Source organism: Salminus brasiliensis, chromosome 3, assembly GCF_030463535.1.
Source record: "Salminus brasiliensis chromosome 3, fSalBra1.hap2, whole genome shotgun sequence".
Lineage (NCBI taxonomy): Eukaryota > Metazoa > Chordata > Actinopteri > Characiformes > Bryconidae > Salminus > Salminus brasiliensis.
In genome coordinates, this window is record NC_132880.1 from 27259836 (window position 1) to 27330712 (window position 70877).

The 70877-nt window shown below is 39.6% G+C and overlaps 5 protein-coding genes across 12 annotated transcripts; 2 read left to right on the top strand and 3 right to left on the bottom strand.

Moving 5' to 3' along the window:
- Positions 1-5595: 5595 nt before the first annotated feature.
- usf2 (upstream transcription factor 2, c-fos interacting) lies at positions 5596-16021 on the bottom strand. The gene is made up of 11 exons (XM_072675779.1): positions 15568-16021; positions 14056-14099; positions 13488-13609; positions 11401-11520; positions 10931-11093; positions 10176-10263; positions 9826-9870; positions 9361-9419; positions 8663-8757; positions 8348-8476; positions 5596-7256 (listed from the first exon to the last, which is right to left on the bottom strand). Exons 1-11 carry the CDS (start codon positions 15603-15605, stop codon positions 7167-7169), a joined length of 993 nt encoding a protein of 330 aa, XP_072531880.1. The 5' UTR covers positions 15606-16021; the 3' UTR covers positions 5596-7166.
- Positions 16022-22763: 6742 nt separating this feature from the next.
- lim2.4 (lens intrinsic membrane protein 2.4) lies at positions 22764-26799 on the top strand. The gene is made up of 5 exons (XM_072674742.1): positions 22764-22854; positions 23406-23685; positions 23944-24143; positions 25209-25343; positions 26270-26799. The coding sequence occupies exons 2-5, from the start codon at positions 23417-23419 to the stop codon at positions 26329-26331; spliced, it is 666 nt and encodes a 221-aa protein (XP_072530843.1). The 5' UTR covers positions 22764-22854; positions 23406-23416; the 3' UTR covers positions 26332-26799.
- A 4804-nt stretch (positions 26800-31603) lies between these two features.
- On the bottom strand, positions 31604-39555 carry LOC140551338 (fMet-Leu-Phe receptor-like). 3 transcript variants are annotated; one of them, XM_072674745.1, is made up of 3 exons: positions 39330-39555; positions 32795-33347; positions 31604-32620 (listed from the first exon to the last, which is right to left on the bottom strand). In XM_072674745.1, the coding sequence occupies exons 2-3, from the start codon at positions 33344-33346 to the stop codon at positions 32102-32104; spliced, it is 1071 nt and encodes a 356-aa protein (XP_072530846.1). In that variant the 5' UTR covers position 33347; positions 39330-39555; the 3' UTR covers positions 31604-32101. The 3 variants fall into 3 exon arrangements, with proteins under 3 accessions (XP_072530846.1, XP_072530845.1, XP_072530844.1); XM_072674744.1 differs by having other exon boundaries at positions 32795-33350; XM_072674743.1 differs by lacking the exon at positions 39330-39555 and adding an exon at positions 38259-38318 and having other exon boundaries at positions 32795-33350.
- Positions 39556-49433: 9878 nt separating this feature from the next.
- Positions 49434-62829, bottom strand: epn1b (epsin 1b). 5 transcript variants are annotated; one of them, XM_072675783.1, is made up of 10 exons: positions 62650-62829; positions 60292-60394; positions 59596-59691; positions 57018-57173; positions 56067-56195; positions 55319-55430; positions 54961-55124; positions 53069-53651; positions 52398-52508; positions 49434-52050 (listed from the first exon to the last, which is right to left on the bottom strand). In XM_072675783.1, exons 3-10 carry the CDS (start codon positions 59662-59664, stop codon positions 51890-51892), a joined length of 1485 nt encoding a protein of 494 aa, XP_072531884.1. In that variant the 5' UTR covers positions 59665-59691; positions 60292-60394; positions 62650-62829; the 3' UTR covers positions 49434-51889. The 5 variants fall into 5 exon arrangements, with proteins under 5 accessions (XP_072531884.1, XP_072531883.1, XP_072531881.1 ...); XM_072675782.1 differs by having other exon boundaries at positions 60292-60412; XM_072675780.1 differs by lacking the exon at positions 62650-62829 and adding an exon at positions 61834-62321.
- Positions 62239-68703, top strand: necap1 (NECAP endocytosis associated 1). 2 transcript variants are annotated; one of them, XM_072675786.1, is made up of 8 exons: positions 62239-62447; positions 65193-65293; positions 65711-65815; positions 65955-66036; positions 66151-66259; positions 66464-66608; positions 67874-67967; positions 68067-68703. In XM_072675786.1, exons 1-8 carry the CDS (start codon positions 62353-62355, stop codon positions 68125-68127), a joined length of 792 nt encoding a protein of 263 aa, XP_072531887.1. In that variant the 5' UTR covers positions 62239-62352; the 3' UTR covers positions 68128-68703. The 2 variants fall into 2 exon arrangements, with proteins under 2 accessions (XP_072531887.1, XP_072531888.1); XM_072675787.1 differs by lacking the exon at positions 62239-62447 and adding an exon at positions 62476-65050.
- The last annotated feature ends 2174 nt before the right edge of the window (positions 68704-70877 follow it).

A 70877-nucleotide genomic window follows, 5' to 3' on the forward strand; every position in this document is an offset into this window, starting at 1 on the left:
AACTTGAAAATGGTGATTGAGCAGGACTTACAGTGTACAGTGAGTATAACAAGGGTGCAGGACACAACCTGGGGGTACCAGTGTTGATGGTAAGGATGGGATGGGTGAGACCTGCGCAGCTTGTGATCCGGTGACACAGGGATGGTAGAATTCCCAGCTGAGCTTTAGTTAACAAACAGCATTTTAACATAAAAACCCCTCCAAGTGTCCAGGTGAGAGAGTGTTGTATGGAGCAGATGTTTGATGCAATCATCAGTTGGGTTTGGGGTAGTATGCAAACTGTAGTGGGTCCACCCAGCAATTAACAGCAGGTTAAAGATATCTGCAAATACTGGAGAAAGTTCAGCAGAATGCTAAGCTCTCCAGAGATGTGTCCACACTTGTCGGTCCAGAGTGTGGGCTTTTGTAGTCCATTATGATCCACAGCCTCTGCCACAGGGTTCTAGAGCCACTCTGCTGGAACTGTGACTCTAGGTTCTAACAGTAGAGCTCTGTACTCTGTAGCACACAGCCTTGTACTTGTTCATGTTCTTGCTGATGAGCCCTGCATTGTAAGCAGTGATGTGTCATTTTTTTTCCAGCTTCTTGTGGTTTCTGGCTGAAAAATGTCCTGATGGTGGTTTTTGGGACGGCAGGATCCACCACACATCATGCTGAGTGTTCTGCAGGGCAGCCTCTGAACTGGGACTAGCCGTTTCAGCCTCTGTTTGTATTTTGTCATGAGAAAGATGGCAGCATGCTCCGACTTTCCAAATGTGGATGAGGCCGTGCCTAATAACTGTCCTTGAACAGAGTGTAGCAGTGGTCCAGTATCCGGTCAGCAGGGGAGATGATGTGCTGATTAAGGTTTTGGGACTGTGTGCTTGAGGATGGTGCTGTTAAAGTGCCAGACCACAATGAACGCAGTGTCCTGTAGGTGCATCTGAAACTAAGAGTGTGATGTCCATGTTCGCTTGGGGTGGAATATAGACAAGTGCAGAAAATGGTCTAAACAAGCTCCCAAGGAAGTTAGAAAGGATGAAACTTGAGCAGGGCTGGCACTGTTACACCAGTTGTTGTTCACCATCATCTACACTCTGCCTTCCACTCTTGACTTCCCTGACTCCACTGCCCTGTCTATGCTGTAAACTGAGAAGAACGTGCTAGGCAAGGCTGCTCAAGTCCTCAGCTTGTTCCTGGGACCGGCTTGTTTTCCTCTGGGTCGTCGCTTTGAGTTGCGTTTTTTTTTCTGCATCAGGATCTCAGCCAATGATGAAGTGGGAGCGGATTGCAGATTAATAGAAACAAGAGTGTTTCTATCACAGCTAATTAGTTTCTAGCACAAGGCACCAAACCTAGCAACTGCTTTTTGGGCACTGTCAATTTCTTAATTATGCTGTTGGTGTTTAAGCTGCATTCAAATAGATCTCATAACTTTAAACCCAAGCACTAGCTGGGATGTAACTGTGCTATAAAGCTAATGGCAAGGGTTTGAAGCAAGTTGCCTCCGCTAACAAAAAGGAAAGTATGGGTATTGTGTAAGTTTTCCAAAAAAAACTTAAAAGTTAAAATTGATCTGCATTTAAACACACTTAAGTATACAAGAAATAAAGAAGTGCATCTTATTTGTTATTATTATTATTATTACATTTCTATTTTTGGTGGTCTATGATGTGTGCGGTGTGCTACACTGGTAATAATAATAATAATGAGTTACGGGTAGTTTCATTTTACAGTGCAATTACTTTTTTACAGTGCAATGACTTTTGCATTTTACAGCGCAATGACTAGTTTAATGTGTTAAATAAATAAAGAGAGAAAGAAAATTCTCCTTGGGTCTCCTTAATTGAAGTGTGTGTAGAACATTCTGTGCATTCTGTGCATAAGCACCGTGAGTACATACCCGGAAGTTGGAATGCACAGCTGTATGCAATGAATGAAGATACATCCTACCCTGCTCTGCTCCTGCATGGCCACTCTATACTCTGCATCTAGCAGGATTCTGGTTTCCTGGCACAGATCCAACTTCCACATATTTTCACTATGTGGAGTTAAGGTCAGGACTTTGGGAAGGCCATTCCAAGAGCTTAATGTTAGCCCGCTTATCCATTCCACAACTACCTCTGATGTGTGTTTGGGGTCATTGTTCTATTTGATCACCCAGCTGTGTCCAAATTTCAACCGCCCGACTGATAGTATGAAGTTACTTTAGAATTCGGAGGTAGTCCTAATAACATCAGCTAGTGTTTGTGGTGTTGAAGGCATCCCATTGACTCCTCCAAACATATCTCTAATCACTGTGGAAAAACAACTTAATTTTTGTCTTATCTTATCATAGAGTGTTTGTCCTGAAGGTTTTTACTTTGTCCATGTGGTCAGCTACTAACTTTGAGCTTGAAGGTATTGATTAAGGAGCAGGGACTTCTTTCTTGGATGGTAGCTTCTCAGTCCATGGTGATGTAAAAAAAAATAATTTGATTGTAGACAATGACGCTGGGTTCTGGCTTTCAGTCTGGGTTTGGATATCCTACACCTCCCGATAAGTTGTACTTAAATACAGAAATTTGAACTGATGATCTTGAAATCTGCAGTTGTTTTAGAAATGGCTTCAGAAGACATAGTCAACATAAGTCAACATAGTCAATATAAATCTACGCTCATCTTTTTGGACTTTCACAGTGTAGGGTGTGTTGGTGCTTTTAAACAGACCCTTTTTAGCACTGGCTACTAGTAGTCAGTGCATTTCTAAAGATACCTAAATGAAATAGCAGGAACCATCATGTTTCACTGTGTGTATTATTTGTATCCATTATTAAACTACCCACAACCATTTACATTTAAGCCATTTGGCAGACGCTCTTATCTTGAGCGACTTGCAAAAGTGCTTTGACTTTACCCTTAGCTACCCTTAACGACCACTAACGACCAGTACAATAATGCAGTCTGTGTACAATATTAATACAGTAGTTTTATTGGTAGAAACCATGCCACTGCAGATTGCAATGCTGATGTTGGAAGTCTTTCTAGGGGCAGCGGTTAGAGCTCCGGGCTATTGATGACAGAGTTGTGAGCTTGATATCCGGGCTCAGCAAGCTGCCACTGTAAGGCCACTGTCAGGCCCCTGAGCAAGGCCCTTCACCCTCTCCCCTCTCTGCTCCCCAGGCACTGGAGTTGGCTAACCATTGCTCTGGGTGTGTGGGTGTGTTCACTACCACCGATGGGTCAAATGCAGAGGACACATTTCGCTGTACATTGTGCAGTGACAAACACATCCACCTTAAAGAACTGAACTCCATCCACCAGAAAGACCAAAGTCAGATCTGTTTATACAACTAGAATGATGATGAAGCGTTTTAGGAGTCTAATGTACTTTTTCGATGTATTTCTTGGACCTTAGACCTGCTATGCACCAAATATGTGGCTTTTAGAAACACTGATCAAATTTCAAGGTCCTTTTAAAACTATTTAAAACAGTGCAGTGCATTCTGTTTCTAAAACCTTCTCCATATACTGTTGTAGGTCTGCCAAGTCCAACCCAGTCATCTTCTATCTTCTTCAAAATTCTGATACTGGCTTATAAATGCTTAGAAAAGACTGAGAATAAGCATTATCTAACACTATCTGTTAGATAACAGGATTTCTCAACAAAAAAAAACTCCACTTGACAATTCCATAGATCACAGAATACATGATCACTAAGAGATGTTAAATTGCAGTTTAACACATCTGACCCTGGTAATGAAGCCCTTCAGGAATACCTGTGTTTTAGTATTTTAGAGCAAGGTGTGTTGGAACTCCCCTGGGAGACAGATCTTCAAGGACTGAAAACCCCTAGTCTTAAAGGCATACTTCAGCCATACTTCGCAAACCCTGATCTGATTACGTCTCAAAGGTGGGAGTAACATCTGCAAAACTGCAAGTGCTTTGGAATGCATTTTTTGCGGTCTGTACAGAAATGCTGCCAGACTTATGCACATGCACATACTTGCAGAAGTAAGCCAGGTAGTGAACATGGTGAGAAATTAGAAAGCACATTTCTTAAGCTGGTGTGTTCCTTTAATTGCTTTTAAAGAAAGTCCTATTCTAGTCATCAGCTATGAACAGTGTTTTGTGCCCAGCATGTTCTTAATAGGACTGTATGTTTTAGTGCATCTCATAAAAAGTGTAAACAGTATAAATACTGTGTATCTCTCTGTCTAGGTCTGCACAAGCAACCACAATCATGGGGAAGACTGCTGACTTGTCAAGAACACGATCATCAACTTCATCCACAAGGAGGTCTGAAAGAAGAAAAGGTGGTAGGAAAGAGTGCACAAGTAATACAGAAGATCTCAGCAAAAAAGAATCATCAAGAAAAAGTCGACTCGGGAACTTGGACGCAACACACATAGACGTTTCCAGGAAAGGGGCTACAACTGCTGCATTTCTAATGTCAAGCCACTTCTAACCCAAAGATGGCACCAGAAGTGTCTAACCTGGGCTAAGGAGAAAAAGAACTGGACTGTTGCTCAGTGCTCCACAGGTGCATTCAAGGAAATTTTACATTTGGAAATCAAGGTCCTAGAGTCTGCAGGAAGAGCAGATCCATAATCCAAGGTATCTGAAGTCCAGTGTGAAGATGGTTCGGGGTGCCACATCATCTGCTGGTGTTTTATCAAGTCCAAAATCAACACTGCCGTCTACCAGGAGATTTCAGAGCACCATATGCTTCCATCTGCTATCCAGCTGTAAGGAAATGCAGATTTCCTTTTCCAGCACCTGCACACAGTGCCAAAACTAACTACCAAATGGTTTGCTGACCATGATATTACTGTGCTTGGTTGGTCAGCTAAATCTTCGGCCATGAACCCTATAGAAAATCTATGGGGTACTGTCAAGAGGAAGATGAGAAACATCTGACCCAGCAAAACAGATGACCTGAAGCAACTATCAAAGCAACCTGGGCTTCGATAACAATCTCAGCAGTGCCACAAGCTAATAGGCTCCACACAGATGCAGTATAGATCCAAATATTGAATATATAAATGAACATACTAGTCAGAGGTACATTTCTGTATTGTGCATCCTTTTCTGTTTTATGAAATGTTCTAATAATTTAAATACTGAATTTCTAACTTCCAAAGATGTGAAATGCCACTTAACGTGCAATAAATATATAACAAAAATAATAAGGGTTTACCCTTTTGACTGAATGTCTTTACGACATTCTAACATTTGCATTAGAACAGAAATATGGCTTTTTTTTTTTTTACAAATATTTAAAATCATAAAGGCTTGTGATTTTGTTTAGCAAGTGGTTAATGATTAATAATGAAACTTAATAAGCAGGCTTGCTTTGAGTTGCCATCCATTTGAGAGGGCCTTAAGGGAGCCTTCCACAAAAACATACAATCTGATTCCTTATGTTAGGACTTTTGATGGAATCTAGACATTCCACCCCCAAAAAGAGGAAAGATACAGCTACTGGCAGTGAATGAGAGGTCATGTCACTTAGCAGGACTAAACAATTCATCATACACAGACAGAAGAGAACTATATAATCTGGGCGCTGAGCACAAAAAGAAGCATCAATAGGGCCTGACAATGGAAGCTTGTTCAGTTACATTTCCAAGTAACTCAAGGTTTCTGCTAAATTTATTAACTTCTATGATGTTACCATGCCAAAGTAATCTTGCAGTCATTTGTAAGGCAGGTACAGGCAGGAGAGGAGATTATGAGGAATCATGTCTATGCAGTCTGTAGAGTAGCCAACAATTCATGGCCACTGTTTATGTTCTTTAAGTTCGTAAGTAACATAAAAGCCTTCACAGGCCCGCTCAAGACATCTCAAGTCTTTTCACACTATTCCTCCTTTCACTCAAAGAGCTGCACTCCAGGTGATGTTTCAGCGACTTGGTGTATAAACACTCGAAGGAAGACATATTTGGAATAGTGGCAGTAAACAACAGAGAACAATCAAACTAAAAATACAAAAAAAAAAAAAAAAACCTTCTACACTTGGTGAGATTTCACAAGCTCACAAAAACGGTTAAAAACAGACGTTAGTGATGGGAGTTGACAGAGCAGGCACACGTCAACTTCACCACCCCATACAATGTGGCTTCACTCAAGAAAGAGTGTCAAGTGGTGATTTAATGAAAACATACATTATTCCGATCTGTATTTTTGTTTTTTAAATACGGCAGGACTATGAGCTGTATGTGTTAAAATGTGGGGCAACACATGTCTTACTTCCCTGCCTCTCCCAACCCTGAGCTATTTATATATATTTATATCTTTCCTTCATTACACACTGAGCCTATATTAAGCAGGCCTCAACTATCGTTACATCTGCAGCTTTTAAAGGTACTGTTTTTGCCTCCTATATCCTACCCCCACAGAGTACTTAACAGGTATCTGGTTACATCATAACCACGGTCATAAGTCATACTGCAAGCGCATTTGCCCTGATGTAAAACTACCCCTACACCACGACCCTGATCTACTTCATTTTACAATCTCACACATCTCTAAAAACATCTGTCAAACGGACTCGGCCACAGATTTTGTTAAAAAAAAAAAAATGCTCTAATTATTTTTAAAGCATTTTGAAATTGAAAAAGAAAAAAAAAAACTGAGCTTCACAACTAAGGTTTTATATCCTCTGTTGTGTACTTTCATTTTTCTGTATGCTAATAAATAATGCAGACAAAAAGAAATCTCTCCATGCTGAAAACAGCAGTAACATTTACAAGGAAATTACTTAAAGAAAAATAAAGAAAAAAAACCAGAAGGAAAAATAAATCAAACAAGCTTTGAACAAAAATGATCATGAGGCATAGATGAACATTTCAGGTTCATAATTTGAAAACTCAAATTACAACAAAGTCTTATGCAAGCGTGTTTACTTCAGGTAAAGGGGAGCGACTCTGAGACGGATGTTGCGGAGTCCAGAAAAGCTCTTGAAGATGGAAGAGATGATGAGATGAAGAATACGGTGGGTTTTTTTTTTCCTTTTTCGTTTTTAAACAGTGATTATTTTTAAACTATTGTCCAACAGTCTTTTTCAGCAATGTGTGTTAATATCAAACAAGCAATCTCATTCTACCAGGTTACTGAACATCTCAAGTCTGTGATGGAGCGTGAGCATGTGTTTCACTGAGGGATTCTTTCATCACACAGTTCAGAGGGGTGTGTGTGTCCATCAGTCACTGCGAAGGGGTTTCTCCACTGATTTCAAGGCCATGCTGTTGAAGTTGCGCTCTGAGCAGTGCATTGTCATTCTTCAGGTCTTCAATCTGTAGCACAATGACATGCAGGAACATCATACTTCATGACCATATTCATACGTTTTTCATTACAGCAGTCACAGTAACTCGATTAAAATATTTCTACAGACTAGACATGGTTACATATTGTTCAGTTCAACCTTTACTTTAGTCTCAATTACTATTATATTATACTGTAATGTATTCATTATTTTCTTCATGCTCATATCTGACTCTCCTCATATTATGAATCTTTTTGTGATTTTTACTAGTGCTGGGAGATATGACCTCAGTCTTACAATGAATTGAACATTTTACCTCAAATACGATTAAAGGTTGATTACATAAACAGCTCAAGTTTCTCAGTTGGCTCAGCCTTGTTGCTTCTGGGGCAGAGTCATGTGCCTACATTAACATTTTTTAAATGCATATAAAATCTAAATAATCAACAAACCAATTTGTACTACAGTTTTCTCCCTGTTTCTCAGTAGGGTCTGTGCTGGGTGGCTGAAGTCTGCAGATTCTGGGGCAACCTGAGGCAATGGTTAAAAGAGCAAATATAGTTGCTTGGGAGACTCATTTTTGTTGCACCATTTTGAAACCACTAGGAGCAGATGAAATGATCAAAGAGTTATCATTCTTTCTATTTGATTCCATACATAATCTAAGAGGACAAGAATTTTAAATACAGCAAATGAATAAAGACAAACGCTAAACTCTTACATATGGAATTAGGAATCTAAGTATAGAGTTTAAGGCAAGAGCACAATAAAGTGCTTGCACAATGTAAAAATATAAAACTGCTGTCCTTCTCTTCCTCTCCTGCAAATCTGTGTTACCAGCAGAAACAGTGGCAAAAGCACAGTTTGCAGTTTGCTCACTGCATCTTCTAGGAGCAGGTATGTGATCCCCCATATTTCAATCATCAAAAATTCTGCAGTCAAAAGTGCAGTAAGACAACCTTACTTATTAAAATCTGTTGGGACTTGTCATGTAGTGCATACTAGTTTTAAGGCATATATTGCCTTACTATACTTGCACCCCCATGCTATAACTCAGCCATGGGTTTCTCAGTGATGTTTGCATTTAAAGAAGGAAAAAAAAAAAAAAAAAAAGAGTACCTGTTGTCTTAGAAGTTCGTTGTCCACCTGTATTCTCTCCACTTCTTTGAAACTCTCCTGCAGCCTCTGGTTATTCTGCCTGAGTTCTCGAATGTAGTCACATGCTTTAGACAGGATACCTCCTTTACTCTGTGAAAGACAAATTTTGCCTTTTTTTAGACCAAGTGGAAAGAAGAGAAAGTGCAACAAGAAGAATTGCACAACTGCAATTCTGTTCAGCCATGAGGCTAGGAAGATACTTTATCTAAACCTGACTATAGTACAGAGTGTTTCGTGGCAAGGCAAACTCCAGAGCTGGCATTTGTGTGTACATACCGCTCCAGTTTTGGTGTTGTCCATGTTGCAGTCTGGGATGATCTTGGATAGTGTGACTATCCAGTTGTTTATCTTGTCTCTTCTTCGTCTTTCCACTAGATACCAAAAAAACAAAAACAAAAACAAAAAAACAAAAACACAGTTGTTAATATTAAATTCATGAATCAAATCTATGCCATGCGTTGGAATAAGTGTATTGCAGACCAAGCCATGTTAGGAGGTATGCTGTTTTCTAATCTAATCATTTCTGCTATAGTGATCAAGCAAACATTATGGGAATAGTTTTTGTGTTTATTACCAAGCAGCCTGGTGAAGTAGTATTAACCAGGTGCAAAAAGTTTTTAAAAATCTTCACCGCTGAGAACACCTTCCAAAACATGAAGCTAAAGATCTGTTTATGAAAGAATGGAAAACCATAATGAGAGAGGGGCAGTGCAAGCCAGTCAGTATGCTTCAGCAACAACCAACTTGATAATGGATAGCTGGATAGATGTGGGGTTTAGCCCTTCAGCCAAATCGGCTTATACTGTTTAGTAAACTACAGAGTTAGCTAAAAGTGGACAAGGACATTATTGTATTAATGTTATCAAAATGTCTATAACTTGTTGTTACCATTTTATTGCATACTATGCACTTGAAAATGGTTTAAAAAAAGAAGCTGTATCTATTAATAATAAATGTTTACAGAAATAGTTCACCTTCATTATGTTGCGCTCTCCTCCTCTCATCACGTGGCGCTCTCGGGCCATCCACCTTCCTGTTTTAGCAGAGAGAGACAGGAAAATGAAAAGCAGGTGATGTTTAGACATAATACAAAATACCTACCACACAGACACAGAGACACACACAAACTTGTCAGATAAAATTTTCAAACATAAAAGACTAGGCCCAATATGCAGGTCTCACTTCATCAGGGCTTATGTCAAATTCAGAATTACACTCGCTTTTTGAATTGTGATATTTTTATATTCTTAAATATATATTTGTTTTCTATACAAAAAAAATCAACACCAACATCAACCACAGACTACAGCTGAAGGGCTGCTAGCAGCTAGCTTCTGACAAGAGGCTAGCAGGCTAGCACAGTGGCTACAGGAAGAAGGGGTGGCAGCTGTTTTTTGAGGGGGGAAGTAAGGGTGGGGGGTGCAGAAGGTGTTCCTCACCAGTTTGAACTGCCATGCTGAAGCATCTCGTTTTCGCCAAAGTCTCTGGGGACGGTAGGTAAGTGGGACACATTTTGTCTTTCCTGTTTCCTAGTACTCAATTCAACTAGGCAAAATGTCAATCAATAATGCTACATATTTTAATGAATATAATTTTGTAGATGTTAACCATGACCCATCTTAACACACATACACACACTTTAGGCAGTTCTACAAAAAAAAAAAAAAAAAAAAAAACACACTGGTGGATCAAACTATTTATGTGTTTGAGCAGGGAGATGCAAAGGGTTGGTCTGAGACATCCAACCTGCAGGCATAAGAGTGTATTTTAACATATGGCCCATACTCACGTGGAATAAGTGTGAGTGCGGGGGGCAATAGTCCGTGGTGTGCCAGTTTGCAACACGTCTGGAGGACTCATCATCACGTAAAACTGACCTAGGTGCCGATAAAGACAGATATAAACAGTTCTGTTAAACAGTAAATAAACGTTTCAATTTAGGTTGAAATTCTGATTTGATCAGTAAAGTCTGCACCATTTTCACAAGAAAATCTATTCACGAAAATGCTGAAAAATACATGCAAGACAAAAACAGTATTTTAAAAAACTTGTTCACAAAATCTCTTTAGAAATCGTTAGTGGCTTATAGAAAACAAAAAATAAAAATGGGATGTTGATCATCCTTTCGGAAGGGCTGAACAGTGTACTGTGCAGCAAGTAACTTATAAAAGTACATATAAAATGAGGGGTATTATGTACATAAATCTGAATAAAAGAAACATTACACATTTATATAAACAGACTGGTTCTAGAGTAAAGAGCAAAAAAAAAAAAAAGAGCATCTTTGCTCGCTCGCTCGCTTCAAGATTGCACCAATCCTCATGAAAACAAAGTAGTGATTAGAGAACACGATGAGGGGGAGAGGAAATTTCTCCAGTAATACACCCACATAAGGAGACACACATATATATATATATATATATATATATACACACACACACACACACACACACACACACACACACACACACACACACACACACACACACACACACTTAAACTTAAATCCTCTCAATCTCAATTAGTTGGTGTGCGTGAACTGACCTCCAGCTGGCGTAAGGGTGGTATCTGTGGCTGCCTGAACTGAAACAGCGGTAGCTGTACCATCGCTGACAGTAGCTGCTGGGAAATAAGCGAAACGCGTCTCTCCACCCACTGTCTCTCCTGCAGGACTGCCTCCATTACTGAAAGGGTTCTGAATAACAGCCTATAAAGAAGGAAAGAAGGAGCCTATTTACATATTCTTAATTTGCCCCACTGCAAAAGTCCATGTTGCCTAGATAAGGCTTATAAAGAGCATTTTAAAACTGCCTATGAGATGCAAGTTTATCCACATCTCATTTTATAGACTAACTGTTCTGCTCAATAAAGGCAGACCTCACCAGGAGCTTTTACAATGCTTAATTGTAAATGTTGCCTAAAGTCCTAAACTGATTAAGAAATGCTAAAAATAATGAATACATCTGTTTTACTTCATGTTTTACACCAGAACACTAACAGGAATACACTCTTACCTGTGCGACTGCTTGTTGGGCCCCAGCAAAGGCTGCTGTGGACACCACACTGACTGCAGCACCTCCATCTCCAGCTGCCTCCAACTGGTCTTCTGTCACCTGGACGACACGATATGTCACCTGTAATAAAAAAAAATTAGGGGAAAAAAACAACCCAAAAGTTGATTTTCATGAATTCAAGAAAAACATGTATGCATGTACAACAAATTGTAAATGCATATTGAGGTTTGGGACCAATCTTGTTAAATAGGCCTGCTATGCTATGTTCTATTTAGTAAGTACAATAATCTAGATTAAAGGACAGTCATGGTTGGAAGTTTACACTAATTCAATGTCATAGCAATATTGGCTTCCAATTATTTTTTTTTTTTTAACTGTTCATTGTCTAGGCAAGAATAAATGTATAATGTTGAATAAAACATACATACATACATAAAATATACATACAGGTCCACCTACATACAGCACATCAACTATTTGGTTAAAATGTCTTGCACTTCGACCAGGTGCTTTAAGTAGCCCATGCCAAGCTTCTGGCAGAATTTTAATTGAATATTTGACTATTCAAACAATACTGTTTGTTTCCTGGCATGGACCCAAACCACATATTTGAGGTCAGGACTTTGAAAAGGCCACTCTAAAAGCATGTGGTTTAACCTGCTTTGTCCATTTCACAACCAACTTTGATTTGTTTGGGGTTCTTGTTGTGTTGGAACATCAACATGACTGTCAAAGTTTCAGCGATGGGTTTAAGATTATTCTGAGAATTCTGAGTTAGTCAATTTTCATTATTCCATCCATTTTGTGCAATGTACCAGTTCCAAAACAGCTGAAGAGCATGTTGCTACCACCACCATGCTTAAAAGCTGGTTCAGAGTTCTTGGGGTTGAATGCCTCACCTTCAAACATCATTTTCTCATCTCACCATAACATTTCCCTAGAAAGCTTTTTCTTCCTCCATTTGGTCAGCGGCAGTGGCTTCTTTCTGTGGTAGCAGCCTCTCACTCAATGGTAATAGTAAACTTGCTGGACTGTGCACTGTTAAAAGCATATGACCCTTGAGGTCAATTTGAAACTGTGGGGAAACCTCTTAAAGTGCTTTGAGGAACCTACAGGATTTTAAGACTTCCTTAAAGGTTCTTTAAAGCACCTTAAGAGGTTCCTACACAAATCAAAGAACCTCCAAATGTTCCTCAAGGATCTTATACGCTTAACAGTGTAGACAGTGGCACTGGTGCTCCAGCAACTTCCAGGTCAATGCCTGTGCCTTAACGGTTCTTGGGTTGTTCCTGACCATTCAAACAGTTCAAACAGTTTGGGTCATCTTCCGGACAAACATATACCATTGTAATTACATAAAATATTAACTGATTCTTTGTGTAATTAGCAGTTTAGAAATGGCTCCAAGAGATAAGCAAAAAACATTTAGTAACTTTCAGCATCAATGAATTAATCATTCAATGGACGTGTATTTTTGACCCTATGATAACCCCTCCCCACCCTCAATTAAAGCTCGTCTTTTACTAGATGTATGTAGTACACTCATTTAAAGGATATCACTCAAAGCCAATATTGCCATCACATTAATGTCTACGATAAGTGTATGTATACCTCAGATCATCATGCAGATAGCTTCTGAGCCAGTCATCTAACCAGAAGTACAAAGGTGTGGTTCCAGATTTCTCCTCGATAAACAGCCACTGCATTCATTTGTTCAACTACAGCAGCAGCCTACCTCATTTAACTCAGTTGAATGAAGCACTGATGAGCCAAACTATGTATTGTACAAGAACTACAAATTTTGCTTTACTTCCTCGAGAAGAGGTTCAGAAATTATTAAACAAACACATCACTCTTTAGTACATACTGTACCGTGTGTACAGATAGATGCTGCAGAAAGCAGTTTTAAGGCAGAAACAACCAAGCAAATTCATAAAAAGGGAGAATTTTCTAAAAGGGATTTAAGCAGCCAAGAAGATGTCCCCAGAGAGACTTCAAAGGTTTCTAAAAGGCAATGGTTTCGGATGACCCCTTCCTGACCCCGTGAACCCTGCTCCATCCCCCCCAACATTAAAAGCCGTGCTGACCTGGCCTCCACTGTTTTCTGTGCGGAACTGGTACTGGACATTGTGGTCAGTAGCAAACACTGCAGCTTGCTGGGCATTCGCTATGGTAACTGCCGTCTGCTCCTCCGTCCCCACTCCCTCTCCTAAAGAGCGCGCACACGCACGCACGCACACACACACACACACACACACACACACACACACCATTTTAAAAAGAACATATCTTAACATCTTAAGATATGTTAAGATAACATCTTAACAATTCTCCAAAACGATGCATTAAAAACATGTGTGATACAGAAAGGTGGACTGCAGCATTATCACACACACAACCTCCATTCTTCTTGGGACGCTACCTCATCTCACATTTTTCCGAATCATATTTTTTCAATGTTTGCATGTGTAAATATGTGCAGTGTGTGAAATTAGGTGTGTGTGTGTATGGGGGGGGGTAAATAATTGCTTCCACCCAACTTGCTGTCTTCCTAAATCATGTGTGTATATCTGCGTATCCATATATTTACAGCATTTACAGTTCCCGCCAAATAAATGTTGGTGAGGCATCGGGACTCAGCAAATTTAAATTTACCTTCCTGCAGCTGAACAACCTCCTCAGTTTCCTGTTTCTCGTGACTGAAACAGAAGAAGAAAGAGAAATATTACACCAACATTAGCAAAGAAAGACCACCATTAGAGCTGGGAAATGTGACAGCATGCCTAGATTTCAGGACTATGGTATTGCATTCCGTGATCAGGTAATTCAGCACTTCTACATCTGCTTCCTTATTGTTAAACCGGCTTCATCACAAAAAAAGCATGTCAAAGGTTAATGCACTAATAGTAGGTATTTGGATTAGACAACACGATATTAAAAACACTGTAGACTGGCATTTGTTATTGTTTACCCCTTTGTAAGAGACGTAGCTCCACGTGAGCACCACAGCTGACAACTTTAGCTAGCTAGCCCAGTTCTGGTATCTGGAAACACTGCAATTTTCTTATTATTAATTATTTATATAGCAAAAATACCTTAAATATAATCTGAATATATTTCTGGATAATAATTTTACCCCTCCACGACTGGCTCTGAGAGGTCTGTCACGAACAGTGTACTATAGCTAACTCACTGGCACGGTGTCTGCATGTGTGGATGTTGCTAGCAGCGCTACTCCTACTCCTGAAAGTCCAGCACTTCGATCAGCAGAGAAAAGGGGAATATCCGCCGATCTTTACTGCTCTGTGGGATGTTTTACATTCAGCTTAATAACCTGCTGGCAGATTTTTACGCAAAATAGTCGTTGTGTTTTCTCTCCCTCTCCGTATCGATAAACAGTCAACGCCCCCCCACCGTACACAAACGGTCGACCCGAGCCGAACTGACGTTAAGGGAGTTAGTAGCTAGCTAGCGCTACTTATTTAGATAGCTAGCTAACGACACACGAGAAATAAATGATCATTTACTGAAGAGGTTTTAATTCGCTTCCTAAACACGGAAAGATAAGTTAATAAAACTAGTGCTATAACTTTACCGCGCGTTACAGAGCCCTATCAAGTGATATACACGGACTTAGCTAGATAAAGGTTAGCTAGCCAGTTAGCTAGCTTCAGGATTCGCACAGGGGATTCATCCCGCTCCCGTTAAACGCCTCACTTTGCTGGTTTAAAAGTGCACATCTGACCACAGCAACCACAAAACACTACAACCTGGACTCCCACCGTGCACCAGAAGCATCCCACATGTACCCAGCAGTAAGACCCGCTGAGAGGAGTCCGTTTGCGGGGTATAAAACACGAACAATGCCGACCGGAAAATGCAGCTAGCAGTAAAGAGTGTCCTGCCCGAGCAGGGAGAGCTAAAATCAACACGGACGCGGGGAGCTGAGCGGAGAGCCGCCGCGCTGAAAACAGGGCCCTGCTCAGAACGGCCAGTCCGTTTAACCGAGGCGCCAAACAAAGTTGCCAAGAGTTGGAAAGAATGAACTTGTAAAGTGTGTGTGTGTGTATGTGTGAGAATCCCGGCCAAGTGCCCCTGCTAAAGAAGATGGTGTCCCAGGCCCGGGAGCCATTAACGAGAGAGGAGCCGAGCAAAACGAGCTCTCACCTCGTCGGCGCGTCCAGGCTCTGTTCGAGCATATCCATGAAGGTAAGCGATTTAAAACGTGATATTCAGCGACACTGAAATACGGAGATGGAAGTGCTGATCACGGGGACAAACACGCGGGTCATGTGAGAAAGACAGTCCAGGACACGTGAGGCGCAGGCTGGGCGAGGAGTTAAAATGGAGACCGCTGTAGAGACGGAGGTCGCTCGCTCCTCTCCTCCGCGCTCTGCTTTGTCGCTGTGCGAGCGGCGCTGCTGCCGAATTACTCCCTTCGCCGAGGACTGCGAGTCAAGCCCGGCAGCCCTTTTCTCCTTTCTTGCGCTTAAAATGTCGAGCTGGTGCCGTGTAGGTGCCGATTGCTACGTTGTTCATAAGCTACAGGAGCGTCCGTGATTTTCTAGCTCTGGATTCTTTGTTTATTTCGACGTCGCCTTTTTCGAAACACTTTCGTTGGACGTATCCATCCGCAAGCCTGAGCCGAGCAGCCTGTTCTCGGTCGATGCCGTTGATAAGATCTGGAGTGGAGTGTGATTGAGCTCTCCGTGTGTTTGTGGCGTGTGTAGGTTTTTGACATTACAATTTCATTAAACTGTGCTGGAACTCATATGACTGGCATTTTCTTCCTTCCCCCTCGTGTTTGTTTTGCTGATCATTTGTATCGGATCGGAAGACTGGAGAAAGGTAGTGCTAGCTAGCGCCAGTCTATATAGCTAGCGCTAGCTACTACTTCTGTAGGGTCTTACTGTAGGGCAACGGGGGGCTGATCTGTGTCAAATAATCTTGCAATCACAAATAAAAATGGGGATTGTTTTTTTTTATGGAGCACACCTCCACAAGGCTTCGGGATTACAAAAAATAATGATGAGGTAGTTGTTTCCTCAGGTGACCGCAGAGATCCAATCCGGGTTTTCAGTCAGACCACATGACACGGACATGACTGCCAGCCTGTATGGCTTCTGCACTGCAGTCAGGAACCCAATGTAGGATCTATGACTTGGCATTGGACGAAGAGTTACTAAGTAGTTGGGTAACGACGATCGCGGTAAAATATTTAAACATTAAATGTTAGAAGAATAAACTCTATAAATATATAGACAAGAAGTTCCCAAGGTGGGAATCTGGCGTCAGTACCCTGGAGCTCATACGGTTAAGAAGGGGGTCGATGTACGGAGAGCCGGCTGTGGTGGTAATGGAGACGAGATGACTTCAACTCGAAATCAGTAATAACGTGGGGTTTGAAGTTCACCTAAAGCGAGGGGCTATGAATGTAGCCGACGTCGTTCATAAGTTTTGGGCTTAGCTACTGCGGGCAGCACCACCGCACCCTACCACACCACACAGTGTGTAAGTTAGTGCCGTTAGCAGTGCTGTGGTTTCGGACGCGGCCACGGCAGATACGGCCGTAGTTTTCAGCAGAGCTGTGGGCAGCATATTAAATATAACACCCTCCAGAACTGCAGACACTTTTGGTCAAAATGATCGAAAATTATTTTTACCTTTTTAAGCTTGACTTTTAAAATTGACATTAAAATGATTATTATTAAAGAAAAAGTTGTTTGTGTGTCTGATGTTTGCATTAATATAATTAATGTATAATCTAACCTGAGGCTATAAGGTGATGTCACACCTTTGTTTTTATTATCCATAAGCAAAGTGTGCAAACTAAATAATATAGTTCAGATATGTGCTTTCATGGATTTCAGTGTTCTTGTGCACATTAAACATGCATCAATGATTCTTGAGCTAAGGGACAAAATATATTTTAAATACTATAATAAATTAATGAATTGAATAATTAACTGCATTTATTTAAAATGGGTACACTTGTATACAAATGTCTTGTTTTTCTGTAGACAATATATTTATTATTATTATTATTTTACTTTTTTATATAAAAAAAAGACATTTATTCACTTTATAAACCGCTGTGTCTTCTTGGTCAGACACACCAAAAAGCTGGCTATTTTAACTTGACCATGTCAACAAGAATATAAAGTCCTCAAGTTCCTTATAATGGTGTTCTGTAACACCATTAAGCAATATAGCATTTTTATTCTCATTTCAGACTATTTAGAAAAATCTGTTTTTAAATTCCTTTATTTTGTATATTTCATTTTTATTAATGTAAATATATATAATCATCATTCTTAGGCAAAGCTGGTGTTGAAACAACACTAAGTTAAACTTAAGATAACAGATTTAATTGAAAAAGGACAAAAACCTTCATCTGACTGTGTTGGTAAACAATTGGCTTCAGTGCATTACCATAGGACACAGTGTAAGTCTCCATCTTTCTAATACAAGAGATCTGTAGCATGATCTAAAACAGGATCAGTTGCTTAAGAATCCTTGCTTTGTTTCCATGTTGTCTGACCTGCTAATGCAGACATGCTTGCTGTCTGTGAAGTCAATAAATCTTTATTGGCTTTATTGGAGAGGACATGACTGCCTAATTAGTTTCAGAGGATTGTTTTTGACTGGTCAGAAACCGACATCTCTCCTCCCATTCCATAAACTTTGGCTGTTGAACCATGAGGGTGCATGAACTCCACTTTCACTTCTTGTTGCTCATTGTCTGTCTGCATCAATGACCTTTGCTCTCCCCTATCAACTTGGCCGAAGATCCTTTATTCCTGTCCCGTGCATCAGTCTGCAGAGTACCTTGCTCTGGGGCCAGACCCATGTGTTTGTTTATGCACTGTAAAGAGGGGCTGAAGAAGGCTGGCCTCACTGGAGAGCAGCAACCTAACTGAAAGCCATTTTCTAGATTTGTTCGACTTTACAACTTCCAATGTCCTTAAGAAGCGTAAATTGTGTCATAAATGCTTTAAAGAGCGTTGGGAGAGCTGATCAACCCTGTTAGTTTAAATGTCAGATATAAATATCAAATGAAATGAATGGTTTAATAAGATATCACATAATATATAACACACAAAGTGAACTTTAAATGATATTTTTCATAAAAAAATAAATGTTAAGCATTTGTAGCATTATTAAACACTTTTTAAACACAAGGCAGTTTGACATTATGATCTCTTGACGAGGACAGGTTAAGTCACATGTATTTTCCAAGTACAGAGCCTGCTTTTTAAGAAATTCTAATGAAGTTATTTTACAATATAAATGTCAGGAGCATGCATGCAGGTCCTCCATGTTTAACCTATGAAGTATTTTTAATATTATTCATTTAGTGAGTTTTAACAGCGTAGGACATGTTTTGCCCCTTATCTCAGGAATCAGTGGCATAGATCAAACTCAGATAATCAGGTAAGAGATACTCCAGGTAAGATGTGTCATCACACCTAAATAAAAGTGTGTACATTAGTTCTACACACATGATTTGACATGAACACAAATTAAGTAAATTCAGAATTTTTACACAGTAATTGAGTTGCTGTAACATTTAATTCATGTGAAACCAAGTAAATTAAGATTTTTGTTTAGTGCACTGTTTTTAGCAGTTTTTAGCTGACTAATCTGAAAAATTGTTTAACATTCAGTCTGAAAATAGCTGAAATGGACTTGGCATTAGCCCATGCTAGAAAAGTCAACAGAGCTATGTTTCACAAACAATTGCTCATTTTGCAAAGATTTTCTTAAGGCAACACAATTTGTGAGTGAATATTAATAACATTTCTGGGCAAAACCAAGAGTTGCTGGTAGGAATTGGCTAGTGGGGTGAAGCCCCCTTCCCTGATCAGCAACAATATTAAAACCACCTGCTTAATATTGTGTGGTTCCCCCCTCGTGCCACCAAAATAGCTTAGACCTGTCGAGGCATGAATTCTTCCAGACCTCTGAAGGGGTCCTGTAGGACCTAGCACCAAGTATCTGTTACCAACAAGGTGGGGCCGAAGTGAGGCCTCCATGGGTCGAACTTGTTTGTCCAGCACGTCCCACAGAAACCCACATTGAGATCTGGCAAATTTGAAAGAGCTCTCTGTCATGTTCTCAGACGTTCATAGGGAATAGCATTTCCATATAAGGGTGTAGGTGGTCTGCATCAGTGTTTAGGTAGGTGCCACATGAACGCCAGGACCCAAGGGTTTCCAGCAGAACATTGCCCAGAGCATCCCACTGCCTCCACCAGCTTGCCTTCTTCCCATCTGGAGCATCCTGGTGCCATCTCCTCCCCAGGTACATAACGGGCAAACACCCTGCCGGCCATGTGATGGAAAAGAAAATGTGATTCATCAGATGAGGCCACCTCTTTTTTAATTTTACATTGCTATTGTCCAGTTCTGATGCTCACATGCTCATTGTAGTCTCTTTCAGCAGTGGATAGGGGTCAGCAAGGGCGCTCTAGCCAGCCTGCAACCGATTAGAAACCTTTAGGAGGCAGGTGTAGATATGTCAATGACTGCTATCTGCAAAGGACTTCATAAACAGATGTGTAGAGACTACACTGCAAGATGCAAACCACAAGTTAGCCACAAAATCAGGATGGGCAAGTTAAAATCTGCTAGAAAGTACTAGAAAGCGCTCTTGCTATCGCTCTGATACAAGTACATCTTGCTCTCATATGTCCACTAGAAGCATGTTGGGTATTCCAACTGTCTCTTCCTTCTTACCAATGTTGTAAACACTTGGTTTTGGTAAGAAAGGGTTTGCTAATGCATCTAAACTAAGCTGTTTCCAGAAACTAGTGGCAGATTATCCTTTGGGCCTACTGTACTCAAGCTTAAGGGCCCCAGCCACTATGGGGCTTTCAAGCAGCATAAACTTTGACACTTTACATTGCAACACAACCAGTAAAACTTTAAAAGACAAGACATGGGTGAGGTAACATAGTGTACAGCAATGCAAATACAGTTACTGAAGTAAATGTGGAATGTGGTGCAATGAGAATTTTTACACTCAAAAAATAAAGGTGCTAGAAAGGGGTCTTTGAGCGATGCAATAGAAGAACCACTTTTGGTTCCATCTCTATGACAAGCATTGTTCTTTATGGAACCAAACATATTTCTTCTATGGCATCACCTAAAGAATCATTTGCAGCACCTTTCTTTTTAAGAGTGTACAGTATAGATAATCTCATTAAGGAAGAGGTATTTTCATTGCTTTGCTTTCATGTAGTAAGAAAGTATATATAAGAAAGTTTTTTTGAAATGTTCTTCCACTTCATATCATATGAAAATCTATTTTGTTGCTTGTAGCTAAGCTATATGCTAATTTATACGCCATACTACTTTATGGGGAAGGCTGTATCCATCTACCCTTGTCCTTGTCATACACTACATCCCACCATTTTTGAAATTTGTCGAGAGAGCTGTGGACCAGTAGTGTGACCCTCCTGGAAGACATTTAGGTGCATGTTACTTATCTTGCTTGTTTATATATATATTAGATTTTTTTAAATATCATTTAGCTTACTCACCTTACTTACTTACTCAGCTTTCCTAGAAAGAACACAATTTTATTTCTTAATTTTAGTTTGATCTTCCTTGAAAGGTATTCTATTAAAAAGTCACTTTTGTGTTTTGGATAACATCATTAGTAGTAGCATATGGATTACGGATTGAGCCATCAGTATATAAAATGCTTACACCAACAATTACGACTGTACACTGTTAGGAAACAAGCCAGAGGCCCAAAGAAAGTGATTAATATATAATCAACATATGCAAACCTTTCTATTTGGCAAATTCTGTTTACAATGTCCAACCATTGGGCTGTTGGGGAGAATCTGGCTGTAATAACTTCCAAATGAGAGGTTCCCTCCTTGCTGCCAGTAGAATACATATAAAATAAAGAACAAGTCAGGAGCCACCAGTGTTTGACTGTAAGATCATTGATTGTACTTCCCTCCGAAATGGTTAAATAACTGGCCCTAAAGTCTGTAAAAGCAATGTGTACAGTAAAACAGATGTATGCCTGGGAGTAAAACTTTTTTTTAATGAGTAAAATATTGCAAAATATTGTCTTTTTGACTCTCACCCTAGCAGCTCCTTTTTACCACTGTTTTAGCAAATACTTTTCTATCTGGCATCACAGTTGTGCAGCATAGGAGAATGACTTCATCTAGAAGTGAAATAGCATGCTTTCACCACCAGATCACGCCAAATACTCCACCATACTCCACCAGAGCTTTCAGGCAAAACAGTGTCATAAAGGATAACATTAAAAGGTAATAAAATAACAGTAATAAAAGACATTTGTGTAAAGCTGCTTTGTGACAACAACAGTTGTAAAAAGCACCATACAAATAAAGTTGACTTGACTTGACATTTACATTTACATTTACACTACACCCAAATCCACACCCATCCAGTGTTTTTTGTAAATAATAATAAACATTTCAGAATCAGAATCTCTTTATTTCTTTCTGTTACACATACAAGGAATTTGAATTAAACACATGGTAGTGGTGTCAGACACATACGCAATACTGTAACTTTACACTATAAAAACACACCTTAACGTAACAAGCAGTTTAGCTAGGGTTAGTGAGGTCAGATAAGTACGTAAAGCCAGCTGTTTCTTTTTAAAAGATTTAAAGTATTAACCGTTTACATGTACGTTTTTTTTTTGGTTTGTTTGTTTGTTTGTTTGTTTGTTTTTACCCATGTATACATAGTAACGTTGTATTTAAAGCTGAACATTACAAAAATAAAAGTTGTCACTCATCCATTATGGAAATGTTTACTTCGGTCTATAACGGAATGCCATGCTGAAACATTCCGCTGTGGTTATTTTTATTTCTTCTGATGACTTTTAGCCATGTAAAACAGAGCCAAAGTCAACTCTATTAAGGGAATACAGCATGTGATTGAGTTTCAGACTTTGAAGATCACATTTAGTCATCAGTTATAACTGAGAGAGAGAGAGAGAAAGAGATAGAAAGGGCATTTTAAAGTATGTGGATGTGAGGGTGGCCTCATTCAAAGAAAGCATACGCTTCAGCATTTTGCTTTGACCGCTCCATCACTGCAATCCTTTGAATAAGCACAGCTATGGAACACGACACACTCCAAACAAACAAAAGAAGAACCTGCAGTGCCGTATGCACCCACAGCCACACGCTGAAATGTCAGAGACACCAGGGCCCCTAACCTAGTCCACTAAGTGCATTTGTTTAGAGGGCAGGGATAGCCTTTAAAGGATTTTGCCTCCATCGACAGAAACGGGAAACAGGGGTAACTTTTTTTTGGAATTGTGCCGAGGGAGTCCCTCTGATCATTTCTCCTCTGCTTCTGAACGCCTCTGTCTTTCTCTCTCGCTCAGTCTCTCACTCCCTCTTTCCTCCAAAAGCATAAATATAGAAGAATTTGCTTCAGAGAAAACACGGTAAGAAATTAAATATTACAACGGAACATAGAGGTTTCTGATTTTGGGAGTGTGATGGCTTTTAAGTCTGCTCTCATTGTCCAGGGATTTGACTCTGTAGGAGCCATAGTTGAAAAAAAACATAGTGTAAATTGATAATATTGTTTTTTTCACTCATAGTTCAGTAAAACAAGCCACAAATTTCTGTTATGAATTATATGCTAAATCAAAATCTTTAATCTTTAATCATCACATTTGTCATTGTAGGCTTGGTCTATGGAAATGGAAATGAAAAGATTGAATTTTCTTTGACTTTTTTGCCAAACGTTACCATTGGAAAATTGTAAATGGAAGGGCAGACTCAAACCTGTTGATACCAAAAGTTCCCTTTGATATTATGTACCTGTTGGATGGTTTAAACTTGACATAACATTCGAATGATATAGCAAACAGACATTAGTAGATAGCTCTGCACTTGTTAAGACCTTTCTAAGGATGATTCTTCTGCACATTCAGAACAAGCTTTTTTTTGTTGTGTGTGTGTATTCAGTGTGTATCACTGCTTGCTGCAGGTTCTGTCAGGATGTACAGCTTTATGGGTGGCGGTCTGTTCTGTGCCTTTGTGGCCAACATCCTGTTGGTGGTGTCCACGGCGACTGACTACTGGATGCAGTACCGCCTGTCGGGCAGTTACGCACATCAGGGCCTCTGGAGATACTGCATGGCCAACAAATGCTACATGCAGACTGCAAGCATTGGTGAGAAGCATGAACATCAGTGGGTAGCAAAAAAATATGGCTATCCCCTGCTCAATTTTGTCACACCAGTGACTCCTTTTGCCTCCAGATGGAGGTTCTGATGAAACAAGATTATATTTCAAGTAATGTAATAATATTTTTGTTTGTTCCATTCATCATTAAATGCACACACACTTTCACACATAGTGTTGGTGGCATTTTAAAAAGGTAGCATTAGAACCGCAGCAGTATGGTGTGGACCTGCTGGTGGGGATCCTTACGATTTGAAGGGATTAAGGGATTTCATGAAAATGTGCTGAGAATTTCATGAACAACTCAAAACAAAAACAAACTGTAAAGTATAAAAAGTTGAAACTATGTTACTGGATCATTCTAAAGACTGCTTTGTCCGTGTGTGCCCAGCATACTGGAATGCCACACGGGCATTCATGATCCTGTCAGCCATGTCATGCTTTGGGGGCATCATGGCAGGCATCTTGTCCTTTGCACAGTTCTCTGTGTTTGAGAGATTCAACCGCTCCTTTGCTGCAGGCATCATGTTCTTCATCTCCAGTGAGTGGCCATGCACATACACTTTAGTTTTACTCACTATATGATATGACTCACTCATGATATATGTAAACAGGCTTGGTGATATGGTAAAAATACTTTTTCCAAGACATTTTTCACGATACACAATTTAATTACAGACATACATTACATACACCAGTAGCAGCAGATTCTTAAAAACCACTATTCAGATACTCTCCTGTTCTGAGTACAGACATTTGTATTCAACATCTGCTGCTCTTCATCTAATTAAACCAGTCTAATCACACTGTTAGTAATGAAACATACACTTTATCAGTGTTTATTAAGCACTAACAATGTCCTTGACAATAAAATTGATCACAATACGATAAAATATTGGCATATTGCCCAGCTCTAGTAAATACCTATACCAATAATACGTAATACGTAATAATATGTAATAATGTAATTACTAGTGGAGTAACAATTTAGAGTTTAAATTGATATGATGCAACAAATTGATACATACATCCATACTGAAAAAAAGAAAATAGTGGCTGAAAATGTACCTTATGTTAATATGTTACAGTTTCCATTTTCAGTTTATTAAAATGTTGAACATTATACAAGCACAATATTTTAAATAAATCTCAGATGTGGGCCCAAACATAATATGTCATTAGCCAAAGCTAAGATGCTAGTCACAATACAATATCATATGATACAATACAATGTTGGTATACAAAATGTGAGTATACTGTAAATTGCTTCATCCTTATTATTTTTAAAAATGAAACATAGCTTTTGTAAATAAAATATTATAAAGCCAGGGGCATTTTGATAAATAAATAAATAAATTAATAAATAAAGACAATAACTGGGATAAAGCAATGACCTAGAGCATAAGCACACAGACATCTGCTTTATGCTGAATTCCTATTCAAAAATAGAAACAGATCATTGACCTCTTTGACACAGTTGTAAAAACAAATAGACTTCCTGCTAGAAATATGAAATTTAACCATTTCAGCTGTTTCTCCATTTTATCCTCTTGTATCCCCCTCTTGTACTTTTTCATTTGTTTTGCTTTTTTTGCACAAACACTAGCTTTCTTTGTGATGGTGGCCATGGCCATCTACACTGGAGTAACCCTGAGCTTCTTGGGCAAGCGGTTTGGTGACTGGCGCTTCTCCTGGTCCTACATACTGGGCTGGGTGGCCATGCTAATGACCTTCTTTGCAGGTAAGTTAAAATATACCAGTCTGTTAAAACAGTCAGACTGGTTACGGTTGCTGATAATAAAACATCATATATATCATGCATCAGCAAATAGCATTATGCTGGTGGCCTTGGTGGCTACTAGCTTTTTTTAAGAGAGTATCTGACTGGATGTTGTTGCAACAGAGTGACTTTTTTTTATTGTTTGTTTGTTGTGGTTCACTGGGAAGATGCACCAAAAATAGCCCTAAAATAAAATGTACATAGTAGAATAAGATTTCAACTAAAAACTGAGGCTCTATGTATAATTAAAATAATAATGTACTGGACTGAATCAATTGCACATGTATACATATACATGATACACACTGACTATATTACATAAACACAATCTGTCTTTCATTTTACTTTACATCATTTTAGCCATGTTCGAACTAAAGCTTGCTTGACCATTTAATAATCATCTTTGTACCAATATGCTTTTGGGAAACCCAGTGAATTCTGATAAAAGATGAGAATGCTGTTTCCCCACATAATGATAAGAAAGTAAAATATTTAATCTGATGTCATAGAAATGCATTAGAAATGCATGACATTCATGCACATGGAAAGATACTTCAGCATTGGTGAAAAAAAAGAAAAGAAACATGAATGAATTCTAACAACTGAGAACTGTATAACATTTCTCCAATTGTTTCGTATTTCTGCATAATAACCCAAAAAAATGGATTTCCTTACATGGGTGGTGATAGGAACCAAAAAAAAGTAAAATATGAAAATACACATGTTGTTTATAATAATATTATTGTTTGATATTTATTGTTTGTTAATAATATATTTGAATAGCAGTGTACCTTTTACATGTTTGCAATCTATGTGTTCTTACATTGCAATGAATCAAGTCAAATTATTATCAAATTATAGTAATTAAAGTATTGTGTGTTTTCCAGGGATATTCTATATGTGCGCCCACAGAATGTATGAATCAAGAAGAGTGGTTGGACCTCGCTGAACAGAAGCAAATCTTTTTGTTGCAAAACAGAACAGAACAGATTTCCATCACAAGACTTAATGATTTGATACACTGGTGTTCAGAAACTGCTTATACATAGATTTTCACAATGTAAATAATAAATAATAAATCCTCTACAGAAACAAGCGTATACACATTTATTTAATTAATTTAACATATTGGATAAAAGTAAAACATAATATATTTAATGTGTTGTGACTTTTGCACATGCCACAGTTCAGAGTGTTTTTTTGTAACATGTTAAATTAACCAAATAAACACTTCTAATTCTATAAAATGTGTAGAAGTGTGTTCTCTGTAGAGGATGCGCCTTATTTACATTTAGAAAATGAACGACACATGTCATTTGACCAGGGGTTCACAAACTTTTGTATAGGACTGTATGCAGACATTAGATATTGTAAGCTTTTGCAGGGATTCATGCTGTTTCCATCTGGTTCTTTAGGTTAACGCTTTTTTCATTAAATCATTTTTCCTCTGATTCTACGCACTTGGGTGAACTTAGCTGATTATAATTTATTTTTGGTTTTCACAGTCTGTCAGAGCCATTCATCTGTAAAACAAGTCATCTATATTTACGTCAGTTCGCGAAAGCAAGATGGGCTAGTTTTTAGCATGTGGTTAATGGTCAGTTTCTCTTTTATTCCCATGTGGTGTTGGACAAGGTCAAGTTCTCCATTCTATTTCTGCAAGACTTATTTTCTGCGTTGTATCTTCTGTAGAAATTCTCACTACTCCTTTAACCCCTTAAACAGGATATGGCCTGGTGGTGGGCCAAAAGTGTTATTGCAAACTATACACCTTAGTGTGTAATAAGCATTTCTGCATTTCTTGTGGAGTTTGTCTGGTATGCAGTGATCGGTACCTACCAAAACTGCTTCAAGAAAGTACAACCAGTGAACCGTCAACTCAAGCCTCACTGATGCTCATAGAGGTTCCAACTCACAACATACATGATTTATTTATTATAAACCCACACGCAAACCCATTAAATGCACATTTAATGCATTTCGTTGGAAACATCTGGATAGCTGTTTCAGAGAATGCTGTAGAAAGCCTTGTGTACCTCAGTCTGAGGTCTGAGATGGACTTAAGCTGAAAGGACTAGAAATATCAGTGGACTTTAACATAATGAGAGACATTTTAATTTGTCCAAGGTGCAGCACTTGGTACACAGCTTGATGATTGTAAGGCAACTGGAAACTGTGGGTCAAAATAAATGAGAGGGTTTAATAAATTGCTTTAGTTACAACAAATGCCGTCACTAAAGTCTTATGGCACAGTGACTGATTACTCTACTGATTACAAAGGGTATGTGACTTGACGTAAGGTCACCATCAGCTGAACTCCCAGGAAGTACTGGTCGTAAGTGTTAGTCCCAAAAAATAGTCCCAAAAATACAAAAAACCTGGAGACTGCATTCACTGGACGTAGACCAGAGCAACAGCCAACCTGTTTGGGAATGTGCTCCACAGGCCACAACACTATGGCACTGGAACTCATTTGTTTGAGGTCCTACCAGACTGATTAACAGTCTGGAAATGTAATGTAATCATCTGCGCTGATGTAAGTAAAGTCTAGCCACTGTCTCTTGCATTGGGGTCTGAGTTAAGATAATTTCCCTTGCTTCCTCTGGGTGCTGTTATTCATTAGCATAGCATTAGCTGTTACAGGTAGGCTTACAGTAAGTACTGCAAGAATTGTATGTTGAAAAACGCTTTCCATTGAACTCGCTTCTACTGTAACAGCAGTAGTATGATGTGATCAGAGTTGGGAAGTGACACTAATACTTTTACTTCTACCTACTACATTTCACAAAACACGAGTATAGCCATCTATGCCTGGATGTCACACTCACCCAATCACCCAGTGTGATGCTAGCAATTGCAGGTGTCTGTAAGCTGACGGAACAGATGTGAAGTGGTCACGGATGTGGAGCTTGGAGGCAGAGGCAGATCACTCATTTAACAGAAAACAAAATGGAGCAAAACCGAATCCAAAATGAACCAAAACTATATACAAACACAACCGTCACCAGAGAAGCAAACTAAAGTTGAAACAAACAGACAGGAGCCAAACAAGCTAAGCTAGCTAGAGGACAGAGACTAATCAGGCCAAGCAAACAAGCCATGGACTGCCATTAACCCTCATCATCATCTGATCATGTACAAGACCACATCAAGAAACACTGAAACAACACTAGGGGACTACAGTTGGGTAGGACTACAAAGAAGGCACATGTGGGAACACTAATGACGAGGCGGGGCTTGGGAAGAGACAAGAGGCCAATATAAACAGAGCCATGTGCTAATGTGCACATGACAACACTAAACAAAGACTCAGACCAGGAAGGTAAAACACAAGGGCAAGACGTGTTCTCCTTCAAGCACGCTGAGCTGTTCAAAATCATTGTGTAAGCAGCATTTCAAAAAGATGGAGTGACCGGCTTTATAGGTCACATGTCGCAGGGGCTTGAATTTTACTATCGCACCTGCCCTTATCCACAAAACCTGGTGTCCCTGGTGTCTATCCAATATATTAACTATATATTGCCCTTGAATCACTGTAGCAAGTAATTTATTACTAAACTATTTTTCACTATCACACACAGCACTGGTGACAACTGATGATGGGTGGACATGCCTCTCCGTAGGCCAGGGGTCGGCAACAGAGTCCAGCAGTTTGCTGATTTCCCTGCTCTAATAGACCTACTAAACCTGGCAGTTCATCAGATGTTGAGTCAGGTGTGCTTGAGGAAGAAAAGTAAATAACTGTGCAGGAATCGCCCACCCCTGCCTTAGGCGACAGGGGTGTTTGCTGCTAAAGGAAAATGTGGCTCTTTGACAGTTAGAGATGTCCACTTGGAGAAAAAAATATTTTTGTCATTTCAATTCCATTTGCCAGTGTCATCATAACAATGATTTACAACATTATTCCCATATTCACAAGATATGGGAAATGGTTTGCACACTTCACAGAAGAGGCACAGGCTTAGGATAAGTATACCACCCTGCCCACACTGATGGTTGCGACTGAACTATTATGTGAGAAATGATTTAAAATACATATGATACTTTTTGTTTATTACAGCTAGAGGAGATGGCCGTCCTGGGCATGGAGTACATCCTGTTGGAGCCAAGTGATGTGCATTATGTAATGTAGGGGTTCCCCAAGCCTGCCCTAGGGACTCACATTTTCTTACATGTTATTCCCATCACCAGGCGCACCTGATTGAACCCATTAACTGACAAGCTTATGTGATGAGTTAGAGCATGGCGTTCCCAGGATGTACTTTGGGAAGCCCTGTTGTAATGTGTTTGCTGTTGATTTCATTAGCATTCTTCTTTATTTCATGGTGTTTTCTCAAATTCTTTATAGGAGCTGAAGCCTAACTGTGATTACTCAGTCCACTGTAGTCCTCCCCAGACTGCTAACTACAGATGCACTGCAGCATTTCCGTACTCTGCATGGAGCAAGATTTTGACCCCTTCAAATTTTACTTTGTTCATATGAGTGACAGACAGAATCTCAGTAAACACTAGCTGCTATATTCATTAGTGCACTGTACACTCAGTTTACATACGTGATGCTGCTATAATACCAGACTGGTCTACCTCAGCACACACTCCTGAACTGCCTGTACTCTTCTATTATAACACACAACACATCGCTGCTCTATATATTGATATCTATTAGTACAGTAACTCCTTTGGACCGTAATCACCCAGCCTTCAAGCACACTTTTGCACATATTTCTGTATTTACTGTATTTATTGTCTGTGCACCCTGTCTCATGTCTTGTGTATTGTCCTTGAACTACTGTCTCATGGCCTGCCTACTCTTTATTATGCTGTTTTGGATTTGTTTAATATAATACAAATGAAAATCATTTGTTGAAAGAAATTTGAGGTTTATTACTTTGTCTGATTACATTTTTTATTATACTGAATATACCTTCTATACTCAAATTGTAGCAACTCTACTGTATATTAAGTCACAGAAGCTAGCAATTAGAATAACCCATCATAAAAGAAATTCATTCAAAAACATTGACTAAAATATAACCACGGCACTGTATCGCAGATCATTCAGACAGATGCTCTGTTCACAAACAAAACATTGGTTATGTGTTTAAAGTTTTCTCACTTCTTCTAAACAGTTTGTTTAAAAGGACCTTTTGCTTAATAGAACAAACACCAGCTCTACTGCAAGCAGACCCTTCTTGCTTTTCCCCGGAAAAAAATGAAAAGATTAATTTGGTTGCAGCAGCTCATTTTGACTTCCTTTCCACTTTTTTTTCCTTTCTGTTGTTTAATGAGTGTCTATACCCTTCTGTTATGGGCCCTAATGTCCGAACCATCCAAAAAGTGTTTTCACACTGCTAATGAACCAGCTGAGTTTGATCCAGGACGAGATCACCTCTCCCTTTTGATCAACTAAAAAGTCTAAAAGGTCTGGACCAAACAGGTAAGGTCTGAGAGCACGAAACTCGAACCTGTTGGCTATATGCCTGCTATGATCACTGCAAATTTAAGCCCACCCACCAATTGCTTTGTGGATCATGCGGGCCAACTTGCCTTGTGCAGACCTTGGTCTTGATCTCCTGATGACTTCCCTGAGGTTCACACAGCACACATACCCATTCATGGCAAGGTCTTCAAATGTTCTCCAAAATCACCTGTGGCTTCTGTCATAAATGTGTCTTCAGTCAACATATTTAGTTCTGATAATTGACCATATAGTGCAGATGCAGCCGAGGGACATGAGGTTGAAGAGACTCTGTATTACTTTGAGAATCAGGAAAAGAAACACAAATGCTGTTTCTATTGGGGTTTCAATTTACATGAGTTGTATTGATATTGAAATTTGATATTTTGATACTGATATTAATGTTTGATATTTAGAAGAAACAGCATACATTTCAGGTAGTTTTAAGAGCAGTATCATAACCTGAGCCAAAATATTTTTTGACGGCAATAACAGTGGAAGAATATAGAAATGGATGATTGGCAGCCATGTATTTGAAGTCTGCCATTTGGCTTTGATGAAGCAACACAGGAAGATCTGCTGTTCTATGACCCTTGAGATGTTGAGTTATGAGATTATTAAAAGCACACATTTTGACTGAAAAGGAAGAAAAACTCAAGCAAAGAGTCTTAATACAGGAAGCAAAACAAAAGCAAGTTCTGCTTAATTTGTTCTATCCATGTTCTTTCATCCTGAGATGACACAAATAGCACAGTGACACAAATGCTTATTTTTGTTTATTGTTTATACTCAAGCGACATCACTTTTTGCCACATGAAATGTGAATACAGTAAAAAAGTGTAATTTAATATGGAAGTTAAAGCTGTCATGGGTTAAATAGTAAGTTTAGTCTTAACTAAACTAAAATCTAAAACAAGAAATGCTCTTAGACAACCTGCTTTGACACAGATGTGCAGATGCGCACACACACACACACACACACACACACACACACACACACACACACACACAGCTTGTCTAGTCTCTGTAGAGAAGTACTGCCAAATATAATAGGACTCTCTGGAGCAGATAATAGTTGGTAGTTGGTGCTCTATCCAGTACTTTTAAGATGAGTTGGGAGTTAGGGATGAGGTGGGGTGGTGGTCATCCAACATCCTGACCTCACTAACGCTGTTGTCGCAATGCTCCATTAATACCCTTAATTTCAGGACATCCTCTGTTCTAAAAGAAAACATAGATTTAACCCTAGACTGCTTGAGTTTTAATCATGGGCCATTCCATCAGATTTGTGCAGCCCTGTTGATTTAACTTTTGTGATGCAACTGGAACTCTCATCTATAGAGCGCTCTTGAGACTGTGACGTCTGTCCCTCCCAGTCTTCAGCTAGAGCTCTGCGGTAAACCCCAGACAGGCTTTGTTTGAACCGCTGCCTCATATCCAAACCCATACAGAAATAAAGGAGTGGATTCACGCAGCTGTTAAAATAGGCCAGACCCTTTGCTATGGGTAGACCCACCTTTACTACAGGGCTCTTGCTATCCACCATTTTAGCCAAAAGAAGGCAGTGATATGGCCCCCAGCACAAGAAGAAGGCACAGACCAGGGACACAAGAATGCGGAGGGGCCGTGATTTGCGAGAGATGCGTGTTCGCCGTATCCCTAGACCAGCGAGGACATAGCAGGTAAGGATAACCAGGAACGGCAGCAGAAAACCACAGGAGAAGCGAATGCTGTACAAGGCTAGCTTGGCTGTGTTGTCACCTTCAGTTGATTCCTTGACCTGTGGAATTCAATAAAATGGGCAGGTTGGGAAAAATGCATTGACATTTTTGCCAAACGGAGGAATGGTTAATAAATTATAGAAATCAATCTGCTTAGAGTTTGACCCCTAAACCTGCCTTATTTGCTTGCCAGTATTCCTAAAGAAGCACCAAAAGGGGAAAGCATTTCTTACCTCCAAGGAGCACTTGCTCAAGTTGTTCTTTCCAATGTAGACTTGCCGATACACGTAATATGGTGAGCTGAAGATCACCGCCATAATCCAAACTCCTATGCTGACAAGTCGAGCTGCACGTAGAGTTCGCTGCTGTCGAGTAAACACAGGGCGCCACACGCAAATTGCCCGGTCCAGACTGATGATAGCCAGTAGAAAAACGCTGCAAAACATGTTGGCATACTTGAAGAAACCGTTGAACTTGCAGAGGAAGAGTCCAAAAGGCCAGTGATCATAGAACAGCTTCTTGACCAAAGAAGTGACACGAGTTAGGCAGAAAATGAGGTCGGCCACAGCCAGGTTGACCAGCCACACATTGGTGACATTGGCCTTTAGACAGAAGCCAGCCATCCAGATGACCACGGAGTTCCCAGTGGTGCCCAGTAGGATGGTTATGGTGTAGAGGACAATGGTGATGTTGTCCATAATAGCATCAATGTCCACAGTTGTTTTGTCGTTTTTGGCAAAGATGTTGCCATGGGGTGGGAGGACGAGGGTGCTGTTAGATGACATTCTGCTAAAAAAAAAAAAAAAGAAATAATAATAATATATCAAATAAATGATCCAGATAGATTTCATGTTCCATAACATTTAAAACATAATTTCTCTTAAAAATCACAGATTTGTGCTCTCGGGCAACAATTTTGTATTAATTTCCTTTAAAATGGTCTCTGGTCACATCCAGTCAGCAGAGACAATAGCAATGTCTCTGGGTTAGCATTTTATTGGGTAGCTCTACATTGTATATGTATACACTCTGTGGCTATTTAATCAAAAACAACTCTTATAAAGGGGCAATTTGTAGATTTACCGATCTCAGCATTCTGCTTTATTAAACATATCTGATTCAACTGATTTGTCTAATTATCAAGTAGAGACAAAACAGTAAAAGAACTGGCTGAAAAAATCATGGCCAAAATGATCAAGGTTATCAGTATTATCACAGTATTGTTAAAATTTGCTGAAAACATGGTGATATCCAAACGGACATCATCTCAGAAGCATTATTTGGGTTTACCTGCTGAATACCCACGTTATAAACAAGGTAATAACAAATGCATTATTGCTTTATTATTATTATTATTATTATTATTATTATTATTATTATTATTTGTAGTATTGTGAATAATAATCAATATTTTGTGGCTGCCTCTGTCAAATTTTATCCAGCTCTCGACAAAACTCTGACATGTGTCTTAATGAAAAAATAACTTTCTAACAAGTGCTGTACTCTTTCTGATTTCCGTTTCCTAATCCAACCATTAACAAATGTGACTAAAGCTGAATTGTCACCCACATCCAACAAGTTTTAATTTTAACCTTTACCACTTCCTGTTTTTCTTTCCTTTCACATGACACAAATGAGTCCACTTCCTCAAAAGCTCCCAGTCTCTTACTCAGTGTCTTTTTCTAAATACGTCTGGAAAAGAAGGAAAGAACAAGAATCTCACCCTTTCACCCTACAAAAGCTAGAAGTGGAACACATCTGGCAGAACTGTATTGACAGCAAAGCACGTTGTTGAATCAGGCTAATCATAAGGGGTCAACAATGGGTAGGGGTGTAGTGATTCAGTATTGAGTGCTGGCTCAGTGGTTAGAGCACCAGGCTATTGATGTCAGGGTTGAGGGTTCAATGAGCTCCACTGTTAGGCCCTAAAGCAAGGCCCTTCACGCTTTCTGCTCATCAGGTGCCCACCTCTTCGGGCATGTGTGCACACTGTCATTGTGTGTGTGAATGCTCATTAGTGTGTATGTGGGTGTGTTCACTGCATGAATGGGTTAAATTCCATCTGTGGAATGACATTGGTTATATATATATATATATATATATATATATATATAACCAATGTGGCATAGGTGACATTTTACAGGAGGACCAAAACAGAATATACAGTCTAACTACTATACAGCATATATATATTTTAGCATTTATTATCAAATAAAGTATTTCATACAACATTCTCACAAATTAGTTCCTTGAATGTTATTAATTTAACTAAAAAACCATTTGACTATTTAACCATTTGTCCAAGTGGGCAAATGAAAAGACATTACAGATGACTTTGTAATAATACAAAAATATGATATTAAGTATCAATAAGTGAATCATTAGTGACATTTAATAGCTATTAATTCAAGATGAACTAATTAATAACATTTAGCCATATCACCATTCAAAAGTAGGCTACAGAGCACTGAAATATGAATTAGAATTTTACAACACAGCAAAAACAATTGATTTCATAGAGACAATGAATGTTAGAGGTCGATATGGAAAAAGTTGTTAAGCCTGGTGGAAGTCCACATACTTTTAAATGATACTGCCATTCATGTAGGGCTGTGTATTGGCAAGAACCTGGCAATATAACATGTATCGCAATATAGAGGTTACGATTCAATATGTTGTGATATATTGTGAAAACAACATATTATGATTTTTTAATTAAATTTAGACAAAAAGTCATAGTATAAAAAACATATATATACCATATACTGTATACATAAAATATGAGTAAAAAAAAAAGCACTTTTGATCCCATCCAAACAGTGGAATCTGAAGGCAGAGTATAACACTCTAACGGTCAGGTTTTAAACACAATACAAAATGAGCCACTGTCTGTCACCAATCTTTACATGAAAACTATTCATTAAAAATCAATACTGTGTTTGAAAATCGACAGAAAATACAACAGAAAATATTGTGATACTTTGATACTATATCAATATTTTCTTACTGTCTTCCATGCATGCACAGTATAAATAAGTTCTTTTGGACAGTCATTCAACTTTTTAGCTTCCATTCCATGAGAACCTCTGGTCTTCAGTTTTCTAGCTTCAAGCAGTTTAAATGCTTGGCCAGACAATGTTTTGAGCAGAATATCTTTTAGATCCATTTCTGTGTAGCACAGCCATTTGATTTTCTGCCAACTAACTGTTATTTCCCGCCATGTCTTTGGTTTTGTTTTAAATCATGTGTCGTGTAAAGGACTTGAAAGCCAGGAAGTCCCTGTGGCTACATGTGGTGAGTTATTTTGACTTATGGTCTGTCCACAGGCTTTACCCACAATACATGTTTTAATTCCATAAAGTGTGTGTATGCTTGCACCTTTTTGCCGCCAACTGGTTCAGTGGGTTAAGTGTTAGATCCATAGGTTTTTGATGAATAACTATCTAAAACTAGCTAAATAAAAATGTAATATTTTTCTATTATTAATATTGTACTTTTGGTAGAAAAAGCTCACCAATAGGTTTTATGTGATATATAAATAGCTGCACAACCACCCAAAACGTCACTTATGTCCCTTTGTGTCTAAACCCAACTATTTCTTTGTGTCTCTTTGAGACGTATGCAGTGTATCTTCTCTTTATACACATCATGGTGGTTGGAGAGTGATTGTGCTTTAGTTACTTAGACATGAGCTCCACTGGTGCAGCTTATGGTGGTGGAACTGGTCTGAATCTACTATTATTGGGTCTGAGGTCATTCTGTAGATATTATATAGAGATAAAACAATGATCAGTACATGATTCAATTCATGACTGTTAGTATTACCTTTTCAATGTAATAATCATTACAATCGTGGGCGATTGCTGTGCCTTAAATATTCTGCAGCGTCAACTAAAGTTAGCAACGGTCTCCCAGACGTAGCCGTGCATTCGCAGCATGGGTTTATTTAGTTTCAGGGGAAGCATGGCAGAATGCATTGACAGAGCCTTTGAGATTTTTCATTCTTCTGGGAGGACCAAGTGTGAGGCTCAGCGAAAACTTTCCAAACTTTTTAAATTGTGATACAATTGTGCCACAAAATGTGGCAAAATGTGTTTAGGAGGACAGAATCAACTGTGAACTGAAACCAGCTTATAACACACATTACTGTAGAGCAGTGTGTCCAAAAACAGCTGAACAGACACACTCTCTCCATTCTCCCTTCACGTTAACACTAGCCTGCTAAATAACCTATTGCTGAATATAAACGACTTTTAATCAGACAGATCATACTGTGCACACAGTGAAAGATGAGACCTCAGGAGGCCTCAGGAGGAGCCTCAGGTGTGTAAACATCCAGAGCCTTTGCATTGGCTAATTTCATAAGCATTGAATAATTGTCAGGACTTCGTTTTCACGCTCTCCCCAGGGCAATCCCGGGACTCCGCCCACGAGCCCTGTCAAGAGCCGGGATTCCGGAGAGCGGCATCTCTCTTCCCCCTTGTTAACCTCACGCACAACACCTGGGACTGTGGCTACAAAAGCTCTGCACGTTTATGAACTCACTGCCGTGCATTCGCTGTATCTTTCTGGGTCCAGAGTTTTCTACAGTCAACTCAAGGAATATCCTTCAATGCCACATCACTCGTGCTCTGTTTGTTCTTGGGTTAACCTGCTTGTGTTGTCTGGTGTTCTGTTCTGTGGCTTTGTTGTCAGCGCCTTGCTCTTACTTCCGTTTGTCCTAGTTTTGTTTTTCCCCCTGTTCCCCTGCCTCTTTGGTTTTGTTGTTTTGTTATTTATTGCTGTTTGGAGTTTTGAATTGAATTGAATTTTGAATGGTGAAAGAGATCCAACGTTTCCTGGGCTTTACCAACTTTTATTGCCGCTTCTTATGCAATTGTAGTACCTTAACACCTCCCATCACATCCCTCCAAGAGGGTGTTTTGGACTCTGCAGGCAAAGGAGTCCTTCTTGGCACTTAAACCTGCCTTCACCTCAGCCCCCTTGTTGAAGCACCCTGACCCCCATAAGGCATTCGTGGTGGAGATGGAAGCCTCTGAAGCCGGGTTGGGGGCTGTCCTCTCCCAATGGGACAGGGAGAGTGACAAACTCCACTTGGTGGCCTTTTACTCTAATAAACTAATGACAGCTGAGTGGTGATCAGGGACCACAAGAACTTAGAGTACCTACGTCAGGCGAAGATCCTCAACCCTCGCCAGGCCAGGTGGCCCCTGTTTTTTGAGTGCTTTCATTTCACCATCACCTACAGGCCAGGTTCTAAAAACACTAATGCAGATGATTGTTACTGATCTGCCCAAGTCAGAGAACACACTGTCATCATGACCATTATGGACAGGTTTTCGCTGGGGTGCGCTTTATCCCTTTCACTACATTACTCTCTGCTATGCAGACCGCCCAGGCTCTGGTGGACAACGTCCAGGCTGAAAGTGTTATTAGAAATTTCTATTACCAGAGAATAGCCCAACCAGTTTGTACAGAAGTCCCTGTATTTACTAAATAATATGTGTTAAGGGGGTTAATTTACATAATATACAATATACTAAATATTTTCTTTCTTAGATATGCTACATGAGTTAACAAGGAGTGTCACTAATGTGTGGTGAGTAATCTCAAAATTAATTTCCAAAGTAGGCCACATCCTTTTGACAACATGACCCTGCTGTAGCTATGTAATATACCAAACCTTTAAATGTATACCTGACATTGGCTGCAATCTGCATTTGGATATTACATACTCTATCCTCACACAGATAACAATTCTTGCATCAATCCTTACTTCAATCAGCCATCAGCTTATCTGCAAGATAGAACCCATGCAAAAAGAACAACAGTGCGTTCATTCATCACCTTTGCTGAGACATTTATACAGACTGGTTGCCAAGCTAGTGTCCTTTACCCACTTCACAACATAAAATCTGTATAATATCAGTTGTCTGGCAACCATCAGGTTTCCTGACTACATAAGTGCTAATGCTTACTAAGGAGAACTAAAAGTGGCAGGAATTCTTCTGTTGCTGCTGTGTACCAGAAGGTGGGGCATGTTCGGTTTCTTTTCCTGGTTTTACTCACTCACTCTATCACACAAGGTTATTTTTGATAGGTTTAACAAATCTATTCACAATACTCTAAAACTCTTTTACATTTTCAAAATATCAAGAAAAGAAAAGAGCTGAAAGCCAAAGTTTGTGCATCCTGCTTGGACAGTTCCTTCTAACACCCTCTTAAATATATCAAATATTAGAGCCTATATCTGCTTTTTGTGCAGTAATACAACATCGGGGTACCACTGTCAATAACTGTCATGAAATCCAACATTTACTATCAGTGACGACAATCACAGGGAAAAGCACCAAGATACTGTCATTCAGTAAAAAATCAGTGTAAACTGTCATGACAGTGCATGTTGGTATATGATATCTACCGTGAAATACTAATGGCATGGCTATGTAGCAGGGTTCAAGTTTAGTGATACCAAAAGGCACTGATTATAGACTTAATAAGTATGCTGCACAAATGAATCCGGAACCATAAAATAAACAAATGCGAAGAAAATGACATCTTACAACACATTATATCACACACACACACACACACACACACACACACACTTGGTACACTTCACTTCATACACTTCATATATATCATGATACACACATATCCTGATGCTACATTGTGTGTGTATATTGTTTATATATACACTATGTAGCATCATGATCCAGAATAATCTGGATACGTTAAAATACTGGCATAGTGGCATGGCATAATTACCTGGATTTGGATGATGATGCCTCTTTGCCTCTTCCTATCTAGCTGGAAATCATCGCTGCATAGTTCAGATGTAATGTTATGTATGTTACTAATGTGAGTAAAGAGTAAATAGGATCTAAGTTTTGTTTATTTAAGGTATAAATATGTGGATGCAGTCAGCAATCTAAATAGTTGTGTCTCCTGGTTGTTTTTGCCTACTCTTCTTTTATGCCTGTTCTCTCTCTCTCTCTGTCTCAGTCAGTCTGGCCACTGAAGTGTCTTTAGTTTAAAAAGAAAGAAGACAGGAAAGGGGTGGTGACATACTTGTGTACACAGACTCAAAACACACACACCAGCACACACACACACACACACACACACACACACACAGGAAAAAATCTGACCACAGGGAAATTCAAGCAAACTTTCAAATGTTACGCATCAGTAAAATGTACAGAAAGTCATTTAAAGTTGTTTAGTGCGAAATCCTCTACTTTAGAGTTGCTTACTAGTAATTTCTCACAGGTGAAGTAATAGGAGACATTTAAAGAGTTTAATCCAGTCATGTTTGTTAATGCAGGGCATTGTAAGAAAACAGAGTTTTTTTGATACCATTGATAATGATACATATTAAAACTTTAAAAGTTTTTGGACAGTAAACAAAATGATTACTTGGTTCCTATCAGCACCACTGTAAAGAAATCAGAGCTGCAAAGTTTCACTATAAATAAGAATTTCATACAAAACTGCTATTTATTTGCATCTCAACCATTGAAGCATTAAAGAAATGGAAAGTTTGGTGTAAATACGCTTTAATTCCTCCCAGTTAATATCCAGCTGCATACTAATAGTACCAATTCAGCTGTCTTACTATCACCCTTTACCCTCACAAGCCATCCATATGTCATCCACTGTCCCTTTCTCAAGATCCATAGGATCTTTTTGTAAGTGCAACTGACCACACTTCAGTAAGAACTTCCTATGAGTTCACTATGCAGAGCTCAGCTCCTCCACTCAAACTCTGATGAGCTTCATTCATGCGAGTAATCACACAATCATATGCTGTGAATACATGGTAACAGTATTGGTAAAAGGACTATTAAACATCCAGAGATGGCAAAATATTTCCTAATTTCCAGCCACTATTAGAATATTTACACTTTGTAGTAGTATGTATGTTGAGTAATGCTGTGTTTGCAAGACTGTGTGTGAACAGTCAGCAGAATATTTTGTGCTACTGCCCACTACAGGTGCATTAAAGACTTACAAACATTTTCATGGTTTTTATATATATATATATATATATATATATATATATATATATATATATATATACACAGTACAGGCCAAAAGTTTGGACACACCTTCTTATTCAATGCGTTTTCTGTATTTTCATGACTATTTACATTGTAGATTCTCACTGAAGGCATCAAAACTATGAATGAACACATGTGGAGTTCGTTACTTAACAAAAAAGGTGAAATAACTGAAAACATGTTTTATATTCTAGTTTCTTTAAAATAGCCACCCTTTACTCTGATTACTGCTTTGCACACTCTTGGCATTCTCTCAATGAGCTTCAAGAGGTAGTCACCTGAAATGGTTTTCCAACAATCTTGAAGGAGTTCCCAGAGGTGTTTAGCACTTGTTGGCCCCTTTGCCTTCGCTCTGCGGTCCAGCTCACCCCAAACCATCTCGATTGGGTTCAGGCCAAGTCATCTGCCGCAGCACTCCATCACTCTCCTTCTTGGTCAAATAGCCCTTACACAGCCTGGAGGAGCCTGTGTTTGGGGTCATTGTCCTGTTGAAAAAGAAATGATGGTCCAACTAAACGCAAACCAGATGGGATGGCATGTTGCTGCAGGATGCTGTGGTAGCCATGCTGGTTCAGTGTGCCTTCAATTTTGAATAAATCCCCAACAATGTCACCAGCAAAACACCCCCACACCATCACAGCTACTCCTCCATGCTTCACAGTGGGAACCAGGCATGTGGAATCCATCCGTTCACCTTTTCTGCGTCTCACAAAGACACGGTGGTTGGAACCAAAGATCTCAAATTTGGACTCATCAGACCAAAGCTCAGATTTCCACTGGTCTAATGTCAATTCCTTGTGTTTTTTGGCCCAAACAAATCTCTTCTGCTTGTTGCCTCTCCTTAGCAGTGGTTTCCTAGCAGCTATTTGACCATGAAGGCCTGATTTACGCAGTCTCCTCTAAACAGTTGTTCTAGAGATGGGTCTGCTGCTAGAACTCTGTGTGGCATTCAACTGGTCTGTGATCTGAGCTGCTGTTAACTTGCGATTTCTGAGGCTGGTGACTCAGATGAACTTGTCCTGAGAAGCAGAGGTGACTCTTGGTCTTCCTTTCCTGGGTCGGTCCTCGTGTGTGCCAGTTTTGCTGTAGCGCTTGATGGTTTTTGTGACTCCACTTGGGGACACATTTAAAGTTTTTGCAATTTTCCGGACTGACTGACCTTAATTTCTTAAAGTAATGATGGCCACTCGTTTTTCTTTAGTTAGCTGATTGGTTCTTGCCATAATATGAATTTTAACAGTTGTCCAATAGGGCTGTCGGCTGTGTAGTAACCTGACTTCTGCACAACACAACTGATGGTCCCAACCCCATTGATAAAGCAAGAAATTCCACTAATTAACCCTGATAAGGCACACCTGAAAACCATTTTAGGTGACTACCTCTTGAAGCTCATTGAGAGAATGCCAAGAGTGTGAAAAGCAGTAATCAGAGTAAAGGGTGGCTATTTTGAAGAAACTAGAATATAAAACATATTTTCAGTTATTTCACCTTTTTTTGTTAAGTACATAACTCCACATGTGTTCATTCATAGTTTTGATGCCTTCAGTGAGAATCTACAATGTAATATGTACAACTGAATAGAACTGAATAGAAGAAAGTGTTCATATAGCGCATCCCTCAAAAGCCCTTTAGGAACATTTTTCCAGTGCACAAACAAAACTGTCTCAGCTCTGTCGCTTTCCACCTCTTAACCTCATCCAAACGCCCCACGCAGTTTCCTTGCAAATACATTTGGAATTGATCCTTTGTTGGGCAAGTTGGGCACTGACTTCTTGAATTTGGGACGGGGACATTCCCACTTCCTTACGTCCACATAGCCACGAGTGGATCATTTTATTCATGAATGCATTAATGAAGGGTAGCTCAAGATGACCATGTTCATAGTAGATTTTTCATTAGGCATCAGCAGCATTATGCTTGATCTGAAAATTATTAACCCACCTTGCAAGAGTAGCTCCAGATGAACAAGACATACGTTCTTAACTCTTTGCCACACAGAATTGTTTGAACATTTTACCAATTTTCAAAGTAAGCCATAGCTCAACTGGTAATTCTAGATTCTGAATTTCTAAATGTAATTAATTAATAAACAAACATTGACTGTAAGGAAAACATCAGGACACCCACACATTTACTACAAGGTCAAATGTAACATCAGGTGCAGCACGCCAGCTGCAGATAATTCGAACATCATTAGAGGGGATTTTGGAGGAGTGTCAAGCCTGCCCCTGTTGTCATGTCTGCTCCCAAGCACATGGCTCTGTTTGTGTCTTGTCTGCTTTAGCCACGCCTGTCCATTAGTGATCCACCAGTGTCTCCTTTGTAGCCACGCCCCCTTGTTAGTCCCAGGTGTTCCTCATGAGTCTCTTGTTAGTGTCTGTAAGTACCCCTTTGTTTCAGCCATCCCTGTCTGGTCTTGTGCATGTAGGTGTGCAAATGGTCCTATGGTCCATAGATTTGGCTTAGATTTGGCTAAATGTTGTGCTTGTTTGGTTTGTCTAAAACATTATCCTGCAAGTATGTCCACCTCTGTTTTGTGACAAACCGTGACAAGGAGCCTGTTTTATAATAACCTTAGGCATTTAGTTTGGTTTGCTTTTGATTGGTGATGTGAGTGTTGTTACCGTCCTACGGCTTCATTTCAGAAAACAAATGATCCTACTACTTCTGAAATTTTAAATTAACAGGGGCTAATATTTGCCACATTGCACCTCAAATATTATATTGTATATATAACTTATTGCACTTGGACTTTATACATAGATATAAATAAAATTATAGCCCAAATTCTGTTCACAGTTTCTCAATGGCTTCTGTAGAATTTGACATTGGGCTTTTATGCTGCCTCACAGTCTGTGGTAGATGTGCACTTTGTGCATGTGTGTTTGTTTTCCTTTTTTTTATTTAAAGAGTCTAAATAGCCTTACTGTGTGGCTAATGCTACTGAGTGCCCAAGGAACTGAAATTCCATATAAACTGCTGGACCCTTCCTTTCTAGAGAGGCTTGTTCAGTCTCTCGTCATTTTGAGACTTGACTACTGCAACTCTCTTCTGGCTGTCTCCCTCTGCACACCATCAGGCCCCTGCAACTCAACCAGAATGCAGCGGCACGGGTCGTCTTCAATGTCCCTAAATTCAGCCATGTCACTCCACTGCTGCGTTCTCTTCACTGGCTTCCTGTAGCTGCTTCACGCATCAGATTCAAAACCCTGACGCTGGCCTACAAAGCCAAGACTGGACCAGCCCCTCCGTACTTGATGGCAATGGTCCAAAACCGATCTGCACCAAGAGCCCTTCCAGCTTCAAGTACAGCTCAGCTCGACCCGCTATCCCTCAAAATCCACGGAAGACGGAAGTGTCCAGGCTCTTTTCTGTCCTGGCACCAAAGTGGTGGAACAAACTTCTCCTGGGTGTCCGAACAGCAGAGTCGCTCACTGTCTTCAAATGCAGACTGAAGACCCTCCTCTTCAGAGAATACTTGGGCGAATAGCAGAGTGGTCACCTTTAGATTTGTTTAGTAATGTCTAAACTTAGAGGTATCTTTGAATTTTTAGTCTATTCAAACTAGCTGAGGTTATTCTTGGGTAAATAGCAAGCTCTGGAAAAGAGCGTCTGCTAAATGCCTTAAATGTAATGCTGGAAAAATTGCAAAGCCCAGGAAGCACTGTACCAACCGCAGAGTTCTTAATGCTCAGTTGATTGTGGGAGACCACAAAGCCCAGAAAGGACATGGTACAGGCACTCATTCAGCTTCACAGAGGTGGTTTTCCAACCTGCAGGATATGGGCTACATGTTTGTCTAGGTTTTGCTGTAAGTTATGTTTTTATAAAAATTAAAGTTATGCTTTTTTAGAAATTATAGTTTTTTAAATAGAAACTAAAGTTAGGTTTTTGTAGAAACTAAAGCTTTTGTAGAAATTAAAGTTATATATTATATAGTAAAATATATATTATAAAGTTAAAAATTATATATTAAAGTTTGGCTTTTGTATGAATAAGTTTTTATAGAAAAAAGTTAGGTGTTTGTAGAAATTAAAGATGGGCTTTTGTAGAAAGGTTTTTGTAATTTTTTTTTTTTTTTTGTATGCATTTTTCCACTCTTTAAGTACACTGATCATCAATGTGCCTACAATTACACTTTAGTGCAGTTGTAGGCATAAGTGACACAAGTGTCACCTTTTTCTCAGCCAATTACCAGCCTTCACCACAGCCTCTACTCACGCACTCTATTCTGCTGCTTGTAGATGTTGCTGATTGTACGTTTGCAGCCGTGGGAACCGTTTGGCTATACATGCGAACTTGCTAGCCATGCTTGCATATTCTCATCACAGTCCTGACTGCAAACACTGCTGAAACACCAACTGAAAACTAATCTAATTAATTGAATCACGTCATGGCTTTTGTAGAAAAGGTTTTTTGTATACATTTTTCCACTCTTTAAGTACACTGATCATCAATGTGTCTACAACTACACTTTAGTGCACAGTATCATAATAAAGTCTGAGTCTACTTTTTAGAATGGGATGCCATAAATGGGATATCATACAAGTCCTCTAGGTGTAATGTATAGGTGTCTGAAAACTTTTGTTCAAATATGTATGTTGAGAAAAATGCTGACATCAGTTTAAAGTGTATTTTCAACTACATGTTTCTCACAGCACATAAACTGAGCAGCAAAAAGTAGGGACAACAGCACTATTCAGGCTCCAGACATAACAAGCACTGTTTAGAAGTTCTTTCTCTGTTTCTTACTTTGTGGTCTAGTTTGTCCAGATTCCAGGTTTTGAAGGATGTAGCAAATCCACTGCCGAGTTTCTCAGTTTCAGTTCCTCAACGTCCAGCAAACAAAGAGAGGTTGTAGACTGATTAATGCAGTTGCAGTAAGAGTGATCACCAGAGGTGACCAACACACAGTGTGGGTTGTCCTCTGGTCAGAGTTCTTTAGTTACAAATTGTGAAGTCAAACCACAGACAGGAAACATTCAGTAGCTATACAAATAGAGCTCTGGTGTTGACAAATGGTGGTTTTGCATATAGTTAATGAAAGTGCTAGAATTGCCATGATCTAACCACAGAAAAACACATTGTCAAAATGCTGTTATTATTTTAGGCCTTTTGAAGAGCAAAATGTGCTGTCATGGGCCACGTGTTTGACTATATATACAGGGTGGGCCATTTATATGGATACACCTAAATAAAATGGGAATGGTTGGTGATATTAACTTCCTGTTTGTGGCACATTAGTATATGGGAGGGGGAAAACTTTTCAAGATGGGTGGTGACCATGGCGGCCATTTTGAAGTCGGCCATTTTGGATCCAACTTTAGTTTTTTCAATGGGAAGAGGGTCATGTGACACAACAAACTTATTAAGAATTTCACAAGAAAAACAATGGTGTGGTTTTAACGTAACTTTATTATTTCATGAGTTATTTACAAGCTTCTCTTTGTTTACTGCCATTGACATGTCGCAGAGGTTAACACGTGAGGAGCGGATAGAAATTGTGTTGATGTCTGGTGAACGCAGTACCCGGGTCATTGCAGCAGATTTTAATGCAAGACACCCTACGAGACCACCTCCCATGCTACAGTTAGCAAACTAGCCAGGTTTTGTGAAACTGGTTCAGTGTTGGATTTGTCAAAATGTGGACGCATAAAACTGTCAATGAAGTTAATATCACCAACCATTCCCATTTTATTTAGGTGTATTAGCATTAGACTTGAATTTTAGACGTTATTTATTAGAGAAAAATAAATAAAGACTAAGTAGACCAACCATTATTACAGTGTGAAATAGCTATCTATACAATTAAGCTTAACCATGCCATTAAAATGTGCAGAATGTGAACTAAAAAGGTTCCTCCATTAAAGCCTGTAAAAACAAGAACAGGCCAGTCAGATACTTTGTAAAAGTAGGGCTGGTAAATGTGATATTGGCTACACTGTAAATGAAAGCTCTAGAGAAAGTTTTACCAAGAGACACAAGTGTCACCTTTTTCTCAGCCAATCACCAGCCTCTACCACAGCCTCTACTCGCACACTCTATTCTGCTGCTTTTAGATGTTGCTGATTGTACGTTTACAGCCGCGGGAACCGTTTGGCTGTACATTAGAACTTGCTAGCCACGCTTGCATATTCTCATCGCTGTCCTGACTGACTGCAAACAGTTTGGCCAGTGTCTGTTACAATGGCATTAGTTAAATTGGTGGGCTGTATGGTGGAGGCTCTCCATCTTGGACACACTTCTCTATTCTTCCCACACCCCCATGAGAAAAAGAGGTCAAAACAGACGTGCAAGCAAAAAAGAGGAACGCAAAAAGGAGAAATATATTGCAAAAAAAAAAAGGAGGCGGAAATGCAAAAATTGTTGCAAAAGATTTAAATGTTGCAGGGCAAAATGCAGAATTAAATATGTCCTTTGTTTGCAGAATCAAATTATTTTTGCAACTCACTGAGACCTTTGTGATTTGTAGTTTGTATTGTTTTTATTTTCTCTTTACCATTAAAGGACCCATTCTGACTCCATGCTGACAGACCAGGAATTTCTCATGGCCCTCACTGAGCCATGTCATTATATGAGTTTCAGATGGCATTCGTCTAATGCCTTACTGTATCGAGTTCCCCTACAGTGAGCAACAACTACATAGAATGAAAAATAAATGTATTCTTTGTATTCAATAAAACATCCATTTCCACATCAGAATAGTTGTTTTTCGTTGGCTTCTTTGAAGAGCTGTTGAAGTTTTTGCTGTGATTTCTCAGTCCTTGTATGGAGGTCTTTTGTAATTCATGGACATTGTTTGATGGTAATTGTATGTTAATTGTAAAAGAACAAAGGATTCATAAATGAGACCCAATATGTGCTGGCTTATGCTGCTAATCATCACTGTCCTAAACATCTTTTAAACAACTTTACAGGAGAAACAAAACTACAAAGTTATTGTACATATTTCTTTCTATTCATTATGAAATGATTTGACAAATTTGCCAGATTTTTTATTTAATTCAAAAATTGTCCTTTATGGACAATTTGAAGGAAGAAGATGCTAAAGTTCCCATATTATGTCAGGTGTATTTGTAAAGGTCTCCCAGGTATTTGGCAACCTCCTATTAGTGATGGGACATTTCTCAGTGAATCCCCAGCATGTTTAGGGAACTGAACTACATTTAGTAAAGCCCTTAGATATAATAGCAATAATCCATGTAGTAATATAAGACAAACCTCCCTGATTGCTGGAATCACTTAAAACTATCCAGACAAAAAAAAAAAATGAACATAAAAGGACATGCACATTTTATGCCCGAATCAGGGTGGTGTAGGGTGGTAGGGCTCACTCCCGCCTCCTCACTGCTAAAGAACATAAATAGAAGGTCAGATCATTCTTTTAGCAATGGCATCAGCATATGTGTATCAAATGCCTGAGAAAACCAAAAACAGTGCAAAACTGGTGCTCTGGCCTGGCTGCTTGTCTGTGTTTACATTGCCCTTCTGTCATACTGTAAGACACACTCTTCAGCACCCGTTACTCCACCCAATGTCTTCGACAGCTTGGCTTGAACAACATGGCCAAAGCCAGTATTGCCCTGAATTGCTGTGGGCAAAAATGCCATGACAAAATAAGCGTTAAATAAGAGTTAACACTGGAAGTGCTTTTCCAAAATGGAGAAGGGCATGACGTTCTATGCAGAATTAGCTATACCACTCTCAGGCCAGGTCCTGTAATGTCTCTGTCTCCTGACCTTAACGGGAACTACACATGGACAGGCCATGAGCTTTGGCCAGTTCAGTTCTGCCATTTACCTGGGGCACATCACAAGACTTGCCTATTTCCAGGACTAGTGGGGACTTTTCAAAAGCCTCTGTGTTTGTGCTGATCACTGTGTAGAGTGTCCTCTGAGCCTTATTTCTAATTTATAGTGTGTATTAACCTTTTCCTGTTTGTGGCAGAGTGTGTTTTCTGCCTGTCCTGATTTTGAGAATGGAAGAAGCAGCCTGCCTAAACCTATTTATTACAAAGCGGTCAAAAATGTGTCTTAGGTGCCTAAGAGAAGCACTTTTTGAACAAAAGGACCAATATTCCACCAATAGAAGTCTCACCAAATTCCAATCAGTAAAGTAACCTAGACAAATACCTTCAGCAAGCAATTTCATTCATAGAGGGTGGTGCACTCATAACAACAGTAGCTACTAGTATAATAGGATACGGTGAAGTATCCTACAGTCCTACAATATTTTCATCTGACAAACCTTCTTTATTTCACAACTAAGTAAATTAGAAACTGGCATGAATTTTCAAAAGTGTGACATACCCTTCTGTATAGAATCAGAAAAATCATCCATTGTAATTTCACAATTTGATATTAAGGGAGAGGAGCTGTGACCTCAATCTACAGTAAGTTAATAATCCGGCAGCAAAAAACTAAAATTATGCTTCTTTATGCATCTTGTGGTCTGGCCTTGAGCTGACCTGGCCATGTCGGCAATTTTTTAAATGTTCCCCATTTGTAAGTTATTTTCCAGACTGAAATGGATGAGATCTTCTTAAATTCCTTCCCAGAATCTTATGTATCTACAAAAGTAGACTTTTTTTATTTTATTTTTTCCATACTTTAGAAACGATTGAATACGAATGAGAAAGAATGGAAACTCTGGGCTACCTGGCAAGCTGCGGCTGTTGGGCCCTTGAGCAAGGCCGGATGGGTGGGTTAAATTCCAACACAATAGTAAATATGTTTGTCTTGTCTAATGTTTGCTTCTATAGGTAGACTATTTAGACATAACACACATTAGGCCATAATCCAAAACTATATATTTTTTCTGACATTTCTTGAGTTTATTTGTAATGTACACATTCACAGAATACACCACACTTAATCACAATGGTTAAATAAATAGTGTGAGAAACCTAAGAACTGGGATAGTGAAGTAAAATTATATTGTTTATATTATATTGTTGCTTATTTAGGAACTCTGAACTTTATAACTTTTTTTTTTTCAAAACACAACACATAGCATTGTTCCAATGTATGAATAACATTACCTACAAATGAAGGCTGATTGTAAACTTTGTATATTCATACTCAGCTTGTGACAGAAAACATAAGTATAATAAGTATGCAGCCCAAAACAACAACATGATAATACATTAAACTGTTACTACACTTTCCCACTTAGGCTTCTCACCATATCTATCTATCTATCTACACACTCTGACAAACTAGAATGACACTGAATAGGAAAGATCATTTCTCCAAATGTGTGTGTTTGTGTTCTCTTGTCCTATTGCAGTCTCATTCCTCTTCAGTGCAATATTGACAAATTGTGAAGAATCTGAATAAGCAAGTGAAATTATGAACCAATACTTAACACAAGTATAAAATGCATATATACTCAAATTACACTCAGCAGCCACTTTATAGCTGTGCTTAACAGGCTACCATACATTTTAGGTTTTTGGGTTGGGTAAGTGGGTTGAAATGATTTACAAATATTGACTCTGTCACACGCTGGTATAGTCAATTAACAGTGATGTCCAAACCACAAGACACACCAGATGTCAAACATGGATTCAAATGGCCTTCACTGAGCAGGAAAGCAGCACAACTGAACTGTGTTTTCTTCATATAATATCAATATACCTTTTTGTTTCATAAATATGTACTGGTCAATAAGTTACTATACAAAACATCTGATGAATGCCATTATAGAATACAAGTTTACAGTACAGCAGAAAAATTCAACTCCACTATTAGTCCACCTTCCTGGGATTAGTTCAGGATATTCATGCTTTTTCCAAAAAAAAAAAAAAAAAGGAAAATATACAGCAAGGTACAGCATATTGTTCTTACTGATATTCACACTCACATTCACACAAAATAGCCTAAAAGAGGGCATTTGCTAAAGGGGAATGTAATGGAGGTGGGGGATCACTCAAAAAAAGGTGAGATTTCTTTGCTTTGATGCCCAGTATCAATGGAGGCTAAGGAGTAAAGCCAGCTCTGTATCTTCCAGAGGAGGATCTGTCATTTCCAATGGAAGATCATCTTTCTGGGAAAATGGCAATGAGGGATTCCACCTGCTTCCACCTGCCCATCACCCCAGGACCATTTGTGTTCACTGCCACAGAGGATTGAATGTAGAGGTTAAATTCTATTGCAAAGTTTGTACTGCTGTGGCTTCAGAGCATGATCCTGACATCAGTCGTAATGAGTAGAAACAGGTTTGTTTGAGCAGGGCAATTACTAAAGTGTTCTGGGCACCAGCCCTCCGGAACTGGAATTTTAAAAAACCTTAACACAGAAGAACCACTTTTTGTTCCCTATGGATTCTTTAAAGGGAGGTTACGAAAAGGACTTGGAAAAAAGATGGCTGGATGTGAAGAACTTTAAAGAAAAAACCTTCACATAATGCAGATGTAGACATTTAGTACTAAGAGTTTCTTGTGGTCTTACTGGATGCAGATGGGTGCCATTGAGCTGGCATTCTGGTGCACACTGGAAAACCAGTTCTAGACAACGTCAAACTAGAGAGGGCATCTCTAGATTACAGATGCCATGCGACCTACTCTTGTCCCAAAAGTTGGATACATGGATGCAGAGACTGGGTGAATGTAAATAGCAAACATAACTCAGTGTAGCTGTTGGTTTTAGGGTGGCAAGCAGAAAAGGAGCCATAAATAAATAAATAAATGTAAAATAAATAGAGGGATGAAGACGATGAATATTTGGTTAAAAATGTTATATCTAGGGCTGGGTTTTTGATCCGTTTTGATTCCAGTACTAATATCAAAGCCATACTTAATTCCGGACAATAAACAAGAATGGTGGTCCAAGTACTTCAGAAATTGTATTTTTCAATTCAATTTTAATAGGTTATGCTACCAATATTAACTAATATGCACATGCGTATGCATGAATAAATGAATGAATGAATAAATAAATAAATAAATAACCAGAAAAGTAAATAAATAAATAACCAACCAACCAATAGTAGTTTGTTTAAATGGTTCAGGGCTTAGTTGCACCAATATGACTTGACCAGTGTCTTTCAGGAACCAAATTTCATTACCCAGCCCTGGTTATATTGTCAAAAAACAAGGACAAAAATCTACAAAGGCTACATCTAGTCACTAACAATACATAAGCTCTGTGTTTCAAAATGACAAGATCACAGACACTCATACACAAACGCATAATCTGATTTCTGATTCTCTCTTCTTTTCTCAGTCCCTGTCTCTCTCGCTCTCGCTCTCTCTCTCTCACTGGTTCAGTTATCTTTTTGGCTGGGGGTTGAAATGGCATTGAGTGCAGGCTGTTTCGGTTTGGGTTTGATGGACATGAGCGAGTCGAGGTCCACCAATGAGGCTCCCTCTCCAAGGAAACTAGATGGTCTTTTGGAGTCCGCTGTGGGCACAGCTGAGGCAGCACCTACGGTAGAGATCCATATGTTTAAAGCTGAACAGTCACCACAGTTGGAAAAGTGGTTTATGAAACAGAAAGACTGCAATATGTTGAAGAAATAGGTGAAATGATAATGCTGACGCAGTAAACAATGACAGGAAGCACATAGGCACCCGTCACTCTCATTGAATAATTGCTTTTTGACTGAACTATTGCTTTAAATAATATATTAAGCAAAAAATACATTTTTACAGATTAAACAAAGTGGACTTTAGAATTAGAAGAATTAATAGAATTAAAAGGCTATTTGTTGCACTAGTTGCAGTAAAATAAATAGAAGATGTTGGTGGAATAGAAACTTTAATTAGTCCTACTCTCTGCCGAAGTTCCCCAGGCATTTAAACTTTCTCCAAAGGGGTCTGTTGCACTGCCATCAGAGGGAGCTGCTGGAGCACCCCAAGGATCATTAGCAGGGAGTGGTGAATCTATAAGTGCGACAATCAAACACAAACAAACAAATGCATAACTCCAAGTACTCAAAATAATCACAAACCGTGTTCACATCAGAAAACTAGTAAGCATTAACTAATAAGCACTTAGCATAAATATTAGTGAATATATTAGTGAATAGGAAAAGGATTTCCGTTCTAAACGAAGTACATGTTGCTACTGGGTGCAGTTTAAGGCTCTACAAAGGGCCTACATGAGATCACAAATGGTGAAAATTAAACATAGAAAACTGCACTAGTAAAGTGAAATAACTAAAAATGAATCCCACAATGACTGCTCTCTTTCTCTCATTTATCCAGTGAGTGCGGAACAGATAGCTAAATATCTAATTTAACAAAAAATAAATATATTAGTGTTTACAGCTTAGTTAAAATGTACATGACCCATACATTACACAAGAGCAAAACTGTATTGATGTGTCCGGTGCACAATGTCACAGTGTGTACAAAAAACAACTTATTTAAGTCGAATCGACATTTTTGGTACATGAAATTGCATGTATGCCCTTTTGGTGTGCATAAGTTATATCACATACCTGTTGTACCCCATGGATCGTTACTGGCTTTAGCCCCATTCCCGAACGGATCAGTAGGCGATACTGCCGAGGTTCCGATATCACTACCCCACGGGTCTGGCTTGGCCGCAGCTGGCTCTGACAATGTCCCTGATGGCGGTGAGGATGCTGGAGCTGACCCTTCTGCAAAATCTGATGATGCCCCCCAGGGGTCTAACTTTGCAGGTTGTGAATCCGCTGAAAAGTCATTTGATGAACCCCAAGGGTCATTAGTGGCTGAACCTTTGTATTCAGTGGGCTCTGAAAAGTCACCCCACGGATCGTTCTTGGTAAGAGGCGACTGTTTTTCGGCATTTGCTGAACCACCCCAAGGATCATTGGCGGCGGCGAATGTGTCTTTTGTTCCATCCACTGACTCACCCCAAGGATCGTTGGAAGCCAAATTCGTATCTTCTTTGGAGTTCTCTGATGACGCCCCCCAGGGGTCGTTGGTGGCAGGGACTGTATCTTGCAGAGCATCTGATGGTGCTCCCCAGGGGTCAGAGCCAGATGGAGGTGCAGAGGTGGCTGCTTGTTCCCACAAGTCAGGATCACCTTCTTTTGCCTGAGAGACATTTGCACAGACTTATTAAAATTACTACAAATGTATGTTACAATACAATATTACAATATTATTAGAGAAGTTATTAGGGATGTATTGGCAAGAAACTGGCGATATGATACGCATCACAATACAGGGGTTACAAATTAATATATTGTGATACTTGTAAGCAAGGTGATCTAAGTTAAAAAGTTAAATAGCTTTTTAACTATGCCTGAGACATTTAAAACTATGCGTAATTTAAATGGTGGAAACATTTATTCATATTATTAGCTAGCGCTAAAACAGGTTGTGGTAACAGCAGTTAATACCCATACACTTAGCATGGATGTCATGGCAATAGTGGGCTTTCAAAGATTTCTTCAAATTTCATCTTCTTGGACAGAAGGAGTGTACAACATATACCTTTAACAAAAAGGGGGAGGTGGCTTTCTGAAATCAAAACATGGTCAAAACTATCCATACAGAATCACAAATATACATACAGCACAACTGATAATTGAATTATGTTAGAATATTTGACCACAACCCATTTTTTAAACAGTCCACATATTTCTAACAGAGTTGAGGTCAGGACTTTGGCTATTTCAAATACTTAATGTTAGCCTGCTTAATCCACTTCACAACCACCGTTGATGTGTGTTTGGAGTCACTGTCTTGTTGGAATGCCTAACTGTGTCCAAGTTTCAAATATCTTGATGGTTTAGGTTATCTGAAGTAGTCCTCCTCCTTCATTATTCCATGCACTGTACAGCTGCAGTTAGTTTAGTGTTATTGGGCTTCTATTCTTCTAAAGCAAACCAGCGAAAATGAGCCCCTCCCCAAACCGAGCCTGGGTGCCAATTCATGTATTCTGGACAAGTATAAAAACACCCTTATTGGTACTGTGGTAGACCCAGGAACATTTAAGATCTCTGAAGATGGACTTGTAGACTTGGGATTGCCCATACTTGTCAACAATTTAGGTTCTCAGTGCACAACTCTTTTCTCTTTTTTCTTTTCTCCTTCAGTTTTCACTTCACTTAACTGTAGGCCTGCCACTGCATTCTTTACTGTTGCCACAAATGCAAGTTTAAAAAGCATTGCATTTCTTACAATTTGGACAGTATCAACTGTCCAGTGCATTTCTGGAGTTCTGTGTGGATTTTTAAAAAATTATTTTTCAATACAAAAAAAATATCTAATGATATACATGTGAATACAAAAGCATTTTTAGCAATACATGCAGAGGTGCCAATATTTTAGGCCATGACTATATATTTTCGATACTCTGTGTTCATGTGTTGGGGAAAAAAAAAAAATCTGAACTCACCCTCCTCTCTTCCTCTCTCCTCTTTTCCTCCAGTAGTCTCTGCTCTTCCTTCTTTTTTGCCATGCTGGCAGTTAGATCAGCCACAGAGGGGATGTTGTCCAAAGATGGTAACCCTGTATATGGAGGAATCTCAGCCTTTGCTTTGTCACCTGCATCTGCGGAGGCTGCATAAGGCAATGAGAAGAGATGGTGAGAAGAGGTCAATTAAACAAGGTTTCAGGATCATTTAAATCTAAAAGGTCCTATTTTATCATAAGTAAATATTTCATTATATTCTCATTATAGAACTAGTAAAACTCTAAAAGGCTGTCAGGTTTATGACTGTGGAATGCTACATGGTTATTAAAACAAATCTTACCGTTCGCCAGCTTGTCCTTAGTCTTCATAGCAAACTCCCGTTCCTCTTTCCGTTTTTCCTCATCCTCGATAAGAACCATCACAATCTTGGCTTTCTCCCTGACGTTCACTCCCTGGACAGAGCAAGCTGCCTTTAAAGCTGCACAGACGGATCTCACAAGCAGCTATCATGGCTTTTCAACTGAGATTCACGCCCTGACCTGGCCTTTAAAACTGCGCTACAGGCCTCACAAACCAAATTTTACATTTCTTTAAGTTCTGACAATGTAATTTTATCTGAATTCAGTTGTTAGTGGTTTATTATTCATAGCATTCCCTTCTTTGTCTTAATAAGCTTTATGAGGCTATGAAGAAACCTGTGACCACATCTTGCCTTTAACACCATCAGTAACTATTAAGATATATATATATATATATATATATATATATATATATATATATATATATATATATATATATATATATATATAAAAATAAACAGACAAGAAACATTTGTTATTTTTGCTATAAAATGTGATGACCATATAGAAGTCCTAATTCTGTAGGTCTGAAAGAACAGTGACAAAGGTAGAGTGTCATGCTAACAGTAACTATTCGGTTTCCCTGACAATTAACGGTAAAATGACAATGCAACCACATGCTGTCACTAATGGAGAGTTTGTATTTAGCAAAGATACCAAATCCCCAAAAAACTCATTTCAAATAATTTGGTAAGCAAAAATGTATCAATGATTATATTAATTAAATACCTGGTCTTTCCCATCCTTGTCCATAAAGCGATACTCTACTAGAGCTTTGACAGTATGAATGTTTTCCTGACACTGTTTTGGAACCCGGTCAGAACCAGTTTTCAGTAGATACTCCAGCAAGGTTAAAGACTGTAAGAAAGGAAGAGGCAGTTTTAATAAATAACACATGCACTCAGATTTGTTGTACTTTTAAATGTCTATATTCTACAATTATGGTATTTTTATTTTATTTCTATTGGGGAAAAAAAGAACATGCTAGCCTCCACCCTTCTACTCATAGCATCGTGTGATAAGAGGAGTTAGACCTAGTGGGTGACTGGAAATGTTTATTTGATCGGACCCGGAGTGGCAAGGTCAGAGAAACCCTTTTCCATATTACAAGACAGTGTATTAGAACGTTTTTTTTAAAAAAAACTTTAAACTTTAAACTTTAAAACTTTAAAACTTTAATTAGTCAGGCAGGCTAACATTAACACATATGAGGAAATACAAGATGACGCCCCTAAAGGGAATGACCCCAAGACAGAATGACCCCAATAGTGCACAAGAGCAGCCTAACTAACTGGTCTCTAATGTTGCCCAGTGAGTTAACTTAAAACCATTGAATTTGTTAATTAACTTGCTCTCGAGATCATTTTTGCAGCTGTTCAACCTTTCTAATGAACAATTAAATAGCTTTATAAAATCAAAGATGTTAATGTTAAATGATATGCTTATTGCTGCGCTTACTAGTAAAGTCAATTGTTTCTAGAGAGGGGTTTATAATATTTCACTGCAGACATAAGAACACACCATGAAAATAAGACTTTCTAAAAAGTTAAAAAGTTAAAACCTTAAAAATAAGCTGAACGACGAATTTGGTGACCAACCAACATCCAATATCCAACTGCTGTATCCATGTTTTCTCTATTTTCCCCCTTCTTCCTTATCCGTTCTCACCCCTCCCCTCACCTTGTAGACATGCCTCCAATTTTTGTCGTCATTAAGGCGCTTCCACAACATGCCCATAATCTCGTTGCACGCCACCACATTGTACGTTAGGTCGGAGATGTCTGCCATTTGGGAGCTGGACGGTCCCCAGGGGTCATTGGAGGTTGCCTCCCTCACCTAGAGAACAGAGTGGTATCAGAAGTGCCCTGACCAAAGCATGTGGACTGAGCTGCGGTAATTAAAAGACAACCCTGACTGTTAAAAGACTTGTTTACCTTATAATAGTACACTACCTGAACCTTTACCTTAAAATGTCCACTATGAAATATGGCGGTACCACAACATAAAGAGAGGAGAAACAAGAGAAAGAGAGGAAGAAAATAAAAAAAATAAAATAAAAGTAATAATGATTATATATATTTGTGATTATGTACTATGTGAAGTGTAGGGGTTCCAGTATGTGGATTACCTCTGGGGGGTTAGATCTTGTCTTTTTGTTATTAAAGTAACTCTATGAGGGGGCTCCAACATGAGTCTTTTTGCTTTTTGTGGATCTGGACAGTTTTTCCATTGAGATTTAGGGCACTGTCGTACAGCCTGTGCAAAGCGCGTTGCGATGCTCAATGCTATCTTACAGCCCGTCAACAGTCTATTTTCATGCCTTCCGCCTGCGTTGTTTAAATTGCAACGGTGCTTGCGAATATATCTACGCAGATGGGCGTGGTGGTCTCAAAATGAGGTGTGTTCAGGTACATTTCTGGCGGATTGCTATCTTGGCAACAAACATCCAAGGCAAACATCAACAGTCAGACGTTCATTGCTCTCTTGGCAGTGAACTGTCAACACAGGCGCGTGCCCAGCGTTCATACACTCCCGCTTTGTGGCATTAAAATAGCAATCCTCCAAAATCTGACTGCACCTCTTAGAGGGAATGCCAAGTGACACGCTGATTGGTTTATTGCACGCTACGCCCAAAACACACCCATGATTAATTAAGAGACTTAGTATATGCCTTTTCACATATCGCAAGGCGTAGCAAAGACACACCGACATTACCTAAATCAAGCTGCACTGTGTGAGGCTGACGGCTCGCCAAAAGCGGGCCGAAAGCCTATGAGTAGTTTTTTCAAAGAGTGATGGAAATGCTATTTTTGACTTTCAGTTAATGAGGATGGTCTTTATTTCATCAGTAAACATTTATTCAAAACACATTCTTTAATTCTTCAATCAGAGGTATTTGTAAATTAATCAGCGGTAATAAACAAATGGGCTTCTGTCTTGTATTAACACCTTAAACTGGTGCACTGGTGCTGGATTGCTTAAAATTCAGAATCACAAACAGATAGTTTAGCTGTTTGAATGTGGTGTATGTTTGAAAGCATATCATATTCATAAACAGCCAAAGGAAAAACTAAATTGGCTAACAATATCTCTATGAAAGAAGTTCCACACTAAATGTTTTTCATTTTGTGGAGGTAACCTTAAGAACAGAGGAATATTGTTTTTTGTGGTTGTAGCTGAAAGTGGTTACAGTAGGTAGCCTACAAGCAACCGCACTGATTCTGAGACTTCTCAACTGCGTTCCTGATAGTATGCTTTTTTGGCAACATGCTCAGCTTTGTTGTAGAAAAGAATTACATAGCTAATTAATCTTACTTACTAATTTAATCTTAAACATGAGCTACCAGACATTACAGACGAATGTGTTTACAGACTACAAATGTGTTGCCTGTATATTCTTTCTCCACAGCGTAGTGAATACATGAGCACTGGCCTGAGTAGTGGCCTGGATTAGCTAACAGAGTTCTACAGTCCTTGTGGCTGTGTCCATCTTAGATACCGGAGTGCCTTACAAAGAGGGAACCTAGTGTAGTTCGCGTCAATCTCATAGTGCTGTAGTTTACACTGCACTATAATGTCCAAATGTTTGTGGACACCCCTTCTAATTCAGTAGCATTCAGCTACTTTAATCTGCAGCCATTGCTGACACAGGTGTGCAAATGAGCAAGTCACAGCTTGTCTAGTCCCTGCAGATAAGTACTGCCAGTGGAAGAAGACTCTCTGTAACAGATAAATATGAACCTACTGGCACCATGCCAAATGCCCGGCATGGACTAGAGGGGTATAAAGTTCCCCGGGCACCGAGCTGTGAAGCAGTGGAACTATGTTCTCTGTGTTTTTTGGGATGAGGCGGGGTAGAGATCATCCAACATCCTGACCTCACTAATGTTCTTGTCCCTGAATGCAAGCAAATCCTCACAGCAGTGATCCAGATTTTAGAAAAAAAAAATCTTTCCTGGACAACAAAAGCAGGATAAACTTTCAGAAGAAACAATGAAATACATCCTAATACTTGTCCACACGGTGTAGACAACATACAGGCGTGCATACACCGGACTACCAAACAGCTTCCATCATGTTTCAAGTCAAAGGATGTCCTGGTTTTGCTTATAGGAAGTACAATGAAGCTTGTTGAACTCATTCATAGTAGTTGATGGTATGACTGAAAAAGGACATGGAAGAATACATTGGGACATGGGGGAAACAAAGGGTATTAACTGCAGCTGAGTGATCACACATGAGGCTTAAATTTCCTCACCTTGACCTCAGCTTCAGAGAAATTCTGAACAAGGTTCTTCAGTGTTCGGCGTAGCATTGACTGAGTCATGGTGCCGGATGTGTTGTCTACAAGGAGCTGATCAGTAAGGGCGAAGGGATAACAGGAAAATGGTGGGAAAAAGCACATCAATATATTACTTTTTATTCCCTCACAGATGACTAACAGAACTGAACACAAACATAATCACGTGTGGATATGTGTAAACACAGTTGGGCAGAGTATTTAGTGAGCAGAAAACGTAGTGATGGCTTAATACTGTGTAAGGGGTAAAAACCAACATTCAGAACACACGTGTACAACCCTGCTGTTGTCATTTCTATTTAATTCACAGTCCCTCGTTGTTACTGGTCGGCAATGCTTATCATTATTATTTTTTCTTCTGGTAAAGTCAGTGTGCTACAGCGGAACAGTGATCTAAACATATAGAAAGCACATTTGCAGTAGTCTACCAGCAGTACAGTACAATCCTGGGTAGACTAAGAACCATTTAAGACAGTTCCTAAACTGAAATGGGCTTTCTCTTTTAATGGGTAAGTATCCTAAAAGTATTCTCCCCCCCCCCCCCAAAAAAATGAAAAGCAACTGTACTCTTTCCAAAATGTACTTGTGTTCTGATTCATCGCAACCCAATGTGACAATGAAATCCAAGATTACCATAAAAGCCATCTTCCTCACCTTATAAGCAGTGTCTTATGGTTGCTTTAATTGTAGATGTTAACAGCTGATGTTCTCCCTTTTATAGACCGCTCACTCCATGTGCTTCTCTTTATTATAACACCTGCAAAGCACAAAATTCCTGTAAAACAAGAAATTGCTTCATAATACCTGCTTATTTTGACAGTGATGTTCTTCATATTAAAATCACACAAAAGGTTTTTATCACTTTAATTTATGGTTGCCTGTGGCTTAATCAAACTGGGGTACGTATTATGATGACCATTTATTTAGACCATTTGTTTGGGGGTTCTCTGGGCAGGTGTGTATACTTTTCAGGAGGCTGAATAAGGCTCTAATAAAGACATGTTAGGACTCCTGTTAAACAAAACTAAAAATGACATGGAAGTATATATACAAGCCAGCAAGCAATCTGAGTGACAATGCCGATGCTGATAACCTCAGGCCTGTGCATCCTTTGGCCTGTGCATGCCTGTTCTACATAACACACAGCCATGTACAGACCATAAGACTCTGCATGCATGCATCCATCCATCCATCCATCCATCTCTTCTCATCCACATTTTCAGGGACTTTAGGAGACTTTAACGATTATTTGACGTACAGAGACTTATTGTTGTTCCTGGAGAGGAACTTGTCTTTTACAGAATAAGCTGTTACAGGAGACTGAGTGAAGGCCTTCAGAGTCATCGTAGGTGAAAGAAAATACAAGACACTGCTCATGCAGCCGTGTTGACAGGTGCATCATCAGTCGTAAGTCATCAATAATACGTTTTGATATGCTTTAAAGCCTAATCACAGAAGATGGAATATCTGTGTAATCCATTAGATCCTTTAAAAGATAGAGACACAGAGAGGAAGCAGAGACACAGAGACACAAGGCCTGCAAAGGCTGCCTGTGAGGGAATCTACTGACATGGTAAGACTGGCACAGGCTGCAGCTCTAAAGGCTCCTACTGGTATTAGCTACCTACTGGTAAAGAAAAGGCCTGCTTACTGTCCAGGCAATATAATGTCAGTATAATATTAGGGGTTTGTGCAAATGTCTGCTGTTAATAGCCACCATCCTACATCCCCCTTTTACTTATTAACAATCCGACGAGCTCACACACACACGCCTCAGTCTCCGGCTCCTCCTGATATGACCGTATTGTATTACAGGAGGCTGATCTGCGGGGTGAACACACAGCACGACAGTAACATTACTGCGGTACAGGACTTTAACACTAACACTGAGACCATACACTAAAAGCACTGCAGTACGTTTACAGTACGGACTCGTCTCCTTTGCGACATCACTGAATATTTAGCTAGCTACCATCTGCTAACGTTCATTTGAGTCCCAGGCACCACAGCTATCCAGCCAGGCTAGCATCAGCTAACACAAACCCCCACTGAGAGAGGAGACTAGCAGATACCACGGATCTGCGTGACGGACACAAAGCGCCCTTCTCTCGTATCTAATTAGCCCATTCAGCCCATTTAGTCCACAACAAAAAAAAAAAGCACAGTTATGAAACACTGCGATATGGCAGCACCGACCTCGGAGAGCAGAGATGGAGAGGCGTGAGAGGAGGCTTTTCCCGAGGCTGGCGGAAATTTCCGCTTCCGTTACCTGTCAACAACAAACGAGCCCTCTCATTGCATATGCAAGAGGAGGGCGTGGCCACGGGCTTTTTTTTTTTCCTTCAGAGAAATAAAACGCATAATATTAATATTAATATTACTCTGCTGTTGGTGTTTTTTTCCGATATGGCTGGAGCGCTGTGTCACTGCACTGTTGGGAAGACCGTGGGAAATGAAAGCGCCATCGTGATATTCGCATCTGCTAGATCGACGCGCGTCGAGCCGCTGATCCCTACATCAGCGCCCGGCCCAGGCAGCCTCCTTTATTGCCTGTCCGCGCGCTTGTAGATCGAGGGATACGTGCTGCGTAGGATTAGAGCTTCAAGGTTTTCCAGTGTCGTCAACGTCACTGACGTCGCTGCAGGCGGCTGGCCAGTAAAAGCCGAATCGGATGAAGGCTGATAAATGACCCGCGTCGAATAGGTATCTTTCAAGATGACGACCGAGGGCGAATATGAGTCCGTTCTGTGCGTTAAGCCAGATGTCAACGTTTACCGCATCCCACCGCGGGCAACCAACCGCGGGTACAGGTAAGCTAGCGACATCAGTAGGCTGCGAGGGCCTCCGCCGACACCAGGTGTCCGCATTACTGTAAATCACGCTATGCTGCGTTAACAGCCTACGCCGTGTTCCCGCTCCCTGCTGTCTCTGGATGTGTGGGGTGGTTTGTTAGAGGTCACTGGCACCTGCTGTTAGAAGGGCTGTTTGTTTTTTTTTTCAACTGGGCCTTACCACTTGTTTATCTTTTTCCATTTGGGTGTCGACTGATGCGCCTCTCCAGAGAAGCAGCTTCACTCAGAGCGTTTCATCATTGCTGTAGCTGGAGCAGACCGCTGTTCTCCTCCGTCAGGAGGTTCTGCATGTAGCGAGCTGTGATGGAGGCCTCGACGTAATTCCTCTGTCCGTCTACCCGCTAGATCCAGTTCATATGGCCAGGTGTTCGTCTTCACAGTGCTTATTCCAAAATCATGGGGATTGTGTTCAGTAACAGCCTGCACACGTTACACGTCAAACGTTACACTTGATGTTTGAACCTTTTCTCAGAGGATTTGATTGCATTTACCTCTAGTCAGTCTGTCAAGTCACTCTTATTTTTTGTATATGGCTTTTTTACAACCTGACCTCGACACTAAGCAGTCCAGTAATAACTTTAAAAAAAAAAAATAGATAAGCAGGCCAAAAGCCACAGTGGCACTGAAAAACTCCCTCAATGAGGAGCCGAGACTCACAAGAGGGAACCCATCCTCCCCTGGTCATAACCGCTGATCAATTACTAATAAAGGGTATGAGGTCACCTTAACGCCACACAAGTCTGTTGATTGCTCGGGTGTACTGAAAGCATTGTGTTGGTGTTGGTTCATAAGGCTGGGACACACAAGGTCTAGCAGGAGTAGCAGTCCGACATCAGCTTCAGGCTGGACATGTTTATATGGCCAGGTGTTCATCGTCACAGTGTTCATTGCAAAATTATGAGAGTTGTATTCAGGAACAGCCTACACTTTCCTGCTCCAACGTTACACTTGATGTTTAAACGTTTTCTCAGAGGATTTGATTGCATTCAGCCTCGGTCAGTCAAGTCAAGTACATTTTTTTTGACTGTCAATCTGATATCAGCTTCAGACTGGACATATGGGCAGCTGTTAATGCAGAAAAGAGTAAAGGAAGGAATTAGTTCTTAGAAATTAGTTATCAGTTTGGATTTATGGACAGAACATATGAGCAATATTAGACTGTGGCTAGTGACTCTGGCAGATCTGACTGTAACCACCTTAGTAAAAGGAGAGAGCCAGAAGGTACCAAAGACATGAGAGCACAGGTGGCACTCAGAGTCTTCCCTGAATGTACTGGAGGACAGTCACTCCAGAGAACGCAGTGACACTGCTCAGCAGCCCATGCTGGGGGGCTTGGCGCTGGGCATGGCAGCTGCACATTGGTCTAAGCTAGTCTTGGATGGTCAAAGTGGTTAAAGTGGTCATTCAGGCATAGCAAACAGCTTTAGCAGGTTGACCAGTTTGGAATCTGACGTAGTTTAACCAAGCTGGTAATTGAGCTGACCATTCTGGTAGACCAGCGTTGGGATCCTGGTCATATTGGTTGACTTGCTTGATCATGATGGTCATGCTTGTTAACGTTAGCGTGGTCATCCTGGTCAGTGAGCATGGTCAAGCCGGTCAACCACCTTGGTCGTGCTGGTCTACAAGCTAAGGCATGAAACTCAGTTAGCACTGCAGTTAGCAGTGTGCTGAGCCTGGAGTAGCAATGATAGAGGCACTGTTCTCCCTGTTACAGTCAGATTTTTAAGCTTCTGGTATTTGGAGGGTCATGAAAAGATTTCATGGGAAAATTTCAGATGTGAGATTGGGACACGTTTCACATTTGAGCCCGTCTGAGTACTAATTGGGAAGCTTCTAGGCATTTTAGACAGTTTTTCGCTTTTTGCTTGGGAATTGCTTAAATCATTTTAATCTACTCCTATTGAACTCTTGTTTATTATCAGAATACTTGTCACACAGATGTACACACACTGACTGACACAAACAAAAATTGTCATAGTAATGACTATGTCAAGATTTCTGTTCATAAGACATTCCTGCCCTGTCACCGAAGTAGAGGAACGATCTTCCCCTGGGTGTCCGAACGGTAGAGTCGCTCGCTGTCTTCAAACACAGACTTAACACCCTCCTCTTCCACAAGTATTTGGGCGAAGTATAGTGTGGAGTATTAGGGTCTCCTTACTGAATTTTGTGTTTAGTAGCATCTGAGCTTAGAGGTATCTTTTGGATCCTAGCCGATACAAACTAGCTAAGGGTATTTTCTGAGTGAACAGTGAAGCACTTTTGTAAGTCGCTCAGGATAAGAGCGTCTGCTAAATGCCTTAAATGTAGATGTAAAGGCCTGTTCTACAAAGTTCGTAAAATATCATTTTCAATACCGCTCCCAATATAATATGCTGTTGTTATTAATCTGGCGAATTCATTGTCAAGTACAGAATGAAAGTTTGTGCACTGTATATTTCTGATAACCTCAGCATTTGTAAGCAGTTTATCTGAGCAGTGTTTTGGCAATTTGACCAAGTAGATCAACGGACCACAAATGAACAGAACTCCTGAATGAACGCTGGAGGTACAGTCAGGTGGGATTTTGGGTGAACCTCCCATCTAACACTGTTTACTGCATGTTTTATTGCAGCTTTTCAAGAATCGTACAAATTGAACATGATATACCAGCCATTGTTGAGCGTGTCGGTCTAAACTCTGGCGTTCTGTTATTGGTAGGGCGGCCGACTGGAAGTTGGATGCGCCTGACTGGACAGGCCGCATGCGGATAACGGCGAAGGGGAAGGTAGCGTACATCAAACTGGAGGACAAAGTCTCAGGTGAGAGAAGAATGGTAAAATGTCTTTGTAGGATCAGAAAAGTGTTCTGATTGAAGTTAGCCTTATTATAATACACTTTAAGTAGCTGGTGTTATGTAATCGTGTTATTCAGCAGTTGTCTCAGGTGTGCAGTGTGTACAAGTGTTGCAGGGATGTAGTGATGTTCATATTTATTACCTTATTTGCCACATGACGCAACTCACCAGCAATTTTTTGAAAATCACTTTTTCAAATTTGCCATTCAGCAATTGAGCTGAGACTCTTAGCTCCTAACGTGGGCTTGGCTAAACTACTGAGATCTGTAGCTGAAGCAAAATTTTCCAACTGATGCCCTAACGTTTAGCAGAAACCCTCCCTGCCTATGCTGTTTATATCTACACCAGCATTTTTAACAATTGTTTACCTCCTGTTGTTCAGGCGAGCTGTTTGCTCAGGCACCTGTTCTGGAATATCCTGGTATTGCTGTGGAGACGGTTAGCGATTCCAGCCGGTACTTTGTGCTCCGAATACAGGATGACAATGGTGTATATATGAGTCTTTTACTTTTATGCACACATTTTCCTACTGTTTTAATACTGCTTAATATAACCTTTACACTGTGGACGTTCTTGCTAATATGGCAGTGGCAGTGTTCATAAACGCTACTTTCCTAATATTTCAGGTCGCAGTGCTTTCATTGGAGTTGGATTTGGGGATCGGGGTGACGCATTTGATTTTAATGTTGCTTTGCAAGACCACTTCAAGTAAGTCAGCTTCTCTCTCTCTCTCTCTCTCTCTATTTTTCTCCATCTATCTCCTTTTGAATATGATATGAGGCTGCTGTTGAGGTATTAATGTATATGTTCACTCTCTTTAAGGTGGGTAAAACAGGAGAACGAAATCATCAAAAATGCTCAGGCTGCGGATTCTGGACCCAAACTGGATCTAGGCTTTAAGGAAGGACAGACCATCACACTCAACATTGGGGTATGACAGTTACCTGTCTTTACACCAGTGGCGAATAGTGTTAGTATTATAAATATTAACACACGCATATTAAATACACTGTGTGTTGTACTGTTGTGCATTAGAGGTGGTTCAGATTCTTGTGCTTGACTATTGTTGTATTGTATAGAACTGACCCCTTGACCGATGCAATATATAATGTAATATAATAACATTTTATTTCAGCAAGGCAAAAAGAGAGACAAGCCCCGTCCTCAGAGCTCAGGAGGCCTTGGGCTTCTCCCACCTCCCCCTGGAGGCAAAATAGCTCCTCCCCCATCCTCCTCCAATCAGAACACAGTACCACCCACAGCAGGGGTAACACAGATTGGTGCGTATTGTTTGTTTCTTTACTTGTTTATTCCTTTATTTTCAGTCAGACTCTTAACACCATCATGTTAGAACGTCCGGCCCCACAGCAGATCCATTGATTATTTATATTACAACCACATTTATAATCATCCTCCGTTAGAGAGTGTTGCAATAATTGGAAGAAGAGGGTCATTTCACTCAGACAACAATGTTATGAACACAACACACACCAGAGGTTGGAGTGCTGTGGGGTGCCATGTAACTATCCAATGCCTTTTAAAGAAGAGGACCTGCTTCTGTGGTGGAATTTAGTGCCTTCAACCACAGATTCAGGTCCTCTTTGGATGTGGTACCCAACAACACTCCATGTTTTGTGTGTTGTGGGAAAGTCAGATCTAGTTAGCTATGCCCTAAATCAGTGTTTCTCAACCCTGGTCCTGGAGGCACCTTACTCTGCACATTTTCTAACCTGATTAAAGCAAGGAATCCACTAAAATGTAGAGGGTATGATGCCCCCAGGGCCATGATTAAGAAACGCTGCTCTGAATAGCTCTGAATAGCCTGTTTGAATGTTGGCGTGGTGGAATAAGGTTGCTAGACTAAGGATTCAGGGAGACATTATTGTCATTCAAATAACATGTAGTATATGGGGTGGAATAAAATTGATATCTCAAGGTCCCAGTTACACCCAAAGAGCAATTATTGAATAAATATAATAATAATATCTAGAAAAATCTGGAATATAAGAAGGGTAAAAATGAGATATAAGAATGGGAAAGCAGAGAATTAAAAAAGTAAGTGTAGCAGCATAAATGAATTAAAAACCAGTAGCATAATAAAGTGTCAAAGTGTGGGTAAAGTGTCTAAGTATCCTCAAAAAGTGTGAGTGCAGAAAGTCAGAATTTTAGTGGTATTTCCAGGTGTAGAGCTCACATTCGATTGTAATGCTTAATATACTCCAGTACAGAAGAGATTAGATTTAAGGTTTGCATCATCTCGCTACAGATGTACAACATCTGGTATGCTTTTTTTTTTTTTTAGTATATATAAAAACACTTCCATTTGCAATGCAATGTGGTATATACCTTAATATGCGTTGTAGTAATACAATATGATCATATTCAAATAAAGTATGCCTTATTTTTTTTTAGCTAACACAATCCTATGGATTAGTTATGGTTGAATATTATAATATTATCATAGTATCAAATTTGATATTTCCTAAAGATTCATCCTGGAATTCAATTACTGCTGGTGGTTTACACCACTGTTTCTTTCCCTCAGGCTGTCTATTAGAACTGGACAGTAATAACTCCAATACAGTGGTTCAGTCAAATCCAAGTTCTGACCTTTGGGGGGACTTCTCAGCTCCTGCAAGGTAAGAGCCCATTAAGCTCTCAGTTATGCGACTGCTGTTCTTTTTTTTCCCCTCCCCCACTTCCCTTCTCCATTATTGATCCTCTGTTTTCTACTGCAGCTCTATTCCCCCTCCAGCACCACGACAAGAACCTACTTCTGGCAACTGGGTGCAGTTTTGAGGCCACTCCCATCATCCTGTCTCTTCATATCATTTCCTGAGAAACTCCATAAGTCTGTCACTGACAAAACATTGTAAATACAGAACACATCAGATAGACGTGAGGAGGGGTAGAGAGAGAGAACCTGTGTGTTAAGATTGTTTTGTCACCAGCTTATTTTGCAGAGCCAAAAGCCATTCGATTAAAAGAAGTGTTGAAGTGCTTGAGATTTTCAGCTGGCAAATGCCCATGGACCGTTATCAGCGTCAGTCGTATAGGTGTGACTACTTTGTGTTTGTGAGATGGTTTCGGAAGACAGTGTGTTTGCACCTGTCTGTCGTTTATAGTCCATTTACCACCAGACTACACACGCTACATGGAAATCCAGTATATTTGCAATACGTATTAAACATAGCGTGCTTAAACAAGGGAATTCCAACAGCGGTAATAATGCTAACCCCTGAAATGGGAGGGGTGGAATGTCAAATCTATAATCTGTAATCATTTCATTATGTTCATTATAAGTCCATCATGCATTTACAATGACTAATCTGTGGTCAGTCATGTATTAAACCAAAATAAAATGTTCTAAAATAAGTGTGGTGTTTTTCTGACTGACTTTACAGTGAAGATGCTCTCTTAAGAATGTCTGTGGCAATCCACTGCAGTAAGTGAAAGTACAGGAATTCAAATGGGAAGTTTCACTAATGGGAAATTAGTGACATCTATCCTCTTGATGTGCTTTTGGAGCCAAATTTGGCCATTTTTTAGATGAGAGATTAATTGGACCAAGATTGACTAGGAACGTGGTGCAGAGGAGCTTAACGGATGCCTTAGGATGTTTTATACAGCCCCCTAGATCCAAAGGTGATGCAGACAGAGAGACACTTTATTTATGAATGATGCAGCTGGCAGGGTGCTAAGGTGCCCCAGTCAGTGACCTTCCCATACTTTTTATGGATACCTTGCATTTGCTTTTAGACAGTGAGAATCCCAGTTCTACCTGTAATTTTACTGTAGGATTCTTTTTTTGTTATAACCAATTATTTGTGATTATGCTGCTGTAGATAAACAAATTTGCTCATTAATAAAACATGTACAAGCAGTAAGGATCTCATCCCAAGTGCACACTTTTAAGCAGATGCAGGAACTACAGGGGTCCTGTCTTTAGTGTTGCTCGCCACAAGGCTGCGCTGCAGTTAACGGACTCGGTGTTTAGGTCGCAGCTGGAACTGGAGGCGCACCTGGAGTGTGTCAGACCATCACCTGATAATTGCGTTAACAGTCAAAGGTATGGTATCAAGTTAGTATTCAAATATTATTACTAATTATTAAAATTAGTAGTAAAATATACATTTGTTATTATTGACTGAATGGATTTTGCTAGTGGATTATGCTCCAGAGCTTTAGAGACATGGAGAATGGTGATACAGACGTTGTTTATTAGCATCTAACGCTGAAGCATGGAAACCAGGGCTGCTGAGACTCTGCATCACCCTTAAAATGCGTGTAATCCTTCAGACAAATTCACCAGTGCAGACAGACACACTGCGGCCCTGTGTTCTGCGGTGAAGACAGACGACTAATGCGCATTTCCTATGCATTAAAAAAATTAGAACAATTATTACTAATATTAGTATCAGCTCTACATGTTAATAAAGCCAGTTCCGGCACATGCTGCCAGAAGGACATATCTATAATGCAATTTTGACAGTTTTGACCAATTATTTACATGGGACTATCTACATTAAAAAAATATTACTAATTATTCATTATATTATATTACTAAACAAAACAACAAAAACCATTCAGTAGATAATAACAAAGACATATTTTACTACTAATATTAGTAATTACTTATAATATTTCAATGTAGATAGATAGATAGATAGATAGATATACTTGTTCCTAAAAGGATCAAAACTTTCTATCAGTAAAAATGTGATCCCATGTAAGTTGGTTACATAGTTGGTTTCATATGCTCAGAATTATTATGTTAGAAGGTAAAGATATCTATCGTTCTTTTTTACAGGTAAAAATTGTGATTTCAGATATCCACATGGTAATTCAGAGAAGTCCACATTTGACTCCTGCAAATGTTTCAAGGACCAAGGCTTCAATTTATGAATATTTACATTTAAGTTTCATCATGTTGAAATTAGACACTTTATTCTTTTTCCCCATCATTTCAGGGCATCACAATGTGTGGGACATTTCGCTTTAGTCAGTGTTTATGTGATTATGCCGTTGTTCAGCATGAGGACAGGAGCTACGACAGGTCAAAGAAGCTCTTATGAGGCTGAAAAAAGTGTAAAACCATTACAGACATCTGTTGAATCTTGGATTACCAAAATCAACTGTGTGAAATATCATTTATAAATATATCAACAAAAAGGAGAAGAATACACCTGCTGTATTTTACACAAGCTCCTACTACTGTTTCCATGGCTTTCTGTGCATTGCTAGGTTACTGGCGGGGGGACTTGACTAATACTTACGGATCTGCGTTCGGAGGGTTATCCTGAGATATTGGCCTATTAGGGATTAAGATTGTGAGGCTGGAATTAACTGTGGTATAAAGGATGTAAAAGAGTAGCCTGATATTCACAACATTTGAGTACTTAATTGAAATTGAAGGAATGAAAAAAGGGGGAAAAGGGAAATGATGCACATGTTGTATTTTCCAACATTTCAGCAGAATTATGAAGAATTCCAGCTTTACATGTAGCTACTTTTGCAAGTTAGGGAATCAATGTCACAAATGTATAAAA

Excerpts from the sequence above, each read along its gene's own strand:
- necap1 (XM_072675786.1), top strand. The coding sequence starts at position 62,353 with ATGACGACCGAGGGCGAATATGAGTCCGTTCTGTGCGTTAAGCCAGAT. Across the intron at positions 65,816-65,954 it reads CCGAATACAGGATGACAATG|GTCGCAGTGCTTTCATTGGA; the intron begins GTGTATATATGA and ends CTAATATTTCAG. Across the intron at positions 66,037-66,150 it reads GCTTTGCAAGACCACTTCAA|GTGGGTAAAACAGGAGAACG; the intron begins GTAAGTCAGCTT and ends ACTCTCTTTAAG.
- lim2.4 (XM_072674742.1), top strand. The coding sequence starts at position 23,417 with ATGTACAGCTTTATGGGTGGCGGTCTGTTCTGTGCCTTTGTGGCCAAC. Across the intron at positions 23,686-23,943 it reads CCTTTTGCCTCCAGATGGAG|AACTATGTTACTGGATCATT; the intron begins GTTCTGATGAAA and ends ATAAAAAGTTGA. Across the intron at positions 25,344-26,269 it reads GCTAATGACCTTCTTTGCAG|GGATATTCTATATGTGCGCC; the intron begins GTAAGTTAAAAT and ends TGTGTTTTCCAG.
- epn1b (XM_072675783.1), bottom strand. The coding sequence starts at position 59,664 with ATGACTCAGTCAATGCTACGCCGAACACTGAAGAACCTTGTTCAGAAT. Across the intron at positions 55,431-56,066 it reads ACAAGGATGGGAAAGACCAG|GGAGTGAACGTCAGGGAGAA; the intron begins GTATTTAATTAA and ends TGCTCTGTCCAG. Across the intron at positions 52,051-52,397 it reads CTGGGGAACTTCGGCAGAGA|GTGCTGCCTCAGCTGTGCCC; the intron begins GTAGGACTAATT and ends TCTCTACCGTAG.
- usf2 (XM_072675779.1), bottom strand. The coding sequence starts at position 15,605 with ATGGATATGCTCGAACAGAGCCTGGACGCGCCGACGAG. Across the intron at positions 14,100-15,567 it reads AGCCTGGACGCGCCGACGAG|TCACGAGAAACAGGAAACTG; the intron begins GTGAGAGCTCGT and ends CTTCTGTTTCAG. Across the intron at positions 13,610-14,055 it reads GGTTGTTCAGCTGCAGGAAG|GAGAGGGAGTGGGGACGGAG; the intron begins GTAAATTTAAAT and ends CGCGCTCTTTAG.
- LOC140551338 (XM_072674743.1), bottom strand. The coding sequence starts at position 38,281 with ATGCAGATTGCAGCCAATGTCAG. Across the intron at positions 33,351-38,258 it reads CAGATTGCAGCCAATGTCAG|CAGAATGTCATCTAACAGCA; the intron begins GTATACATTTAA and ends TTTTTTTTTTAG. Across the intron at positions 32,621-32,794 it reads TGAGCAAGTGCTCCTTGGAG|GTCAAGGAATCAACTGAAGG; the intron begins GTAAGAAATGCT and ends TGAATTCCACAG.